The following is a 62,452-nucleotide window of genomic DNA, read 5'->3' as shown; positions in this document are numbered from 1 at the left end:
CGACCCCCCCCCCCCTTCCCAGAGTAACACAATGACGTTTACGACCACGTCAACATTTCAAAAGTTGCTTTAAGCAATACGATCTAATCGGTGGAAATGCGACCTCACAAATTGTAATTTCCTTCCTCACTCTCTCGAAAATAAGTCTTCGGACCATCACACACAAACTGAAAAGTATTGTGCCCCTCCACGTAAAAATAACATCTTGGCAATCGTCACTCATAATTTACTTTCTAGGTGCCCTTTTTTGCCGAAAAAAGCTCTTTTGGTTGATGCACCCCCGCTTTGAAAGATGTTCCGCCGCCCCTGTGGTGATACATTGTATAGCCATATCAATTTAGCATTATTACTACTATTGCAGCTTTTATGTTATACAACTGTTTTATCATACACTGTAAAAAAGAATTTGTTCATTGGTAATTTTTACGTATTTTTTCCATGTAGAATTTACTTGAAAACATTAGTTTTGCCATTTACGCACTAAATTTAAGTCTTGCTAACTCAAACTTTCAATTTATTAGAACATACGTGGAATATTTAAGTAAAATCAAATACATAAGAATTTTAAGTAATTTCAGCTTGTATTAATTTAGTAATTTTAACTCAAAATCAGAAATTATACGTATTACTCAAACAATTTATGTTGATTATTCTTATCTTTTTAAAGTAAGGACCGATGCAGTGCGTAATAGAAATATTTACATAATTTATGAATATTCATTAAGACAAAATTAAACTCTTTTTTAAATAAAACAATTCTTTTTTGTGGTTGAATGAAAATTTAAGGACTTTCAAACATTTACTAATTCATTTAACATGGCTAAGCAAAGACAAGACAATTTTTAATTGTTACCCAGTTCAAAACAAATCAAAACTTGATATTTCAGGAAATTGTCAACCAATTTTCCTTTTAAGATGCTACGATCAAGTATATATAAAATTTGGACCCTTTCAATATGTGTCGAATTGAAGCGTATGTAATAGTTTGTGATGGTGGTAGATATATATATATATATATATATACGGTTAAATCTTAAATAGAAGTAGTGAATGATTAGTGGATGTTACTTGTTAGATTAGATGGGTACCAAATCGTGCAATATGTAAACCTATCATAGCTTTTTTTTTAATTATCTAAAATGATTACAATACTTAAATTATTTACGTTAATGTAACTCGATTTAACTGAGTAAAAATTCATTCAGCAAAATAAGTAAATTCTACTTAAGATGCCGTAGGTAATATTTACTTAATAAAAATAAGGCAATTCTTTTCCTCAATTTTATTGAGTTATTTCGACTATTATTTTTTTACAGTGTAGTGTATGTGAAAAAAGGGTTCAAATGTGTTTTAAATAACGCGTACAACAAAAATCGTATATAAGCGGAATCATTTAGAGAGATAATAAAGGTAAATGACTGCATCAATTTACATTTTTATTACTACTGTTTTTTCCATCATACTCGAAATTATTTTTACATGGATAACTTTTTTATTTTTATTGTTTATGTATTACGAACTCCTGCAAAACGGCATAACGAGTGAAACAAAATATATGTTATTTGCGTGATTTTATTGACAAGCTGGAGAGGACACCAAACTCAAAAGAATTAATACTCCATAAATATTAATTTTTAAAAATTGAGGAAAGAGGAGGCACTTACCATTCCTTTTAGCAGCAGCAAACGTCCAAAAGTGAGCAGTACAAAGTAAAATCTCCTCCTTAAGTAGATGCAGCTATAATACATAAATTTCAAGTCTGCCCAAGGTGTTGCTGCGACAGACTACACTATTGCCCATCAAGGTGGAAAGATTGTCCTTATATCTTCTCATAACTCTAATATTAATCAAAAGAGTAATTATCAATTCAATCAATCAAAAGAGTCATAGAGATTGATCAATAAGGCTTTGAGTAAAAACTGCATAAATCTTATTTAGCTATCAAGAATAAGTCTTGTTTTCACAACCGCTTCGTGAAAATGAAAACAAAAATACAAAAATGATTCCAAATTTATGAGCAACTATGTAAATCCACACGATGAGGCCTTCCCAGCCTGAACTTAATGTGTTTATTTTGTCGAGTTGATGACTCTTCTGATGTGAGAAAGATTACCACAAAGTGCTTTGTAAACAGCTAGGGGCAAGCCAAGGTGAAATTGGTATGACATTTCATATCCAGCGCTGTGCATGTGGCGTCCAAACGTCCGCACATTGATTGAAGTAAGTGCGCGTGGGTATACGTGTGTGTGACATGATTGTGCGTTGCGACATGCGTGTGCGTGTGCGTGTGCGTGCGTAGATTTGTGTGTGCATGGCTGGTTGAACCGTTTGGGGGTTAAAGGGGGTGGATCGCCAGTTTCCATGTGCAGAAGGCCATAATTCGCTGACACCAAACTTGGTGGAAATACCATTAATGGGGGTACAAATTTGCACACAGCAAACCCATAGTCCAGTCAAGAATTACCCCCTAATCTCTCGGAGAGCTCGAGAGTCTTCGGGCAATTCAAAGCATTACATAAGGTCCAATGGTCATAAAACTCTAGGCTAACCCTGGTGATTGACAACACCTGTTATTGGGTAAACACCCGAACGGTGTCGAATTCCCCATGAGAGCCGACTACTCAGTGACTTTAAACCACAGGGTTGAATGTTTGCGTGTGTGTGGAGGGTAGTTTAAGTTGGGAGGAGGGTAGAGTTAATTTAGCATTGTTACAATTTTGTGAAGGGTTTGGGACAAATTTGTATATTTTTTGATAGATTTCATTCTCTTACTTTTTTTAAGCCCTCAGTATATATTGAAATCTGTCATTCGTTATCAATATTTTTCACTGCTCTTATGGTTGAATGTTATTATCATCATTATCAAATGTCATTATGCATTAATGTATGAATTGACTAATCGAAAGCAACAGTGCTTATAAAATTCATTTACTCCTTTCCGTTACTGTATAATCATATTTTATAATTATTATATTCAAGTGGATTATAATTAAATGTCGAATGGAATCGAATAGAGATCACGGGAAAAGATGTGTGTCGGGCAGGGGGCACTTTTCTCCATGACCAGAGTGCCTTGTTTACTTTTAATGATACCATCAGTGGCGTCTTGTGGATCCCGCCTTTAAAGATCAGCGGGTGTAAGAATGATTTAGCAAATGAGTGCCACATTCAGATTTCTTTCGAATGCTGACCTTCCCAAAAGAGATGGTTACACTGCATCATGTTGAGTCGCAAAAAAGAGAAAGAAAAGCAACGCGGATCGTAACCCATTTAAGACGCTAGGCCTATATACCGTGAGTATAAGAAACTACACAATTTGAAATTAAAAATATGGGAGAGGGTCTATTCAATTGGATGGCACTAAAAGTATTGACACTATCATACAGTTGGGTGGGCACTTGCTAATTTCGAAAAACTCACGAAAATTGGTTTGCGCAAAATTGTTTCAGCCTCGGTTTGGATCAGAGTGAAAATCAGGCAGTTATTGCAAAGGTTCTGTTGACTATCAACAGAACTAAACCCTATACCTAGCTGTGCATACCCTTGCAGTGACGTATCCAGAAAATGATAAAAGAGATGGACGGCATCCTCCCAAGACAGGGGTTCAGTTAATGTATCTGGGCAGCCCTTTTCTTGTACCTCTATAGCAATTTTCATTGATTTTTTTCCCTGACCCTTTTAGGAGAAGCTGTATGCTAGCTTCAACCAATGCAGGATTCTTCACTGTCCCATCATCACCACCACCATCTCAATTAGTGCAGGTGATATCTTTGCAGCACAGATCATGTGCATCAGTGCCCGTTTTTCTCCGGATAGTGTTGAAATGATTGAATGCAGGGACAGAAAGGGACCCTAACAATTTATATGTTTTCTTCTTTCATTTGTTTTAAAAGTCCCAAGATCACAGAGACAAGGTGTTGGATGGTGAATTATAAATTCAGAAAAGGAAACATATTTATTGATAAAGGTATTTTTTTTTCTTCAATTAAACATGAATGTGAAAATTGAAACATGCCTTTTACACTAAAAGCAACGCAAGTTGAAAATTAGATAGAAGAGATAGGACGAACACTGGAAATAAATTACTTATTTAAAAATCAGTTTTTATCTTTCTTTTATGAAAATTTAATAATTTCTTTACATTTTCTATATTGCATTACATTCTGACGAAAATGGAAGTTCGAAGCAGAAAAGACAATAATCTGCAATGATATGTACGTGTGCGTGGACGCGCGAGTGTGCGTGTTTGTGTTAGGGGGTAGGGGCTCGAAGATCATCTGATGACTCATTCATTTTTATTGATAGATATAATTGATGCATAATATGCATTTTGCTTTAACTTAAAACTAAACATTTTTGAGCAAACAAAATTGTTTGTGACTTTTCCGAAATTAGCCAGTGATTAACCACCTGGGCCTCATCATCATCATCAACTTCAGGTGGCGCTGTAAAGTGATGCTGTTGTCTTCACGAGAGGACGCCATGCAACTCTTTCACCTGCCATTTGTGTTGCACCTTTCATTCCTTGTCCAGACACTTTCTTGATATCAGTCCAAGATATTGGTGGACGACCTCTACCCCGTTTTTCTCGACTGCTCCTTGCAGTATTTGCTTCTCAACACCTTCAGATCTCCTAACAATGTGCCCAAAATAGTTTAGTTTTCTTTCCATGATTCCCCTTCTGATGGTCAAGTCTGTTCCAATCTTTTCCAGGACCCACACGTTTGTCTTTTTATCTTTCCATGACACCTTCAACAGCCTCCTGTAGCACCACATTTCAAAGGAATCAACTCTCTTTCTGTCATTCTTTGTCATGGCCCAGGGCTCACTCCCGTAAGTTGCAATAGAGAAAGAAGTTGCTTGAAGCAGACGAACTTTCAGATTGAGAGATAGGCCTCGGCTCTTCCAGATGTGAGACATATTCTGTACTGTTGATCTCGCCATTGTCATCCTTCTCCTTATCTCTGTGGTGCTCTCTCCTTTGTTAGTGATGATTGAACCCAAGTACGATTTCCAACTTCAATCTTATTTCCAGCTACGGTGAAGTCAGTGTTATTATCATCTCTATCGACAACCATTATTTTTGTCTTTTTGGTGTTTAGAAGAAGGTCTTTCCCTCCACTTGCCTGTTTGATGTGATTCAACAAATCCATCCGCTCTTCTCTGCTGCTGCAAACGAGAGTAGTGTCGTCAGCATACCTTAGGTTCGTGATCTTTTTACCTCCAAACTTGACTCCCCCATTGAATCCTTCCATAGCATTTCTCATAATGGCCTATACCTTCCCAATCACTGCTGATGAAAGATTCATACGTATTCAGAAACAGAGATACGGAATAAAAGAACTAATTTCTCAAATCAATGTTTAAGTATGTCTGCACTCAATTTTTTATCGGCTGCAACTGCAGCCGATTCGAATGAAAAGAATGTCGCACAATTATTGATTTTGTTTTCAGAATTCACATCTCTTCAATTTAAAGGTTAGCTCCATAGATACTACATTTTTATATATTCCTTTTCCGTTTCTTTTTTTCTTATTTTTTTTTTTTACTTAAAGCGATGAAAAGACCAATAAAAGGCGCACAAAATACAACTTTACTGCCGTTTTCCACGTTCTATAGGGCAAAGAATTAAATTTCTTTTAATGCAAGATTCAAAACATGTGGATAAAATGAAAGTAGGTTACAAAGTGCTCTCTAAATCTGGCTATGAAATTCTGATGAATAAAGAACTCTTTCTGATCGCAAAGTTCTCTATAAATGCCTTGTAAAGTTCTCTCTATTGATGGCTTTGGTAGATATTTTAACACCGTCCTAATTTTATTCCAGGTATGCCAAAGGCACTTTTAAACATCCTAATATAAAATTGTGCTTGTAAATTGTATACCTGTATTCCGTACTGTATTGTTGTATAATATTCTGTGATTTATTTTAATCTTAAAATTCAAAAGGGTTAATCTCTTTCTATGCTGCTCCTACCAGCCCCCCCCCCCCTCCGCACTACCCATCCGCCTCTCTCTCTTTCTCTCTCTCATTTTTGTTTGTTTCCTCATTCTGTTCCCTTTCTCCTGTTTTCTCTATCTATCATGCGACAGACGCTCGTCAACACATAGATCCATTAAAAAGGAGAGGATAATTCAGGTTTTTGAAGCTCGTACATCAGTGATATGCACCGCATGTTGTAATTATAAAGTCACAGTGGGTCAGATAAGTGATCTCGACAATTAAGCCACGTTCATTACCCGATTGTGATCAACCTTAGCAACCTGAATGAGTTATTTGTATGTTACACTTTTAATTAGCTCATAAAAAGCTGGTTATTAGAAACCCTTGTCACTTGTCAATGAGGTTTGAAGGCCTAATAACGGGTTTGACATTCGATTAAGGCAGCCGCAGAGATGAATTATTTGTATATTATACTTTAGCTTAATTAAAAGCTGGTTATTAAAAATGAGCTTGCTTTGTCACTTGTCAATGCGGTTTATAGGCCAGATACAGCGGGTATGACATTCGACGGAAGATGGGGCCCGTTGTATAAAAATAACCATTGATAGTAAGTAACATTGCCATTAATATTAACTCCTATGGATTCGATTGGCTGTTAAGGGACTTTGCCATGTTAGTTAACATTAATGGCAAAGTTACCACTATAAATTGTAAGTTTTATGCAACAGCGCCCTGACCAGCACTTTAATACAAACACGTACACGAAGCCTATTTTGATCACAAATTGTAACCATAGTAATTTATGTAAACAAAGATTGAAGCAAGTGACAAGAAAGCATCCATTCCCTGCCATGACTTTGTGAAAACTGGCAGTACATAAATGCATGTGTGTATGACAGAGCCATGAACGTACATGTACAGTTTGGCTAACCGTGCTCTAGTTGATAAATAGTGCCTTGTTGGGTTAATACGCAAAACAACATTGAATATACATCATGTTATGACCATCTGAAACCAAGTTGGACAAAGTCTGTATATAAATTACCCTGGTGTATTAAGTAGTCAAACGTTATCTCTAATCTTATTCATTCAATTCCCTATTATAATTCACTCTTTTTTTATGTAGTAAATATCAGTAATATCAATTAGATCAGTAAATATCACGTCACAAACTGAATATTACCAACTGTTTTTTCTTTTCCAACTAACATGTACCATATTTAATTTCCTACCCTTTTCTCAATTTGTTCTCCTTTTCCTGCTTTTTCTGCCTGTCTCTCTCCTTCTTTCTCTTTCTTTCTTTTACAAACATTATATTCTCTCTTTTTTTTAACTTACCAATATAAATCCATTCCAGTATCACTAGTGGTTATATGTCACCCATCATCAGGTCATCGAATCAAAATCATTGAAATCTCAAGAGAGAATCACACTGCCCAAATATTATCATTTCAGTTTAACTCCTATGTTCCTACAAGCCACAACACGGGATACATGCAAACAGGCGCGGACTCAAAAAAAGAAGGGAAAAATATATATTTATATATTTTAGTGAGCACATAACCTGCTCCTCCCCCTCCCCCCCCCCCACCCCACTGAGAGAGATATTGGTCGGCACGATTTTAACATTTTCGGGGTCAAATACGAAAGAAAAATTATGCTCACTACCCCCCCCCCCCATCTACTCGAAAAGGCAAAGGGATATGGATAACCTGTACGATCTTATAAAAACAGGGTCGGAATGAGGGGGGGGGGTCTTTCTCCGTTGTTTTATATTCAACAAGCAGGTCAATATATATTTACAGTGCACCCTTCGTTGTATAAGAATCCTAATAAAAGCAAGGTTGGATGGACAAGATTGATGGGATGAATTTTGCTTTTAATATTAACGTGATGATGTTGGGTGGATTAGATTTGATTGGGGAGGGGTAGGATCAAGGGTGTCGATTTGTATCCGTGGTTGGGGGGGGGGGGGATGATAGGTGCCAAAATATTTTCGGCAATGGATCAAAGCAACCAAGAGGTAGTATTAGAAGCGTGTGGCAGGTTGCACACCTCCCCAAGCGCGTAGCCAGGATTTTTAGGGGGGGGGGGCGTAGTGAGCACGCGAAGCGCTCTCCCTAGGGGTTGGGTGCAGAGAGGGGGAGTTTCCACCTTCCCCGCAAAGCGCGGAAGTTTTGACGTTTCATTAAATTATTAGAGAAAGAAGACGATTCGTTGGACCGTTTTCGACTCTTAATCCTTAATGTTTGAATCAAGTTCCCCTTCCTCCGCGCGTAGCGCGGAAGCTCTGACGTTTCATTAGATTATTAAAGAAAGAAGACGATTCGATGTACCATTCTCGACTCTTAATCCTTGTCTGAATTCAGTTCCCCTCCCTCCCCCGCGAAGCGCGGAAGCTCTGACGTTTCATTAGATTATTAAAGAAAGAAGACGATTCGATGTACCATTCTCGACTCTTAATCCTTATCTGATTTCAGTTCCCCCCCCCCTCCCGCGCGAAGCGCGGAAGCTTTGACGTTTCTTTAAACTATTAAAGAAAGAAGACGATTCGTTGTACCGTTCTCAACTCTAAATCCTTGAATTATTGGGGGATGATTGTACAGGCCACCCCCCCCCCCCGGGATCGACACCCATGGGTAGGATACTTTAGCCCTTTCTCAGCTGTAATCTATAAAGTGCGCCCTTCGTGGTATATATAGAATCCTTAGAAAAACAGGTTCAAATGGGATTGACATACTGCGGGGAGGGGGGGGGGGGGGGGGGGGGGAGGGGGGAGGGGGTGCGGATTTTGATTTATTAACATGACGATATGTTGAGCCGGGTTAATATTGGAAATGAGTTGGGGCACGGTAGTCCTCTATCGGTCTTCAACCAGATACAGCGCACCCTTCTTTGTATTAGAATCCTAAAAAAAAACAAGTTTTGGATTGAGGGGTGGACTTTGTGTTCATTAACATGGGGATGTCCGGGTTTGCTTAGATTGGATGGCACGATGTCCGATATTAAAATTACTTTTTCATCGCTCTGAGAGTGATGTCTTTTCTTTTTTTTTCGAATTTTTTTTCTCTCTTTCTTACTTGACTATTTACTATTATTTGTTTGGATTCTCCTTTTTCTCTTGTATTAATTCATTTTCCTTTTCTTTTCTCCTTACGATCTTTTTTCTTTCTATATGTAAATCCTGATATTCAGACTCTTATTAATTCTAATCTTTCATTTACCTTTCTTCTTTCTCCTCCTCTTCTTCTTATCCTTCTCCTTCTTCCTCTTCTTCTTTTTTCTTATTTTTCTTCTTCTTCTTCTTCTTCTTCTTCTTCTTCTTCTTCTTCTTCTTCTTCTTCTTTCTTCTTCTTCATCATCGTCTCATTTGCATTCTTCCTATGATTATCTCTTTTTCATTCTTCTTCTCCTTTCTCCCTTTTCTTCTTTTTCTTCTTCTTCTTCTTCTTCCCATCCTTTCTCACCTCCTCCCTCCTCTCCTGATTATCTTATATATTGAATGCGTATTGGCCTTTAATATGTTAATTAGTGTTCACTTTGTGTCTTCCTCGTTTCATTCATTAATTACCATTCTCCTCCAATTACTGTTTATCATTCTTCTTCCTAGGTTCACCGCCTGATATACTTCTTGTGAAATTTTACCTTTTTAATTTCATTAATGTAATACAGTTTAAACACTGTTCGTGTCACTTGCTACTCTTGTACTCGTTGCAAATGATGCACTTCAGAAACAAACTTCAAATAGTGAAGATAACCTCAAATCAAGGCTTTGAGGTTTGATACCGTAAATGGACTGGAAAAATATTAATAATAATGACAATATGGATGGAATGCATAGAGAATGACTATTAAAGAAATAGAGCGTGAAGCATTAAAGACCTTTAAACGCCGCTTTTATTTCATTTAAAAAGGCTTTTAATCGAGGATGAAAACGTAATTCTACTGTTTGATTGGTTTGTATAAACAGATGATTAAGTTATATTCTGCAGTAATTAAACCATTCTTTTACCTTAATTTATCGGCAACGGGCTCTTTCAGTCGACATACGTCATCAAAGAAACGAAACGTGATTGGTTGAAAGTTACATAGCAACGACTTGCGATGCATGAGAGTCACATTGTGATTGGACAATGTTCATTGACGTTTCTTGGTATTTTTCGATTGGTTATCTCTAAAAGAGTCAACAACTTTTTGCATCATTGTGTGCAAGTGTAATTTTTGATGAATTTAAAAGAGAACAGCAACTTAAAACGGGATTGAAGACATGGTTCAAAAATTAGTAAACAAAAAGATGACGTATATTACATGGTACATGTACAAGCTTCTTTGATTGGTCAGATGAAAGGACATTCTAATGACGTCATGACCTTGGATAATGTCATTGGAAACATTCAGGGCGCACGTTGTGCGTCCCCTCTGCGCAATTTTAGAGCGTGGACCACTGAAAATATGAATGGGGGTGGAGAATCCAAAATACACTTTGGAGCGTAACAGAGGTCGCAAGAGACTTTTAACTTTATGACCACCTGTTGCACTGCAGTATAAGAATGAACCAAGCCAATAAAGGTATTGCATTGTTTCCACATATTATTGTTTTAAAGTACGAAAACGCATAAAAGCAGCTTTCCTCTGCTAACGATTTTACCTCATGAGAGGATGAGCTCACCAAGCACACCCATGCGCGCGCTTGCGTTATAAGATGCGCGTCTCCACCTTAGTGACCACGCCCTAGTATAATAATGTAAACAAACCATATTCTCTTGCACCTTGCGATTTTGAGATATCTCAGTCAAATCTTTTGGTGATTTTCGACTATTTTGCGACTTTATATTGCCTTCTTTTCAAATATCCAGGTTAGTATTGTATTGGTACATGATATAGAATGACTTCAGTAAGTTTGAAGAAAAAGGAGAGAAAAATGAAGCTTATAGGGCACCAAATAATGGTCACTTTTCCACGAAAACAAGATGTCGTTTGCATCGGTTAAAGTGTAGACAACACACGTGAATCCTATACCGTACCCGGCAACAAAATACCCAGTTTTTCTATGGGTAGTGTATAGAATATGCACTGTAATAGTATCTTTCTTCCACAGCTTCATATTTTGATATCATCTCCTTTTTATAATTCTTCTATCCCTCTCTCTTTCTGCTAGATCACAGTTTCTAGATTCTAGCTCTGAATATAGAGATTAGGCGATGTATTGTATTGGACGCATTCGTTCTCCACATCCCTATGTCTTGGGAAGACCATTACCCTGTATCGGGTCAGCTTCTCCCCGTTGCCATCAAATCACCGATGGCTAACTCCCTGGATGTAAGCAAAAAAAAAAATATATATATATTCAAGTCAAATAATGATAATTAAGAAATGATAGAAATCAAATGTTTTAATATGATGTATAGTGAAGCTACGAAAGAAATATGAAGGCCGAAAGTTCTACAAATGAAAAATAAGCTAGATTTTTGTTTGAGGAAGAAGAATAGTATTAACTGAAGAAAAAAACATATAAGGCTACGATCTTTAAAATTAATACAAAGCGTTTTCGTTCTTTTAAATCTTAACTGGAAATGAAAGTTCTTGGCTTTGTTTCTTCGTGTAAACAGAAGCTATGCTGGTCTTCCCAAGACACGATTTTCTCCCCATCTTCTCCCTCACCTCCATCAGCCGTCCATCATCTCACTGGCAAGCTGCTTCTGCAATCCATGCAGAACTCATTGGAGAAACAACAACTCCACCAACAGCTTGTCGTAAGTCTACATCTTATAGCATAAGGACCTTGACATAACAAAGAAATACATTTTATCGAATGATAATAGACTTCATTAAAAAAAAATCAATATTATAAGAAAAATTGATCATGAAAGGAATGGATTTAATTCGATGAGAGATGATTTATTATTAGTAATAATATTTTAAACGTACTTCAGAATAGATTCGAAAATATTATTTGTTTAATACTTTTCCTTTATCATTGGCAGAGCGTGGCATCCCAGCTTGGCGTTGGGGCTAGTGGAGACTGTGGGGATATCCTGAAGAACATCAGCTGTCTGGTGACAGAGTCGGAGGAGAGAAGGCGAGTATAGAGAAGAGGGCCAAGGTGATAGAGGACAAATATCTGGACTCCACCATGAAGAACCAGGTCCTGGAGTTAGAGCTGGCTGAAGCCAGACATCAGAGAGACACTGCTCTCGACAATCTCCAGGTACATATTCTTCCCATTCTAAGGATGAATACAATATTGGAAAGTGATATTGATTCTTTTAGTACCTAAAAAGTCATTGATGATCAACTTGATCAAAGTGCTTAAAGATTCAACTACTTTCGTGTCTTTTTAGGACCTGACTCGGCAGCCGTCTATCTGTACTCCTGCTTCTCACCAGACTCCTCGTATATCTTGGTAAGATTATAGTGTAAGATTAAGCTAAAAACCTTTAATAAATTAAGGTGTTGACTTATTAATATGGAAGAAAATAAAACCCGCATCGTGACTAAAAGAATCAATATCACAAACCAACGAATAAATGAATGAATAGATAAATAAATGAACATGAATTTATGACCGAATAAATAGATAGATATATAGAAAAAGAAAGAAAGAAAATAAACAAATAATAATGACTAATGAATTACATTGCGAAAAACATCATCTCTAGTAAATGACATTTCAGTCGTAGAAAAAATAGAATCTGCCGTTAGACATTAGAAAGGATGATTATATTCTAGAACTTCGTTCTCACCATACCAGTTGCTTCGAGGGTTACCCCCAAACACCCGATACAGCACCAATAGATAATCGAGTAGCACCTAACTCCCCTTCTACACCAGAGACAGCACCATACGTTCCATCAACACCAGGAACGATCCCCTTCCCTCCCACTACACCTAACACTGCACCCATCGACTCTCTCCCTGCGTAAGAAAAAAAAAAACGAACACCATTACTTTATCAAAACGAGATAATGATATACAGTAAATTCCCATAGGCCTTCAAATTATAGAAAATAAAGACAAGGCAAACCCGAACAAAAGAATTTTAAAAAGTAAACAAAATTAACAAACAACAACCAAAATTATTTTAAAAAATATAAAAAAAGCGAACATTTTGTTTGAACGTCTGCGAAATAGAAATGATTTTAAAGCTGTTAGAGGTCAATTAATAAATCATGATACTTTATGTTTCAGCATAATCATCAAGTTACAAAAAAATAATTTTTCCTTCAGACCCTCAAGTCCTAGCCCAAGAGTTAGTGGTTTAGGAGAAGCAGTCAACCGAACTCCATCGACAGTTCCATTATCTGCTCCAGCTTCTGTGGATACAACGCACCAACCCTCACGGTAACACCCTGAAACCAATTCCATATCATCTTAAAATTTGTTAAACGTTATACTGTAAAATAATAAGAACATAAACACTGATTCTGTTCTTTTTTTATATATATATTTAGATCTCCTTCAGTGAGCGGTACCATTGGTGACTCCACGAGGACTTCGAGCAGAGCTGCAGCCAGTGGCGTACCTGGGGTAATCCGTCAGGGGGGGCAAGCGACCGAAACAAACAAAAAAGGCGATGCTAATTTTCACTTCTGGCGAGCGAGCGAGCAAAAAAAAAATCTTTAAGTAACGTTTGGTATATAAACTTGTATTGTTGCAAGTTGGGGGTGGGAACATTCACTTGTTAGCGACGTTAATTTCATTTTTTTGCAAACGAGCGTAGCGAGCAAGAAAAAAATCACTTCTTTTTTAATAATTGCCACTTAAACTTGGTTCAATTGTCCCATGCAAGGCGCGGGAACAATATTGTGTTTCGGGTGATTTCATACCCATTTTATCTAGCGAGCCAAAATACATCTTTCTCTCAATGAATTGCTATATAAAATTTGTTCCATTGTTGCAGGTCGGGGGCGGGCACAATCGTGTTTAAGGCAATGTCAATCCCATTTTGGCGGGCAGGCAACCCCCTACATTTATCTTTTTAATGATATTGTAGCAGGTTAGTGGTGGGCACATAATTCCACGAGCTAGCGAAAAAAATCACTTCTCTTTTATAGGGAAAATATGGTACATAAAACTTGGGTTCATTGTTCCATGTCAGGGACGTGATTATTAAAAGCGGTGTTATTTCTATTTTGGCGAGCGAGCGTAGCGAGCGAGCAAAAAAATCACTTCTCTTTTATAGGGAAAATATGGTACATAAACTTGGGTTCTTTGTTCCATGTCAGGGACGTGATTATTAAAAGCGGTGTTATATCTATTTTGGCGAGCGAGCGTAGCGAGCGAGCAAAAATTTTGTAATGATAATTGGTTCATAAATTTCAGATTTTTTTGTTGCAGGGCAGGGCTTACACAATCATGTCTAAGGTGATGTTAATTCCGTTTTGGCGAGCACGGGCACACCAAAACTTCTTTGAATAACGTTTGGTACATAATTATTAACTGGTTGTTGCAGGTTGGGGCGGGCACGTTAGCGGGGTCAATTCCATTTTGGCGAGCGAGCATAGCGAGCAAGCAAAAAAAATTATCTTTTAATAGAAATTAATAAATAAACTAGTTTTTATTGGTGCATGTCAGGATGGACGCAATTGCGTTTAACGCGATTCAATTCCTTTTTGGCGAGAGGGCGAAAAAACTCTTCCATTTTTAATGATATTGTTGCAGGTCAAGGGTGGGTACAATTGTTTCCAAAGCAATATCTTTTCATTTTATTCGCGAGCAAGTGTAGCGAGCGAGAAAAATGAATTACTCTCTTTTAGTAACATTTGGTACATACACTGTGTGTTATTGTTGCCATGGTTGCAGGTCGGGGCCCGTCGGGGCAGGCACAATTGTATTCTAGGCAATGCTAATCCTTTTCTTTTTTCAGGGGGACGAGCAAGTGAAAACATTTAATACAAAATAGGCTAGCAAGCAGTTCGCGCCAGCGAAGAGTTTCGAATTTGTTATATCACTTATATTTTCCTATTTTCATTTGTCTGAATTTTTCAGGGCCGTATGCGGAATATTTTTCTGGTGGGGGAGGGGGAAAGATGCATTAAAAGTTTTCGAAGAATCTCAAAAGCAAAAGGAGTGAAGGGAGTTCGAGCGACCGAACTGGTCATGAGGGTACTTTTGCATTTTCAAAAGTAGAATTGAAGGATTTGGTATAGGCCTACACTACATTTTCAGGAAAAAACACTATACGTTTTCAAAATATCTGGGGTCAACTGCCCCCCCCCCCTGGTGTGTACGGCCATGGTCTTTTTTTTTTTAATTTCCCCATTTTTTTCCTTTCCTTTTCTTCTCCCTTTTTCTTCCTTTCCTCTTCTTCTTCCTTTTTTTCTTCCCTTTTCTTTTTTTCTTTTTCTTTCCTTTCCTTTCCCCTTTTTCTTTTTTTTCCCCTGGAGCCCGTCAGGGGGGGCACTCTGCCCCCCCTGCCCCCCATAGGTACGCCAGTGGCTGCAGCCCTAGCCGCCTCCTACCTGTGGGGTGGGATGACTGACCTCAAGTCATTCCACCCAGGAGGTGAAGACATCATATTGGGTAGTGGGGTCAACGGAACGGTTTATCTGTACCGTCATCGGGTCACCGATATGCCCATAGCAGTCAAGACCATGGATCTCCCAGACAACTTTCAGGAAATGACAAAGAAGGTTGGTCGATTTGTTTTCCTTTCTAAGCAAAAAAATAACTGTTATTATTATTATTATTATTATTATTATTATTATTATTATTTATTCGGCAAAAACAAAGAAAATAATTGAATACCAAACAAGAGTACATTTGGAAAAGATTCACATGGATGCCCTAAATAGAAAAAGATTAACTAAATAACTGTAACCCGAAGGTCTTCTTTTCCAGTCCATGATTTTTTTTCTTCCAAGAACAGAAGAGTTAAATATTTTATATCCAGGCTTTCAATATTGTATGGCATGGAAAAAATTAACATAATTAGAATATTAGTCAAAATTTTGATTTGAATGTTTACAGCATCATTATATCGGTCTTAAATTACTTTATTTATCAGGTTAAAGACATCCAGGCGGAAGCTAACTGCCTTGACATCCTTGGCAGAGATGAATGCTTCCCAGGATTCCTTGGTTGTTTAGAGATCAACTCAAGTACCATCGGTCTTGCCATGGAGTTTATCGGTGATACCACCACGGGGGAGTCCTTCACCCTGAGCCGAGGCATCCGAGAGATAGATCTCAGTCAGCATGATTTGTAAGTATACATCTTTATAATTATATTGTCCTAGATAAGTCTGTAAGTTACTTTTCTAATACTGCGTCTTTCTTTTCTTTCTCTTGAATCATTTCAGAATGCGACTATCTGTGGACACAGCCAAGGCTCTTGGTCGTCTTCATGAGATGGGCTATCTTATGAATGACTTAAAAGAGGACAACTGTCTGCTGCGGAAGACTGAGACTGGTCGATGGCAGGCAGTCATCGTAGACTTCGGTCTCGTCTGTCCTCGGGCTTCCCCTTTCTCCTTTAGCTTCTCAGACGAAGACAAGGAGAAGTACCGCAATGGGGTACGTGCGTGAAATCGACTTCTCGTGATTTACGTTGTTCAAATTGTGCTCTTCGATTGGAGGCACGAAAATCTGACGACAATCTTTGTTGTTGTTGTTGCTTTTTTTTAAATTAAATCCCTTTAAGTCAAAACAATAACACCAAGAAACAAACAAATGATATTTAAAAAAATTGAAATAAACAAGCAAGCAAACAATCAAATAGGAAATACATTATACATATTTCATTTGTCTTCTCGGCATCAAACTTGAGATCTATAATTGATAAACAGAGTTCGACTTTTGATAAATAACAAAACTTATCAATCGTCTTCGATTCTTTTTGAAATCAACAGGCGGTCTATGTCCACATCGCCCCCCGAGTGCGCACTCGATGATCAGAACACCTCGATCTCGAGTGACGTCTTCCAGCTTGGACGATTATTGACGATGATGGGAGTAGCATCTAACAATGCTGACCTCATCGCCATCGGTAATCTGTGTCGACAGAACTCTTACATCAATCGTCCTAGCGTCGACGAAGTCGTTGACGAGCTGGAGAGGGTGATGTAGACAGATACTGTTTTCGAAAACATGTCAAACTCTCTATTTTTTTTCATCATCGAAAAAATTGGAATTTAAAGCGGAATTATCATGTATTGCTAAAAATAGGTCAGTTCTATTCAAAGATAACTATCTAGACATATAGGCCTACTTCAACAATAATAACTAGATCAAAGTGTTCAATGCAAAACTAATGAACAAACAAGAACAAACCACAAAATTGTTTATTTCATTAAGAGTAGGCCTACTTGAAAAGACCTGTTGAAAACTGATTTAAAAAAAAAAAATTATGGAAACTCAGGCCATATCATAATGAATAACGTCAGTATTATGAAATTCTTATGAGATGATAATTATGGCGATAAAGAGTTGGAATTATTTTTTTCGGCGCGATATAAATAGGAATCCATATCAATACCATCGCATAACAAACGTAATCGTTATTACCTACTCAATGTTTATAAGTTTTCATCAACACTTTCAGCGAAGATTCTTTCTGAGATTCTCGACATTATGATTAGCAATTAGGACCACTTTCACGTCAAAATCGAAATTATATGTGGGTTGTGATATAGTATATAGAAAGGTTTTATTGAACAAATTCCATCGTCGCAGTCTTACAACTGAATTGCCAATGGAATACAATTGAAAAGTACATGTATTTACAAATTAAAAGTACAATAGTCTTAGGACTATGACATAATATATATACAAATATCATATTAAAACTCTATATCAAAATTCAATGAGTATGGAGAGAAAGAAGGGATGAATGAGGAATTGGAGCAAGAATCAACAAAAGGTGAGAGAAGAATGAAAGGAAAAGAAAGGAAGGGTAAGTAAGAGGAATATTAATGATTAGACAGATATCTTTGAAATCGAACTGCTGCAATTTAATCTATTCAATATATCAATAAGAAAATTAAAAAGTTTGACATCTTTTCGAATTAGCCCACAGTATGTAGGTAAGTATTTTGTAAATATTCATACTATTTTGTAGATAATAGATTTCAGTAAGGATCGGGAGACCCAGTAACTGACGAGAGTATTGATGAATATTGAAATAACAGCATGAAAGAGTGTACATTCAATTTTATTTCGAAGGGTGCTTTAAAAAAAAAGGAGGGGGGGGGGGGGTATGCCACTAAATGTAAATGTTTATTGCACTGGCTTTTTCGAAGAAAATATTACAACAAACTATACAGCAAAATTAAAACGAAACGCATTTGCGAATTATTGTGAAACCAAAATCAAATAACATAGTTTCTTTATTTGAATAATGAACTGAAAGTTTCATTTTCTTGATCTTTTATGAATGTTGATAGGTTGCTATGAAAATTCATGAATCTATATAAACGGAGATGGAATAATCGGTTAACCGAAGGTAGTCCGTCACGGTACAGAGCGGGTCGGGGCTCTGTACAACGGGGCATTTAGTGACCCAAAGAGGGGAGGGGGGGGGGGAATGATGTTAATATATTTTTGTTGTCAAAATTCCCCCTTTTCGGTCTGGCTATACCCTATATTGTGATAATTCTAGAATTTTGAAAAATCGAAATGTTATTCTGTTCGTAACAAAATTTGGTGAAATATTCAGGCAGTGATAATTGAAAATCGTCAAAAAAAAAAATAAGAGCTGAGCACGCATAGATTTGCTTATTAAAGTGTATAACAAGAAGGTACCAACATCGTTTTGAGCTGGCGAAAGAGAAATTCAATTTTCGGATACAAATTTTCGTTAAATACCACAGGGAATTGAAGCTGTCTTTGTCTCTTTTTAGGGGGAGGGGCAGATATAGTGTGAATTCATCGAGATCAGCAAACAATCAGTAGTCTCCAGAACTACCATATCAATCAACGTAGTTGTTGAAGAGCTGGAGAAGGCGATGTGGACAATTGCAGGTTTTGTATTTCATCACAGAAACATCTTTAACCTGTCTTGTTAAACAGGTTATAGATGTCTCTTTGATGAAACATTTTAATATTTAATGTATTGATGATTGATTTCCAATTATTTTACATCAAAAGCAAAAATCGAAATTTAAGTGAAATAAAGATGAGAAGAGTGTTTTGCTTTACATGAGCAAGGAGGTAAGTAAAGACGCATATTTGGCAATCATAAAACTAGCCAGAGACAAAATGTTCACCCCTTTAAATCGAGTGACAAATTGAAATAACTTAAAGGTAATACAAAGTTTTGGTATGGGATCATGCATTCGGTTTAAATTAACATGTTGGAAGCGTATACGATTTTACAAAATTTAATGATCGTTGTCGCGGTTGAAATCGAGTCTAAAGTGATAAAATTGTATATAATAAACTCTTTATGTTGTATAGCTCCCTCTTAAGACTGATATCACTTTAGCTTTAAAGATACTATGTCCCTTTTGCAGCCAACCTCAAATTCAGTAGAAATTTGCAGGAATTATGAATATGTCATGTATGTCCCATCTGTGAAATTTAAACGTTAGCAGTGTCCTAATATTCAAATTATGCAAGGATCGAAACCCGTTTAATTCCTAGACTGCACTGTCAGACACTGTTGAGTGACTGACTGGCTTTTTTCTTCTTTGGTAATAACATACATAAAATGAGCTGTAAAGGGTACATGAGTATCTGTCTACATCAATAACCTGCTTCTTGTAATGGCAAAAATTAAACTGATTGAATCTTTGCGGAGCATAAAACGTAGTACCATGCGGTACAATGGTCTGAGAATCAAGACTATTACTTATTGGCTCTATAGCTCCTAAGTCAATTCGACAACTAATAGTCGTTATTTTCCCACTTAAAGACATTTTCAAGCCCCCCCCCCCTTTTTTAGGGGAGTTCTAAATTAGTATTATCTTCCGAATGCCATTGGAATTTAAACTTTTCATTTTTTTGACCTGCAAAAGGGATATAGTACCTTTAAAACAATGTTTCTTGACTACAATAATTGACCGATTTGCTATTTCCGTTTGGAAATAATATATCAGAGCTGCATATTATGATATGCTTGTGGTCGCAGTTACCATGGAATGACCTAAGGCGCTGTTATTTTTTAAAAAAATTTATAAAGCGTGTTTTAAAGGCTAAATTTTCTAGTGCTTATAATACACCCACAGGGGCTTCCAAATATATCAACATTTTAAAGAATTACTATCCACCCGATTTTCAAAATTTCCCGAAACTTTGCATTACCTTTAACAAGTTGTGAAAGAACTTCATGCACAGAGCAATTCAAACGCGACTAGATTAAAGGAAGAAAACATGACTAAAATCTAGTATCCAAGATCAAAATTGAGGAGATGGTACAATCGGTCAACCGAAGGTAGTCCATCACGGTACAGAGCGGGGTGGGGCTCTGTACATTAAACTGTTAGTGTTTTCTAAATTTTCCCCTTTTTATATCGTATTTGTTTTGTAACTAATGCAGTTTGTGTTCTTTGTTTTCTTACGTATTCATGAATATTGGTATTAAAAACATGGAAGAATGAAAGCCATAAAGCCGTAAATCAAAGAGTAACTTTTGAATGAAATATAATGGCGTATCCAGACATTTAAACCCAAAGGACCTTGCCCCCCCCCCCCCGCAAACAAAAAAAAAAAAGAGATAGAGAGAAGGAAAAAAAGGGAAAGGGAAAGAGGAGAGAAAGGGTGAAAAAGAAGAGGAAGAAGAAAAGAAAAGAAGAAGAATATCGGGGGAGGGGGGGGGGGCAAAATGACTTGCTTCCCAGGCTGTTGCCTCCCCCCCCCCCCCCACCAATCAAAAAATAAAAGAGAAGGAAGGAATGGGAAAGAAAAAAGGAAAAGAGGAGATAAAGGGAAGGAAATAAGAGGAAGAAGAAAAGAAAAGAAGGGGGATATCGGTTGCAATTTTCCGCCAACAAGTTGTGGATCGGGGGGGGGGGCAAAAGGCCCTTGCCTCTCCCCCCCCCCCTCCCCGTCCTCGCTATAAAAAAAAAGAGAGAGAAGGAAAGAAAAGGTAAAGAGGATAGCTAAAAGGGAACAAAAGAGAGGTAGAAGAAAAGAAACGGGAGAAAAGAATGGGAGATTAGTTGCGGTTAATCCATCCCGCCAACAATGTGTGGGGCGGGGTGGGAGCCAAAATGACCTTGCCCCCCCCCCCAGCAGACCTAAAAGAGAGAGAAGGAAGGGGAGGGAATGGGAAAGAGAGAAAGGGAAAGAAAAAAAAAGAATGAAGAAAGGTAAGGGATATCAGTTGCAATTTTCCCGCCAACAAGGTGTAGATCGGGGGGGGGGGGGGGGGGGGGGAGGGTGCACTGGCGTAGGGGAAGGGGGGGGGGGCTTTAGGGAAATAAAATTCAAGCGTGGTTTATTTCTAATTCCATAACAGTGGTTTACAAATAATGCTTTAATGACATAATTTTCCGAGATTTTTCCTCACTTTTAAGTAAATTATACTTTTTTATGCGTTTGTTGGAAAATGACAAATTCCTAAATTTAAAGCCAGGCAGGAAAATGCTTCTTGAGATGCCTACATGTCAGGGCCCGCGGAACGGCGGGGATCTGAATCCTCGAGCCCCCCCCCCCCACACTTTTTTTTGAAAAAGTATATTAAAGAGAAATAGAAAGAAAGAGAGCAAGAAAGAAAAAATAGTTAACTACCAGTGTCACATTATAATGAGGTATCAAAATATGCTCATCTGACCTAAAGGCCTAAAACCCCGAAAGCTCTGCCCCTCGAATTCCACATAAGGCACTAAGGTGGGCCCTTAGATGCTCATCTGACGGTAAAACCCCTGATTTCTGGGGGCTCTGCCCCCTGGACCCCGTGCCAAATAGTGTCCTGCCAGTGTCACAAAATAATAAGGCATCAAAAAGTGCTTATCTGACCGTAATTAAACGCCTAAAACCCCCGAGATTCCTGGGGCTCTGCCCCCTGGACCCAACCAAGAGCCCTTAGGCGGGCCCCTTGATACTCATCTGACCGTAATTAAGTGCCTAAAACCCTTGAGCTTCCGGGGGCTCTGCCCCCTGAACCCCACGCCAATTAGTGACCTGCCAGTGTCACAATTAGGGGGGGGGGGGGCTGAATTTAGACAAGAATTAAGAGTCGAGGCCGGTACAATAAATCGTCTCCTTTCTCTAATGATTTAATGAAACGTAAAAAAACTCCCGCGCTTTGCGCGAACGAATCATCTTCTTTCTCTAATAATTTATTGAAATGTCAAAGCTTTCGCGCTTCGCTGAGGAGGGAGGGGAAAACTCGCCCCTCCCTGCACCCTCCCCCCCAATTACGTCACTGCTGGTCACCATTACGTACCAATATTTGGCTGGCATAATTTCAAATTTGCCCCCCCCCCCCCCCCCCCCCCCCCACTAAGAAATCCTGGATCCGCGCCTGCATGCAAACAACCAAAGGGTAAAATCACAGAAGTTTCAGAGCACATAATGTAATATAAATGACACAAAAGAAACAGTATTTGTAGTTTTTACTCTATATTCATCAGTCAAGAAATTTATTTTCTTTCAAATTTTCTCTTTTTTTGTTGTTGCATTTTCTATGTACATGTAATATGTTCTATAATTTCTATACAAATAAATTAATTGCTGTAGAAATCTTGTTGGAATGCTAGAAGGGGAAGCATGTACTTACTTCATTTGGGATACAATTAAAATCATTTAATATTTGGCCATCAACAAATCTAACTAATTACTCCCTTAAAGTAGTCACCCGAAGAATCAAAAGTGTTTTGAATGACGCAAAATTCATATCATGATGAAGGGGAATAACTTCTCTCTTCAAAATATGTTTGGGGCCCAAAGTAATTATCTCTCAAAAATGTTAATTTTGAGATCCAGATTGTCTGCCTTCAGCGGTCCTCCGTAGTGTCAAGATTTGTGACGTCTCATGCAAGACACAGCTAGCCACAAAGCAGCATTTTACGCCTTTCCATGATATTTATATGATTTTTCAGATAATTATTCGTGTTTTTCAAGAGAAAATCTTTCCAACCATATATAATTTGTCCATAATTATCATTTGTCTTGATTTTCTTTGGGTGACTACTTTAAATACTGACCCTCTTTTCTCAAATCATTTCCTGAAGAATCTTATAGGTCATGCTCATATCATATCATATCAAATGGTACACCAAAATGGCATGGATGAATTGGAATGTTGATGAATAGCTACAGACAATCTAACTCATTTGAGCAGGAGGGTAGAAATGCTTGTATCGATCCAAGTATAAGATCACTGGAATGATTTCTGCTGCTAATTGAAATATATGAATACATGTACACACACCAAGATGTCATGCTATACATTGTTAAATCACAAATAAACCAACAACAAAAAAACCACTAGAAAATGTACACATACATGTATATTAAATAGTCATGGACAGAGATGTTGTTTTCAAATTCCGATTTCAAGAAAAGAATGTTGGTGAGGAACACTTTAGAAGTTGCGTATTTTGTTTTCTACGAACTCAATGTACATGAGAGACACAACACACATATAAGCATAATATTAATGGCCTAAATTCACAAAGGAGTTTTATCTCAATCCATGGTTTAAAGCAGTAGTAATTTTACTGACATCCCTACCACTGCTGTTATGTATTTTCAATTGCGCCATCTTTCAGCGAAGGCGGTACATAGAGCCATTTTGACTTCCTGTACACAAGCACCATCATGTGCACCTGATCAGTTAGTGATGCATTGCAGGGCATGGATGTTGACACATTGGGAACTTGTGAGCAACAGGTGGCAGTATACGTTAATCTGAAGTACAGTCAGTAGAATAACCTGCCTTTTAACCTCCATAAAAATAACTAGCAGGCCTAGTACATGTATGTGCATGTCCTCATGTGCATATGATTACTGGTATCCGCATATTTCCCCCCATTTTTTTTACACCTTGGTAGGGGTTTAAACCTCGGCTTAGACCATGATTTAATTAATTAAACCTCCTTTGTGAATTCGGGCCAATAGGATAAATCACACAAACAGGTGCGAGTGGTCACCTGCATTTTATATATATATCGTCTGTTTGGAGCCAGAAGGGTGTTAATTCATACACTTAAGTGCAGAGTTAGTGCCCTTCTGACACTGAACTGCGCCCCGTTTTATAATGATTTGATATCAATCGCAACTTATTTCTGATTGATATCAATCGCAACTATGACATAAATAGATAAGAGACTGCAAACTTGCGATTGATTGGAGGACTTACGATTGATTTGGATCAATCATAACTCTTTATAAGACGGGGCCCAGATGATATGTATTGATTGAACAACTTTATTTTCTAAGGCAAGCTGAAACATGGCAGAGGCAGTCCTTCAAATCACAAAGATGAAATGACTTTTTATTGCTATTAGAATAAAACAGTACCTAATAGACTATCCTGAGGCACTCTGGTGACTAAGTTAATGCATATACATGGCAGAGACGGTCTTTCAAATCTAAATAATGAATAGACTTTTTATTGCTATTAGAATAAAACAGTACCTAATAGACCATCCTGAGGCACTCCAGGGAATAAGTTAATGCATTAACTGTCTACCCACCCACCCACCAACCCAGCAACAGAGTGAGAAGAGTTTGATGTCTTTGTTATACAGACCCAATGTGGAAGAAACTGTAGAAAATAAATCAATCTTTGATAAAATAATCTACAATAATTTTATTAAAAAAATTTTGCATTCATAAATGTAAGCAGATCATGTAGTGATTATGTGTGGTTTATAAGTGTTGGTATTGTTGTTGGACTTTACGATCCAAATGATATGTTTAAATGACACCAAAAAGTTCATCATCGATCTTCTGCCTGCGGACGTCGTTGGCTTTCAGTTTGGCTTGTAAATCAGCAATACTGTGAGATAGAAAAGACAGTATAGTTTATGAAATGGATTTGTTTTATATATATATATATATATATATATATATATTTATGTACAAAAAAATGAACAAAATATGCCATCTTCCATTGTTTTCATACAAGATACATGTAGCACTATAACTCAATATTCATTCCATGATATTCTTCATGTTTTGATGCAATATGAAGAAAAATGATGTATGTCATATAGGACACTTGGCATGGAATTGCCCTTTAAGTGGACCATATCTTAAAGTACAAGAAAAGTAGATGTGCTACTGTACTGTGCAAAGAACTTTTTCTCAAATCCATTTACTTCAATCATGACTCAACTCAAATGAAAGCAACTTTAACGTGAAAGGATTTACATTATTTTGTTTGCATTTTAACAAACCCTATTTAGAGGTATCAAATTTCACAATGACCAAGTGTAAAATGATTTTTATGCTTTTTGACAGTAAAGTAAAGTATTGGCACAAATATGGTGCTCTCCTGGTGTATGTATCACTGAATTAAAGTGATCTAAACAAATACAGGACGTTAGTGTAAAGACTAAAGGCTTTAACAAACTTACTATTCTGTAGGCTTGAGTTGTTGGTTGGTGCTCTTTGGTTGTGCCTTGCCTTGCGATGCTAGCTTAGCCCTCTGATTGGCTAGCTTCTGCTTTAGAGGCGTGGTCTCTGTGGAGCTTCTCTCTTTCTCTAGAGGAAAAGTAAACAAAAATATAATAAAACATAAACTATTTGATTTGCTGGAGAGAAGAGAATTTTTCTTCCTTTGTTTCTGTTTTGTTGTTTATTTCTTTTTGGGAGGTGGTCCATTTAATCCACAATATATACTCATTTACTGTGCATGTGCAAAAGGTTTCACATTTGTTTGTTTCTATTTTGGCGTTTATTTCTTTTTGGGAGGTGGTCCATTTAACCCACAATATATACTCAGTTACTGTGCATGTGCAAAGGGTTCCCCTTTAATACATGTACCTGTCTTACCCAAATATACTGATGAACGAACAAATTAAAATTAAATACAAAGTCGAGGAAGCAGGAAAACATGCACTTTTGTCCACTTGTTCTCTCAATGATCACACATTTCTACTTAATACCCAGGGGAAAGAATAATACTTTGTTATTCATCGTATACTGGATAGTTATGTATACGTTCTATTTCATAACTTTAAACCATGTAAAATGCATTATATTATTGAATGTTGAATTGTATATCTGATTTCTTGTTAAATAAATGACTGTTCTGTTGGAAATGAAAAATAAAACTGAAACTGAAACTGAAACTGTATAAAAAAAACAACATAAAGAATTTAGTTAAGTATAAATTGTGATTGTCGGTTTTTTACTAGTTATTCTCTGATGCTTTGATCATATCTTTCCTAATGCCTTCACATTCTTTGACCACATAAATAAATGATCATTATTATTAAAGATAAAGGCCAGTTATTGTCACGCGATTGCATTGTGAAAGAAACGTTGTGGAATCGATCAGAAAAGGTTGATCATCTAGCAAAAGTATTGGTGTGTACTGCAAGGTTCTGGAATCATCAAAATGATAAGAAATTTGGCCCAGTCATGGTAAAGTTATAAGCACTGTACACAGAAAGATGTATATGGGACTGCGCACACGTGCGCGACACATGCGTTTATCTCTCACACACCAATAGATAAACTAATTTACCAAATATATCAATTAGTAGGCAGTTTCCAGGCAAAATTGTTATCATCATGTAATTAGTCAAAACATATTCTTTCACATGATTGGTAATAAAGAGCTTCCATTTCATTTTTTGAAATTGGGGCGTTTCCAATACTGGTCTTTACCTTTAAAGAAACCCATTAATAAGTGTATCCAATGGTTTGTAGTAAATGATAAACTATACTGACCAGGAAGATTGGGAGATTTTGACTGCTGCCCTCCTTTCCTCCCTTTGTTCTTCTTCCCAGCAGCAGTCTGGCTGCTTCCTCCTTTTGAAAAGAGAGCTCTGCGGGTCGGTGAGGAGGTCTTCCTGAGTGGTATGCCACTTCTCCTGCGGGGAGACTTCGGCGAGCGAGGGACAGAATGAGAGGACGGTGAGCTGTTGGCAGTTTTGAGGGGGGTGGGAGGAGACGAGGAACCTGTAGGATCAGTAGATACAACGCTGCTATGGCTGGACATGACTAAAAAGTTACTATCAGAAAAATCGTCAACGTTCAACCAATTCTCATCCATGTCATTGACTGGTTGCGCAGTGCCCGTTTCGGCCACAATCTGTCTGTTCACAAAGTCCAGCATTGCTTGGAATGTTCCAGGATCCTCTCCCTCCTGACCATTTTCTGCTAGCCTCTCTATTCCAGATATGACCGAGCTGCGTTCTGTCACCTCGGACAGAGCATCCATTTTATCAACGAGCTTCACATTCGCTCGGTTGACCGTTTTCTCACTCCACTTTGACAGTTCAACCTGAGATCTGCTGTGACTCTCTTCAGTCCTACCACCTTCGTACGTATGAGCTATATTCACGGCATGTGCTCTCCTTTGAGATGAGGATGCATCACGAGTAAACAACATATCTACAGAATCTTTCTGTCCAGGAGACACCGATGCTGCATGATCAACGGTCGCCAACCTCTCCACTTGGTCCATCTTGTTCGGTCTCTGGGTGTCGAGAGACGGTCGTTCAGGATCCAGGTACTCGTAGCTCAGTCTCCCGGGGCTTCCTCCATATCTGTAGTGGCTAATGGGTGGTGATGGATGGTTGGATGTGCAGCTCATGTTTAGGGGGTTGGTGGATGGAGAGGTGTAGGGACTAGTAGGTAAGGAAGATATCCTCCGAGATGTACTCTGATGGGGATGGGGATCTAGCACGGCCTGAGAGCCAAACATGGCACGCTCGTAGCCGGACAACTTTGCCTTCAGGCGAGCTATCTCTGATTCCTACAAATATATAAACAAGATTGACTTCAATGCTATAGTTTCCTATTTTCAATAGAAGGCCCGTCTATTGTAAAAAATACTTTCAAATTCATGTTGAACTCTTACCATAACATCTCTGTCCGTTTCTCTCTTTATCTGTCTGTCTCTCTGTTTATCTGTCTGTCCGACTGTCTCTCCCCCCCCCCCCTTATATCTCTTTTCTCTCTCCTATCTTCATCTCTCTCTCTCTCTCACTCACCTTAATAACCATGGCTTCATTAGTAGCATTGATGACTTCCTTGGATGCTGTTAGATCAGCCTCCAAGCCAGCCACTTGTTTGGTGGTTTCGTGCAGGGCCTGGTTGGCTGCCTGTTCAGCTTCCTTCAGCTGAGCGATCTGGAGCCTGTGGGAGGAGTCTAACTGGTCATGAGAAGCCAGTAGCTGGGCATGGCTCTGCTGTAGCTCACTGACCTAAGGGAGATGAAGCGAATGAAGGCATAAGTGCCAATTGGATGGGTACAAAAAGTTAGGGATCTGCATACATGCCAACATTTGAAAATCAGAAATCTGTACAAATTATGCTATTTTAAAAAAAAAGAGGAACAATCCTAACTCTCCTATTCAATATTACAGACAAATTTGTACAGGAAGAGGAACACCTGCATTAAAATGATAATTATCTTCTCCCAAAAAGAGGAATGTTCCTCTTTAATCTGAACAGTTGGCATGTATGGATCTGTGGCAAAGTTCTACTTCACTTAAGACAGTGAGAGTGAATTTGAATATACAGAGAAACTACGCAGAGCCTGCCTGCAATACATGATGTAGCAGTTTCATATTCTTTTATAAAATAAACAAAATTATTTGGAGTATAATATACGAATGAATCCAGAATTATTCTCTTACATGGACCGTTTTTGTGTATGACCAGGACTTCAGTTCCAATACAATCTGAAATTAATTTCCTTGGCTTGAGCTTGGCATGAGCACTCAAGAAAATCTAAGGATGATGAACTGGATCAAGACAGTGAGTCTTGCAGATGAAATTTCTCTTCTATTACCATTTGTACCAATTTAGGGGCACCCTTTTTCACAAGGAACAGACAAAGACTAAAATTGTTTTTCCACAAACAAACTTTACGGCCTGAATTCACAACAGATTCATCTTAATCCATGGTTTAAAACTCTGTAACCATTGTTTCCATTTTTCCTCTTTCCAATGTATTGGCAAAACATGCATGTATAATTTCATGGCGGCAGTTTAATTCATGGTTAAAGCCATAGACTTAAGTAATTTCCTTCCGGAATTTGGGCCAAAGACACCCACCCACCTCATCTTCCTTCTGGTCCACCTCTGCATCTCTCAGCTTGGCAATCTGTTGGAGCTCTGAAGTGTACTGGGCCTGAAGGGCCAGCTCCTGAGCCCTTGTGGCCCCCACCTCCTCCGCTAGCCGTCCCAGGTCCTGGTCCTTCCTGCGACACATCTCCAGGGCATCCTGTAACTCACTTGTTAGGTTGTCCTGTACGATAATCATCAAAATAGCACTTTTGGCTTAGGGATAGCGCTAATTATATTTCACATACTAAGAATCTTGCTCTACGATTGGTCAAAAGAAAATCACGTTATGAAAGATAGTTCGCCCATTATTGATGGGGGAAGCAATAAGTTTGTTACACTGTGTAGATAGTACTACTATCTACACAGTGCAACGCACTTTCACTGAAGATTATCCAAAAGCGCACTAAAACAGGCGTAATTAAGCGCGCATTACCAATGAGCGCAATTAAAGGAAACACATGCGCGCACCGTACCCTCAAGGGGTTGGGTTAAACTTTTAACTTTTTCGGTGTGAATTTGGGCCTGGTGTCTTCCATGTAGATGCATACAGTACACGTCCTTTTCTTTTTTGTAGTTAAATTGTTTTAGATGTGGAATATAAAGCAAATAATCACCTTTTGGTTTCAGGCGATGGCAAACTATCACTTCCTCGTCGATCAGAATGTATACGCTATCTTTCCTCAGCTTCGCTTTGGAAAGATAGCTACATCCAGATTGCCTCGGAAGTGATAGTTTGTTCTATCACCTTCACCAACGGTAGTTATTTGCTTATTATTTGGCAATATCAATATGATACTAGTGTTCACATGATATGATACTACTAAACCCTGTCTAAGAACAAGTTTAATTCTGATTGATCGCAAGTCCAGAGCTGCAAATACTATCCTGTTGATATTAACCCTTACTGTACTGGGGGGGGGGGGGGGGGGGCCTGGGAGGCCCCCCCCTCGACATTTTCGAAGGTCGCGCAGCAACCGCTTGGAATTTTGAATTGTCGTTTCATGACTTTTTTCCCTCAAGTCTTGCGCACATTTTGATACCATTTTCGTCAAAATCGGATATACCTGTCAGGTGTTACATAACAATTAGTATGCGCATGTCATCAAAAAAGTGCTATAATTGCATAAATTCATGTACAAGCAGAAATGTGAAGATATGAATTGATATGAAATTGCTTTTATATGTTTCTCAGAGTAATTTGATGTATTCCAGAACAAAAGAATACATTAGAAATAAAACAATAGATATAATAAGAAAAAAAAACAATAAAATACATAAGAAAAGAAATAGTTGAAAATCGCATCAAATTTGCATAAATTATCATTATTAATTACATCAAATAACTATTTTGTGTTAGAAAAGAAGTTTCATATGGATAATGAGTTTCAACATTCAAAAAGTGCAGTCTGACAATTTTTGTAATGATTCTAGTCCCTAAATATAGTTCCAGATTTGATATTCATGAATGCGTAATTTGCGTATTCATAATTTATGCAAATTAACCTATGCATTTTCAAATATCATAAAAATAATGAAACCTCATGAATTTGAGATGAAGGAAACATTTATTCAATACATTTCCAAGATTCTTCACAAGTCTACGGACAAATATGTAGAGTTTTCTGTTAAATGCATAAAATTAGCATTTCGCATAATTAATTAGGCTATAACGACAAAAATTTGCATATTAGGAAAAAACTAATTATACCATCTTGTTCCTTACGTAAATATCTACAAATATGCAAATTTTCGCGTTCATCGGACATTTGACGGCCGAGATCATAGGGGGGGGGGCCTCCCAGGCCCCCCCCCCCCCCCCCCCCCCCCAGTCAGAGGGTGCTCAAAATAGCCCAGTACAGTAAGGGTTAAGGGTATAGGAATATCATAAAAATAGTTCTTTAGCAATGCAATAGTGATTAGGCACAAGTTTTGACCAATGAGAGACCTACAGTAAAACTCTGATACATGCTGGACATTCTAAATTTCCTTAACCCATATGCTTTTTTACTAAAACTATATGATAAGTACTGTAATTTTAATGTTTCTTTTTCAAGACATACATCACCATGATTCTAGTTGTTCAGGGGTAATAATGAGCACTAAAAAAAAAAGGATTCAGGAATTTTTTTTAGCATCTAACAACATTCCCCCCTTGTGAGTGAGACGATTGGGAAAAAATCAGGAACAATCGGGAAAAGAAGTGCAAAATCGGGAAAATAAGGGTAAAATCAGGAAGAAAAAAAATCGGAGGTAAAATAAAATCAGGAAAAAAAAAAAAAAAAACTGATTTAAATCGGGGTAATATCGTGCTTGGTTGTTACTGACCTGATTTCTCTGGGCCTGGGCTAGCTCTCTCTGTAGCTCAGTGATGTTGACATGAGCCTGCTGGGTCTGTTCCCTGCTTAGTCTAAGCTGCTGGCCCTGGTCTAGGTACTCCCTCTTACTCTCCTGCAGGTCCTCTGAGAGCTCCTCTACCCTCTGTGTTCAAACGTAATGAATGACGACTGTTAACCAACTCAAAACTGGTCTTAAGACACATTTATTCAAAATTGCTTTTGATGATTAACTTACTCTGTTCACATTGATGTGTATTTCATATCTATTGAAATTTGTAGGTTTATTTGCACTTTTTTGTTTTGTTTAATATGTAATTGTTTATCAGTCTATTTTGTTTGTTATAGCCCTTAGAGACTTTGGTGGTAAGCATTTTATAAGCAACGTTGTAATTATTATTTATGTTATCTTTGAAGGTTTCCATGGTAATGATAGATTTGAGCAAGGTTTGCGTTTACACCACATATTCTTTTTGATGGGGTTATTAGCCCTGAGGACTAAATAAAACGAGGACTACAATGGTAGGAATCCTCCCTAAGGAGTGGAGATGGTGCACACTTGTGTGCCAGCTTGAAATCCATTCAACAGGGGTAATAGTGATAATATCGCGAAGTACACTGCGAAGTACACTGAAGTATTTGTGCAATACGCTATTTATAAATATATAAAATATTATTTGTTATACTTGTAGTTGGCGCAGTAGAAAGACACCTTAAATCATGTTCTGGGCCCTCTTTCAGAAAAATTATCACCAATTACAAGCGGCAATGATTAACCCTTACTGTACTGGGCTATTTTGAGCACCCTCTGACTGGGGTGGGGGGCCTGGGAGGCCCCCCCCCCCTATGATCTCGGCCGTCGAATGTCCGATGAACACGAAAATTTGCATATTTGTAGATATTTACGTTAGGAACAAGATGGTATAATTAGTTTTTTCCTAATTTCCTAATATGCAAATTTTTCTCGTTATAGCCTAATTAATTATGCAAAATGCTAATTTTATGCATTTTACAGAAAACTCTACATATTTGTCCGTAGACTTGTGAAGAAATCTTGAAAATGTATTGAATAAATGTTTCCTTCATCTCAAATTCATGAGGTTTCATTATTTTTATGATATTTGAAAATGCATAGGTTAATTTGCATAAATTATGAATACGAAAATTACGCATTCATGAATATCGAATCTGGAACTATATTTAGGGAACTAGAATCATTACAAGAATTGTCAGACTCCACTTTTTGAATGTTGAAACTCATTATTCATATGAAACTTCTTTTCTAACACAAAATAGTTATTTGATGTAATTAATAATGATAATTTATGCAAATTTGATGCGATTTTCTTATGTATTTTATTGTTTTTTATTTCTTATTATATCTATCGTTTTATTTCTAATGTATTCTTTTGTTCTGGAATACATCAAGTTACTCTGAGAAACATATAAAAGCAATTTGATATCAATTCATATCTTCACATTTCTGCTTGTACGTGAATATATGCAATAAAAGCACTTTTTTGATGACATGCGCATACTAATTGTTATGTAATACCTTACAGCTATATCCGATTTTGACGAAAATGGTTATCAAAATGTGCGCAAGACTTGAGGGAAAAAAGTCATGAAACGACAATTCAAAATTCCAAGCGGTTGCGGCGCGACCTTCGAAAATGTCGAGGGGGGGGCCTCCCAGGCCGCCCCCCCCCCCCAGTACAGTAAGGGTTAATAGAAGATATGAAATCATTGCTTTTGCTTGGCTATGGGAAACTTTTTTACAAATATTTGAATTGAATTGATATTAAATGTTGAAATATCAATCAAATCAATATTTAGATCAATTCTAGGCTTGATGAAACACAGACTGTTACCGGTACTCACTTTCTCGATTTCTTTGATAGCACTGGATTTGAGTGTGATTTCATCAGTTTGTCTTTGCAGTGACTGTTCCAAGTCTTGAACCAGAAGCCTCTTCGTATGGTTCTCCTTGGTTTTTTTCTCCAGATCCTCTTCTAAACCAAAGACCTAAATGGCGAAAACAGAGAGTAGCGACATGGTGGATAATTCATTTCATATATAAATTGCACACGTTACATAGTTCTACATACAAAAGCTAAACAGGGTTTTCTATCAGCTGAAAAGCATTGATGCAGAGATGCCAATAGACCGAGTATCCTAAAAAATCAGATTTTGGAGATAAAAATCAGATTTTCACGAAAACTCGACACTACCACTGGCGCGTTGGCCCTGGGCCAGTAAAAATTCAGTAAAATTTTTATACTGATAAGAACGGTCAAATAATTTTTTGTTGTTCTTTCATTAAGATTTAATGAGAAAATTGTAAAGCAAAGTTTTTGTTGGGGTTGCGGGGGTTTACTTGTACATGTTTGTACATTTTTTTTTTGTTGAAAAATGAAAAATCGTAATTTAAGAGGTGATATCGTATCATCGTATTTCACTCTTATAATCGTACAAAATATCATTTAGTCATACTGGTTGGCATCTCTGCTTTAGGTATGTCTTTGCAGTGTTTGTTCTGGACGAGTAGTGTCTTTATCTAGTTCTCTTTGTTTCTCAAGCTTCTCGAGAAGCTTAGAGATCTGAAGAAGAAGGGGAAAAAATATTAAACAGAGGTCCCTAGATAATTTATTGGGAGATAACAAGGTTAAAAACTATTATTTAAAGTTGGATATTCCTTTTAAAATATGACAATAAATTGTGTACTATGCATTTACATTCAGCAAATGGAGTCGACACATTGCAAAATCTTTATTTGGGGTTACATATTTGACTGAATACTGGGCCAGGGATGTAGTAGCATACCACCATACCTGCTGCTTGCTCTGTTTAAGTTGATATTGGGCTTTGTTGAGACTGCTTTCTAGCTCCAGGATCTCTCTCTCCATCTCACTCTGTCTTTCCTTCACTGTCACATCCAACTGGCTCACCTAAACAGACAAGACACAAGAAGCACTTTGAGCATGTTTATATAAAGGCGCTATATAAATATTAATATGTATGTATGTATGTAAGGTCCTTATAACTCGGTGCCATTCTTTCTTTTTTCTTCACACAAATTATTCATGAACTCAGCATTTGCTGACAACAAAAATGAAATTTCTTCTTGCAAGCATATGCTTCCCCATGACTAGAAATTACTTTCTTGAATAGAAACATTTTGCTTTCAAATGTTGGCATCGTTTTCTTTTCATGGCCATAAGATAACGTACACTTTACTCTGATTACAACCTTAAAACAAACAAGCAACAACAAAAAAAAGAAAAATAAACAATTCAATCAACCACAAAATGTACAGTTAGTCACATTTAAAACAGTACGATCACACAATTCTCTCTGTGGCAAATTTGGAAAGAGTACAGGGATGGAAATTCTTATGACTATAATGATGCCTTGGAGAATGTAAGATTGTTCAAGCTCTGCAAATTACAGAGCCTCATTGCTCATAATGGATAGAATTCTTTTTCTTCTCAACAAAATCCTTTGCCAGAGCAACTGCTAGATTTATAGATATGCCTAATAGCTTTCTGACATGTAGAGGGCAATTATCTGTTAGAAAAATTGACAGGAAAGCACTTTCTGCCCAACTGATCATACAGTAAGCACTCAAAAGCAAAAGATATTTTTTGCTATGACACCAAACCACTCTCCATTATTTTTTGATAATTAAATCCTTTTCTCACCAGAGCAGATCTCTGTAGCAGCTCTCTTTGGCTTGTTCTCAGTGCTAGATCTATCTCTGCCACATCACGTTCCTTACTCCTCATCTCATCCTGGCTCTTCCTACAGGTAAAACAAATACAAAAGGTGCTAGATCTATCTCTTTTCATAATTATTACATATTTCGCATCACCCATGCCTCGGAGGGAAAAAGCGAACGGAATCACTGTGACCCTCAGGTCTCTCCTGGGATTGTGCAGGTGGACCACTTCACCGGGGTTTCCCTCTACTCTTATGCGAATAGAGCAGTTGATTCTTAAGAAAATTTCTGCGGTCATATCAGATGATCCTTGCAAAATGTTGTGTACCGTGTGACAGACATACATAGGACTTATATTTCTTCAGGAATGATCCGTGTTGTTACTTACACTAAGTCTTTTTTCTTAAGTTTGCATTGAAACAGCACTGAGAAAATTCTTGCTTTTTGAGATTTCAAGTCAAAATATGAATTCATATTAACATAATCCACCATACCTGAGAGACTCGTTGAGCTCCTGCACTCTCTCCTGCTTGAGCTTGTTCTCCGCCTTGCTTCTCTGCAGGAGCCTATGGAGCTCTCCCAGCTGGGTGGCAGCGGCCCTCAGATCCTCCTGGGCTTGCTGGAGCTCTGTGTCCAGGTGGCGACAGTGCTCCTTGGATGCCTTGGATTCCTCCTGGGTCCTCTCTAGCACCTCCTCCAGTTCTTTCACTGCAGAGACCAGTTTGGGTAGATGAATTATGGTTATGAAAAATTGTTATTAATGTATCAATACATAGATTGAATGAAAGTTCCATATTGTATGCAAAATCTATTACATGTACATGCTCAGATATTCATGTACATATGCTCAGCTATTCATGTATCAATATTAACTTTTTTTTTTACTCTCGACCATTTTTTTTTATTTCTGAAGAGTTACTTGGAAAAATATAGTAAAGTTTTAATCGCTTCATTTCTTTAAATAACTTTTACATCCAAACTGATGAAGAGATTCAAAGAATAATCTGTCTAAATACATCTTTTGATCTGTAATAGATATTTGAACAAGAATGATAAAATATCTTGCCCCCTAACAAATGACTATGTCTGTCTGTTCCACTGTCTGTTATCATGTAGCTGATGAGCTCACCTGTACTCTGCGCTTCTTCTAACTGGACCTTGTTGGCATGGAGCTCTTTCTCCAGCTGAGAGGTCTTCTCTGCCTGACTGTCTCTGTCCTGACGGGTGCCTCTCAGCATCTCCTCCAGGTCAGTCACCTTGCTCCGTGACTGCACCAGCTCAGAATGGGAGGAGCTGCACACATGAAAAACAAGCATACAAGCTAGTAATAATAATAATAATATTCCGCTTTTATATAGCGCTTAATACATCTACGATGTCTCGAAGCACTATATACAGATACACTATTATCCCGGTCAATGGATTCAATACTTGCCTGCACATTTTGTGCACAATCTCCACTCCCTGGCGAGCATTCCAGCCAGGCGTTACTTGATGCTCAAAAAACTGTTTGACCAACAATGACGGTCGCATCCTACCGGATACCCATTTAACACCTGGGTGGAGAATAGCAAGTGCAGGTTAATATCTTGCCAAAGGATATCAGTGTCGTGTAGGGATTCGAACCCTCGACCTTCACATCTTCTGTCAAGCGCCTTAAACCACTCGGCCACGACACTCCTAAGCTAAATCACTGAAGATGTTCATCTGATTGACAGGATGATGAGCCCTTTCATATATTGGTGAAGGCTCTGGACTCTCATACGAGAGGTCCAGGGTTCGATCCTCGCTCAGTACTTTATCCATGGACAAGGTGTTTTGCCCACATTTGTCCCTCTCTACCCAGGTGTATTAAATGGGTACCTGGCAATGCTGTGGTAATAATAATTGCAGAGCTTGCAGGAAGAGCAGTTTTTATATTGATGTGGCTACCTTGGGTAAATAAGACCAAATTATTATCATCATCATTATCATTATAAACTTGACAATCGGTGGAATACTTGCAGCACGGCAAGTGAAAGCTTATCGAAACAGAGAAGTTTCCACTGAATGTGAAAGAACTGATTTTCAAAAGCTAGGGTAATGGTGGTGTTTTGTAAATGCCTTGAGCGTCCCGAAGGATGGATGTGTCTGCAATATACAAGTATCTGACAGCAGTATAGCAAAAGATTTATAGCGCCCTGCTACAACAAAGGCCTCGTTCAAAACCACAGCGTTAACCCATTGCTTACCGGAACCTGGTGGTCTCTGTGTTAAGTCTATGGGAATTAGATACTTCAGTAGTCAACGGGTTAAGTGTAATACGCTTCACATTTCTGTCTGTTACAAAACAGAGATGGCTAAATACGCGCATTTGCCATTCACTTGCACGTAAAAAAAAAAAAAATTGGTGACTCTTTGCGGCTGTTTACGGCGTTATATCCGAGTGAAGATTTCTAGTGTAAAGGTATTCTCACCTGAGTTCTTGCTTATACTGTGCGAGTTGGTGGTTCCTCTCCTCTAGGTCCATGCAGGCTTGATGAAGCTTCTTCTCCATGAGCTGAGCCTCCTGAGCTGATGTAGACCTCAACTGGCTCAACTCCTTGGACAGATTGGACACCTAAACGGATCATAAAGTGGATGACAACAACGCCAACGGAAGAGGAGGAGGAAAAGGATGAGGAGGAAGAGGATGAGGAAGAGGATGAGGAGGAAGAGGAAGAGGAGGAAGAGGAAGAGGATGAAGAGGAAGAGGAAGAGGAGGAGGATGAGGAGGATGAGGAGGAAGAGGAAGAGGATGAGGAGGAAGAGGATGATGAGAAGGATGAGAAGGAAGAGGAAGAGGAGGAGGATGAGAAGAGGAAGAGGATGAGGAGGAGGATGAAGAGGAAGAGGATGAGGAGGAGGAGGAGGAGGAGAAATAGGAGGAAGAGGAGGAGGAAGAGGAAGAAGAGGAGAAATAGGAGGAAGAGGAAGAGTAGGAGGAAGAGGAAGAAGAGGAAGAGGGGAGGATTAGAACATGATATGAGTCGTTGTAGCTAAATTATTCAATATCTCTAAACTCTGTTCTCTATGGATGGAGGCAAGAAAGACAATCTGGATGATAACCTGTTGTTCTAGCTGCATCTCTTTATTTTCAAGGTCAGATATTCTCTCTGCACTCTCCCCCTTCACTTTTTCCTTCATCTCTCATTCAACCTTTGTGTTCCAATCACTATACTCTAAGAGTAGACATGAAAGACTATAAGGACAATTACCTGTTGTTCTAGTTGTGCCTCCCTATCTTCCAGCTCAGACATTCTCTCTGTACTCTGCTGCAGCATCTGTTGTCTTTCTCTCAAGGCTTGCTCCAGATCCGCCACCTTGATCCCTCGCTCCTCCGTCTCCACGGTGGCCTTCTTCCACCTCTCCTCAAGATCTGCAATCTGCAAATAAATATACCAGCAAAGAGTTACGATTGATCCAAATCAATCCTAAGTCTTCCAATCAATCGCAAGTTTGCAGTCTCCTATCTCTTATGTACATAGTTGCGATTGATATCAATCACAAATAAGTTCTGATTGATATCACCTCTTTGTAAGACGGGGCCCAGGGGTCACGGCTATGATGACGTTTGGTAGGTACTTTTACAACTATTCTTTCTAACTAGCATATTTATATATCTATATCTGCATCTGCTGTGTGCCCATGCCTTTAGCCATAATGCATGGCCGTCCAGAGAATTTGTTTATGTTGGGGACCGGGGTAAAATGCAATAAATTATTGAAAATTTATTGCATTTTCTGTTTTTTAATTTTTTTTTATGGAAACTGCCCCCTACCCTAGCCCCCGCTGCGTACAGTCATGGTTCAGTGACAAAGCAATGGCCTCGTAACTGTGAGGCCCTAGGATAAAAACCGTGTCGATGTGCTATATTACTGCCCTTTTGTGGGGCATTAATCCTCATTACTGTCTTTTATGACTTAAGGGCATAGGTCCCCTAGTTGATAAGCATAGTAGCATACACATGCTTTAACAGTCACGCAAAACACACATCGGCAAATCATTATTCAATAAAATCTGAGAATGGATACTATTATCTAATCTATTATTTTTAAAATAATTCCATAAATTGGGATAAAAAAAAAGATATTCCACCTTTATGAGCGACAGTGTATATTGTTAATAACACATCATATTTGTGTACACCCCCAATACCGATGTTCAACTGGAATGGGAGGCTCATCGGCCATTATGAAAAACATTGCTATCCTTTGGCATGACTAAATTAGGTTGTATAACAGCATGCAGAAGACAATTCTTTTTAAATACCCTCAGAATATAAGAAGTGGGAACTTATTTCTTGTTGAATGAATATGCAATCCTTTTACAATTCAAGAAGATAAAACTCTTCTGCAGCTTATGAAGTAAGACAGGAAAGTAGGGTGTGGATCAACCTTAAGAGGGACCCTACAGACTTCCTTTGAAGGAAGCGTCCAACTGATGGCAGCACATCGCTGTCCATGTTTTTTAACAGCACATCACTGTTTATGTATACATTTTGCACCTGGATTGATGCCTACACACATATTGGACATGGCACACACCACACTGCAGTGCGTAATCTTTGTTGCATCAAGAAGCATTTAACGAGGAAGAAGAAGAGGAAAAAAGACGAACCTCTCTGTCCTTGAAGGCCCTCTCTTGGTGGTGTTTCTTGTTGACCTCCTCTAACTGTGTGATGTACATGTTGAGTTCTTGCTTACATACTTCCAGGGCAGACTCCAGGTGGGCGAGTCTCAGGGTTCCCTCATCGGCCGTGCTCTGGAGGGTGTTCCAAAGCTTCTGGTTCTCCACGTCCTTATTAACTAACTCCTAAATTTAAAAAAAACACAAAAACAAATGACAAATACTTATGATATTGAGATTTAATATGTCATACTTGATGGTGTAATCCCTTTAGCACCCCGCTCAGGAAGCTGTACTGGGATGGTAGGTGAGGCAAGTAGCTGCAAGGAGTACCATCAAGTTCATGGGAGCGTTTTCTACAAAATAGTTTCGTACTTTCCAGAAGTAAGATTGTAGAACAACCTTACCTTGAATTTTTCACCTAATAGAAATTAAACATACAGTTTGTGTCTTCTTGGGTATTCTTGCCCCAACAATAAAAATAAATTAGGTCTACAAAGTGTCAACATTGAGGGTTTCTATCCACATTTCAACTGAGATAATTAATGTCAATGACAGCACTATAAACAAGAGTAAGATTCTGATTTAAGAATAGAAAAGATAACTCCTGAAAAAATAGGATTTGTATCTTACCTTTTGACTTTCAGCCAGATTGTTCTTGATTTTCATCAGCTGTTCTTCTTTCTGGCTTGCCTCCCTCTGAAGTTTAGTTCTATCTCCTTGCAGTGAAAGCATCTCTTGTGATTGCTGTTCCACCTTTCGTTGCATCTGGTGAAAATGTCAAAGTTCTTAAATCAAATGACCAGCGTTGGGTTCACTGCACCCTAGACAATTCCTTGTGTGTGTGCAGCAAATGGATACACAATCAGCAAGTGTTCATTGTTTGACAACACATTTCAGCCTGTATATCATCAGGTTTAAATTTCTTCACTTATTTCAATACAAAAATGGAAACAAATAAATATATAAATATGCTGGACTTGTGTTCGCCTCCTTCTGCAGGGCACACACAACATATTGAAAATGAGAAGTCTTTTACCTTTAGTTTGCCCATTTACTAGAATCTATGAGACATGTACATCAATGGACATCAATCAAGCAGAGTGAAATTACTATGTCCTGACACGGTGGCTGTCTGTTACTTTTTGTGTAAAATGTAGACTGAGCAATGGAAATGATGAGAATAGCGACATACCAGATCAAGTTGATGGTGTAGTTCTTGACACTGCTCTCTGTTCACTCTCTTGGTCTCCTCCATGCGAGAAGACTGTAGCTCATCGGATGATGCCTTCTTCAGCAGTTCATTCTGCCAAAAAATATTAATAAATAACAATAAATACATCACTTCAGGGTCTCCTAAAACCTAAAACCAAGTTAATAGTTAGATTCTGCTCATTAGCTGATGTTTCAGTGGTGTCATGTTGTGGCGTAATGGATCTATCACTTGAATCTAATTCAGTTTGAATTCCTGAATGGCACTTATGTTATTTATCTGTTAATTACTGACGCAAAGGCTTTCGAAAGGGTAACTCAAGCAAATTAAGTCAGCCAGCTTACTTTGGTGTCAGCTAGCTGTGTTGATGTCACATCAAGTTCCCTCTGTAGCTGGTCTATTTTAGCGACATGGACTGAGAAGGTTGAAGTCTTGTCTTCCAGTTGTGTCTCCAGTGCAGACAACTTGCCCTTGGCCTTCTTCAACTAATTAGGAGAGAGACAGAAGAGTGATTAGTATACAAATAATACACAGCGGTGAGAGCATTTTGGAGGTACCCTTGGAACAGTCTCACACGCCCGAGGCGGAAGCCGAGGGTGTTTGGACTGTTTCGAAGGTACCAAGTATGAGTAATTTTTAAGATTATGTTTTATTGTTATGTAAAATTAAGTTTTATAGCATGATTTTACTAATGACCGGTCATCATCCAGATTACGCAAAAGGCAAAATAAATGCCTGGTCACGTGTATGCTTTCAACCAATCATTTGATTAGGATCCGCGTCATGATCTTATAATAATCAAAAGATGCTAGCCAAAGGTATCATTCTGGGGGCTATTAACATTACTGTATCTCAAGGGCAGACATCTTGCCCTTGGCCTTCTTCAGCTTATACAAGAGAGACAAAAGGGTTATTAGTAATCGTAAGATGCTATCCAAAGGTGTCATTCAGGGAGCTTTCTTTTACAAGACTGTGTCTGAGGACCTTTCCATACGCTGGAATACAGGAGCTAACCACTTCCAGTACGCAATGGGTTAAAAACAAAATTTATTGTTGGTTGGTATCTGTGTGATATAATAATGTGTCAGGGGTATTACCTCCTTCTCCAAGTTGATAACACGACTAGACTTCTCTTGAATCTCTGTGTGAAGGTGAGTGAGTTGATCATCTCGTAATAACATGCGTGATTGAAGAGACGATTGGCCTGATTCAGTATCGGCCAGCTTCTGCTTGAGACGGCTGTTTTCATTCGTCACTTTGGTGGCTTCAGATTTCAGGCAGCCAATCACCTTCTCCAGTTCAAGCGCCTTCCTTTCCTCTGCAAGAAATTTGAATGGCAAAGTTTCTAACTAATTTCTAACTTCATAATCTTCCAAGAGCACACCACTTTATAATTTCAAAATGAAAATATGTGGTGCTGAGAGAAACTTGTGTGATTGTGTACAATTCTCATACTATCTGATGTTTGCATGACAGGTCAACCTTGATTCTTTATTGAGTTCTTGTCTAAAATTTTGATGCCAAAACCTTCATCATTTATATGCTGTAATCCTTGGAAATAATCCTCCTGATCCTTTAAAAATATCCTTTCCTATCGCTAAGTATGGAAACTGTCGGTTTAATAGATGACATAGCAGTATTGGCTGGGGGACATGTTCGGTAATGGAGCAGATATACGGGGTACTTGTCCTAACTGATAGTTTCTTGGGGCTTAGCTCTTGAGGGTAGTTATCCAGAGGGCTGTTAAACTTGTTGTTTTTGTAGTTCTAAGAGGTCACTATACATGAGAATGTAAGCTACTAACAAAACAGTTTTTTCACAACTAGAATTCCTTGGTGTGTCCCTAGACTAATAGAAGTAACACTATTGCTCACATCCTATAGGATCTCAGACAGTGTTTTTCTACTTATTTGATTCCTTCCATCATCCTACCAATATATCCATCCATCTATCCCTCCATCTATTCATCACCCATTCATTCATCCATCCATCCATCCATCCATCCATCCATCCATCCACCCACCCACTTATCCATCCATCCATCCATCCACCAATCCATCCATCCATCTCAAAGTGATACTAACCCAACTTGCTCTTTTCCATCAGAACCGCTAGCTGTGCCCTTAGACTTGTAGGACTCCTACTGGTGCTCACACCCTGTACGGATGACAGGCTGGGTTGGTGATCCGGGAATTGAGAGGACCTGAAATGCTGGATCTCCACTTCTTTCATTGCTAGCTGGTACCTGTGCAAGAAGTTATTAGGAGGAGCCGAGATCATAAGTGTCTCTATGGGATGTGCTTAACTTTGAATCCTGCCAGTCACTTCTTACAACCAGACATTTTCACATTCATGGTATTTTCGCTAAACTAACAATACTAATATGAATGTTACATGCTGCAAAATGATTACACCACATCTACTAAGTGCCAGAAGCCAGAAACTAGACGCACATGGTATACATGACCCCAAATATCCACAGATCTTTTAAATATGGAGAAGTCACACTTTGTGCATTTTATTTTTAGAACAATCACTGCTTAAGTCATGGATGTGCTTTTTATCTTTGTTTGCCCTAGAAGAATACTTCTACCTGTGTTTCATAGAATGTACCATCGATGCATACATGAATAATGATTATATAACTCATGTTTCCTAGTATTTGTCTCAGTGGGTTTTTATGAAAGTACATACCTGAGCTCAGACACTATGGTCTGACTGTTGGTAGATGTTATCTCCATATCAGTTTCAAAGCCAGAATCTCTGGTCGGACCAGCAGATTGTGCAGAGACCAGATCATTGAAGGACTGCCTCTCACTGGAATTTCCCCCTTTGTAACCCTACAGGAAACAAGAATGACATTAACAAATCACACACATTACATAACTTATTATTAGCAAAGAAAAGAAATTAGATAAACACAGCTCCCCTACACTGCAACAAATACTAATCAAACACAGAATGACGTAAAATCGGCAAACAAACCACTAACATCTCAAACATCACCTTCATGACCTGCCCAAATCAATCAAAATGTCTTTTATTTCATCATCATGCAATAAAGTTTAATAGTAACTACTGATTTCAATATTTTGGGACATTGCTGGGGTATTTTGGAATTGAGTATATCTATTTCAGACTTCCACAATCATCGTAAAATACAACATCCCTTAATCATCCCCATACCCCTATATTTCTAAGGATGCTTTTTCTAATAATACTTCTTAATTGGTTTCACACAATTAAACCACTCTGGGGAACACCTTGGCTTATGATGACCACTAACCAGGACATAAAGACAACCAGTCTACTGTATTCCTATTTCCCTCAAGTCATCTTTCTACATTGGCTTCACTCATAATCCATACCTCTCTTGCAGCACTCTTAGCAACCATGCCTTCCAGCTTCTGCAGCTGTTCACGGCTGTTCTCGATGTCACCCTGACACTCTGTGAGCCGCTCACTCTGCCTTGCAGTCAGCTCAGTAAGCTCCTTGTTCTCCCGGTCTCGGGTGAGGAGTGCCGACTCCAGGTCCTGGATCCTGGTGACGTGCTCCTGCGCCTCCCGCCTGGAGCCGCTGAGGGCAGTCTCCGTCTGGCTCAGCCTGTTGTTGGACTCCCTCAGGGTTCTGTTCATGGTGTGGTGAAGAAGAGAGACAGACAGAGGGGCAAGATGGGAGATATAGATTGGGGGGGGGGTGGTATCGAGAGGGGCATGAGAGAAGGGGAGAGAAAAGAGGTAAAAGAGAAAGAAAGAGAGAGGGTTGTGGTGAGGGAAGGAGAAAATATATCAGCATGGAAAGAGACAGAGGAAAGCAGGAATTTAGAGAGAGAAAGATAAAAATCAATACAATATACTCAACTCACACCAACCAGCTAACCCAACTCTATGAAATGCAACTCCAGCTGTGCTAAACATAGACGTAGATACAAGTTACCTTTACATTAAAAGGCTGGAGCATAACTCATTTTATACAACAACGACTTGAATTCTGATAGACTTGGTTCATTCAACAGAGAAATGATTAAGCCTTTTCAGGCTTTGCAATAAAGAACATAACAAAAGAAATCCTGAGTTTTCTTAAGGATGTTCTGCAGTAATGTATGTGTGCACCTCAGCTGCACAGGGCAAGCTGGTTGTGTACATGTATTTACAATAAGGCAGGCGTTTCAATACTGCAGAGCCGGGAGTGGCAAAGGTGACAGATACGAACGCTGTACAAGAACCCACTATTATTTTTCTTATGATTTCCAATGGAAAAACCAGGAACTCACCTGATCTCATCTCTGGCGTCCTGTAGGTCTTCCTCCAGGGATGTGGCCCTCTCTAGTAACTCCTCCCTCTCACGATCACAGTGCTCCAGACTGCCTCTCAGGTGCTCCTCAGAAGCTGCCAACTGCAGGGAGAAATAAATAATCATAATAATAACAACAGCAGCAGCAGCAACAATATCAATAAAATAACACTAACAATAAATAAAATAATAAATATAAAAATAATAATACTAATAATGATAGTATTCTGGGTTTATACAGTGCTCAATACATTGTAACAGTGAAATTAGTTTGGAGTTAAAGAAAATATTTTATGCTTGAAATTTTTTTATAGCTGCACATTCAAAAAAAAAAAAAATCTGAAATGTGGACTCCCATATTTTTCCTCTTCTGGTGTACTCTAAGACTATTTTTTTTTTAAATTTCAGAGGCATGAAAAGGCAACAAACATAGTCTACAACAACTCCAAACAACAAAATAATCCCAGGTATGCATGTCTTTTCATATTTGATTGCCCAAAACTTGAAAAACTTAAGCCCTTTTTTGCCAATTTGCTATTTGATTTTCAGATCATTTGTCATTGATCGGCGATCAAACTTTATCTTGTTTTTTTTTGTAAAATCAGAAAGAATCAGCCCCGATTCGATTATCGATCAATTGTTATACCATTATTAGTTGAGCCTGAGTGTCCGATCTGTAATTGTGAAGCTCTTCACTCAGCTCTTCTAGTTTCCTTGCCGTTTCATTTCTCTGCATCTCCATTCTGTGGAGGAGAATGGTGGAATTAAGATGAGCAAGGTAAATAAAACATCTCGGCTGCAAGAGAGTTCCAAATATTCTATCTTGGGATGCCGTGCACATGGAAATTTATGACTGCATGTCGGTAAACGATACCCATATCAAAACTTTAACTCATTGGTTGCTTTCTTCGCCTCCCTGTATGGTTTCTCCATAGGCACACGTGCAACTTCGCCCAAAACAATGGGCCCCAATTGAAGGAAGGATTGCTCTGGGCAACACAATGGCCTTGCAAAATAACCCATTTCTGGTCTTCATTAGCTCCACAACAAGCCTTTTAATGTTGGCATAATATTGTACTGGAATCTTTGGTATATCTATCCAATGTGTTTTTGTGTGTGGCATATAAAGAGTTAATCTGTTTCATCCATATCGCTGCTTATTCCAACTGATAAAAAGTAAGCCCAAATCATCTCAAAACAATTCTTCATTCATTTAGAATAATTCAACAAAAATTTATGACTTCTGTAATATTATGCTGTCAAATAACTTCTGTATTCTTTATTTAGTGCAAGGTGTATATGAATTTCCTTGGTACAGTATAATATTTTTCCCTCAAAGATAAAGTAATAGTACACATACATGCCACAACATTTCATACATAGGTCCATGAAACGCTTTTTATTTCATTTTCAAACTTACTTTGTGATTACTTTAATAGAGATTTGAAATAAGATTCATGTACACATTCTGTAATTCAGGAATAATGATTCAATAGGAAAGTCTTCAACTGTGTAATGTTATACTTGACCAGGGCTGAGTTACAATAACTGTTTAATACAAGCTACTAAAAACAATGGTGTTTCATTGGCTGAGAGCAAATTTGTCATAGAAATTTAGCATTTGTTATAGATAACAAGTTTTATAAAACAGGACCTAGATCATCTTACCTGTCTCTCAGCTTTTGTTCTTCCAGCAGCTCGGAACGGATCTTCTTCATATCCTGGCGATGACTCTGAATGAAAGACTCCTTGTCTGATAATTGCCTCCCGCTCTCATCCAGACTCTCCTCTGCCAATCTGCAAAGGGAACCAATATCAATTCTAAGGCCTCTAACATGCACTATTGGTCCCCTCAAAATTTGTGGCAGAAAACGAAGAACTATCTTTGTGTGTGAATGAATGGAAAGAGGGAGTGATAAAAGGTAGCCACAGGGCCCCCTCAGCACATGTGTTTATTTGTGGGTCATGAAATAAAAGTGTGAAGTGCACTCAAATGCATTTCATGTTGCTACAGTAGTATATTTAGCCCTTATGGCACATTATGTGTAAACTAAACTTTAGCATTAACTTCAAAAGCATTTCACAGCATTGTCACAGCCCATAATTGGTGTCCCCTATATTCTTGGACGGGTTAGTCTGAAATATATTTTCAATTGTTCATAATACCTTTAAAATGCACTTTTTCAAGTCATCAATTTTATTTGAGAGTGAAAATAGTACCGGTATGCACATATGGACAAGAAGTATCTTTCTTCTCTTTCTCTTTATTCCTTTAATTTGACACTAAAAATGGTGTGAACTTATTGACTAAAAGTCTCTTTATTTCTCTTTCTTTCTTTTAATTGAGAGTAATAATGGTATGCACATATGGACAAAAAGTCTCTTTCTTTCTCTTTCTCTCTTTTATTTGAGAGTAATAATGGTATGCACATATGTACAAAAATTCTCTTTTTATCTCTTTCTCTCTCTATCTCTCTCTCTCTTTCTTTCATTCTTCCTGTCTTTCTTTTCTCTCTCTCTCTCTCTTTCTCTCCCACACCTGAGAGCAGAGCCGTTGACCTTGAGTTCTGTCTTCAGAGAATCACACTTCTTCTTGAGGCTTGCAACGGTTGACCTACTCCCATCCATCTCAATGCCCAGCATCTTCAGCTAAAAAAAATGACAGTTTTTTGTTATTGAGTTGAATTTCTTTATTGTCATGCAAAAAATAAAATGAAGGCATAAAAATCGTCTTATGACTCACATTTGTATAAAATATAACAATACATTAACATATGATAGACAAATAACTACAAATAACAGAAATAATAATATATAAAATAAATAACAATGTAATAAAATCTAATCTCTCTGTTGAGAGCCAGAGGAATTATTTGATTATTTGTACTCCCCAGGCTCCCAACAGACAATACCAAGTTAAATATATTCTAGAAAATGGTCATGACAACAACAATCAATGAATAGTCAACAATGACAGTGAAGTAAAGAGTCAACAAAAATATAGGTAATAGATTCTGTAAAGCCTGTTTTATACCCGAGTCGCACCTTCAAAACAACTCCACACTGACTTTTAAATGACTGATTTTGGGGACAATATAAAGTGTGATGTTTGAAGGTTTGCATGGTGGTATGAATAATCGCGGTAGAGGTTTACAGTACACCATGTGTAAAGTCCTAGAAGGACTAAGGAAAGTGGATAGAAAATAGAAGTGAAATAGAAAGGCGAGAAAGTGGAGGTTGGAAGGAAGAGTATCTTTCGGAAGTGAGTATAGTCCTGAAAAGGACTGTAAACCAGAAAGTTGTAGATAGGATGAGAGGTTTGAGTAGAAGACTGGATTGAGTTGGAGAGTTGAGTAGAGTTGCAGAGCAGGAGCAGGAGAGTGGACTCGACGTTTCGGACAGGTTGACTGTCCGTCTTCCTGAAGACGGACAGTCAACCTGTCCGAAACGACGTACACATGGTGTACCGTAAACCTCTACCGCGAATATAAAGTGTGTTTCGGTCCATCATCGGTCCGGGTTCGATCTTGTTGGTGTGACTGAGGTATAAGCCACATAACATAAAGACTTCCTTTATGAATAATAAAGACAGCAATGTTTTGTATCCGTTGTAAAAGTGTCTCTATTGAACTAGATATTGCAAGGTTCTGTAAAGAAAGACCATTTTTCTGAAGAGATTTGAAAGTAGCTACTTGTTCAAATATCCAGCAACTTAAAAACATTGAATTTAAAGGATTTATAAAGAATCTGTCCGTAGCCAACAATTGTGTTACCTGGCCTTTAGAAAGTCTGAGCTCATACTGGGAGCTCTCTATCCTGTTCTGCAGACTGTGGTTCTCTCCCACCAGTATGCTGTTGTCCTCTCGGATCGCCTTGAGCTTCTTGCGAAGATGGCGGTTCTCCGCTGCGTCATGATCGAGGGCGGATGCACCCATCAGAGAGGTGGAGGAGGGCTGGGCTGATATGTCCTGTTCACTTTCATACTGATAAGAGAAAAAAAATAATGTTGTCTAAAGTTCCAAATACTAGTACATAAGGGTAGTCCTGATACAGTGTTTGAATGTGGCGAAGTTGAAGCAGGTACAAATCTTGACGTATAGAAGTCTGTTTGTAAATCAAAGTCACAATATGAGATTGTTGTCAAACAGAGAAGTATCATTATCTGGTCTGGTGTAAAAATGTAGAAAGATTTATGGTGGTTACATACACGTAAATGTAGGAACTTCTTGCTTACATATCTTGATATATACTCAACATTTTGATGCATTCTAAATTTTGCCCATACCAGTATTCTACATTTCAGACATAATAGAGATCAACTGATTTCCACATCCCCAACTGGAAATCATGGTATTACTCAAATTCCAAAAACAATTTGAAACTGCAAATTGCTTTTAAGTTATAAGCTAAGTAATCATTTTCTATATTAGAACCCACCTTTTCTTTCCTGCTGCTCTGTCGAGTGGTCGAGGATCGTGAGTTTCTAGAGCTCTTTCGGCTGTAGTCACTCCGATCTGATCTAAAGGATGATGTTGATGAGGCCAAACGGTCAGGAGTCAGGTCATCCAGGGTCAAGGCCGGTACCTGGTCATCTTCTTCTGGAACCCCATTGTACTCAAAGTCATCCAAGTATCTTTAAAAAAAAAGAAGAAAGGTGAATGTACACAATTAAATTCATGAGATATAGGAATTTCAAGGAATGTACATATTTGTAAAATTGTAATAGAAAACCAGAGCAGCTCAGCTAACAACGCTTATTCCAAAAATTTGTTGTGAATCCATTCCAATCTAGGTCCAAAAAGGAGATATTTGAAATACTTGCCAACATTATCACTGTCCAGGAGGCCTAAACATCTTAAAGAATAGTAGAATCAGTTAGCCAATGTCACTACTTATGTGTTGCCCTCTTGTTGCTGAGTGAGAAAAACTGGATTTGTTTACTATTGCTGGCAGTAGTAGAGCAGTACATGGCAGCAAATAACCAGCTACACCGTGACCATAAGGTACAAGGTTATTATAACCTGGTACATTGGGCGAGTGCTATCCCCAGAAATTTTATTCCAGTAGCCTTTACCTATCATGATCTCGTCCTGGTGTCTGAAGAAGTTGCAAGTTGTGTTCAGTTCGAATGAGCTTCCGGCGCAAATCTGCCACGTTCTTCAGCAACAAGTCCTCATCACTACTTGTTTGAGCCATGGTGCTACTTCAGTTGTTTCAATTGGACCCCATTCTTCTACCTGCATCTTGAAAACGAAAATGAAAACTAGTCATCAATTGGTTGATTAAAATTACTGAAAATAGCAGCCCGAGAGATGAATTACATTCAGATTACAAGAAAAGCACATGAAATACATAGCATTAGCAATGTCGGCACTTGTTCAGAAACCTATCCAAAATTTGACCCGTTGGCGTTACTCCGGCGTGGAAATACCCTAGACCTACATGTACTAAAACATACCCAAAATGAAGTAAATATTCATTAAATGTCCAAATAAAGATCATGAGTTAAACGTTGTTATGTTTATTAGCTGTTTTGTGTCAATTTTCTTGTTATTTTGGGGGTATTTTTCGGGAAAACAATGATATTATTATTAGTATACACTTTTGCACAGGATTCACGGCAAACCGCAGCACAATAGTCAATACAATTACAACTGTATACCGATGGTGGGTTGCGGTTGGCCATTGGCTATGTTTTGGTAGGTTGACCCGGAAATATATCGGCCGCCGGGTCATGATAGAGTCTATGTTCGAGTGCATGATGAACGTACTGTTTCACAGTTCTGAGATACAAATTGGATAATTCATATTAGTAAGTCCGTAAATTATGCATTTAATATTAAGTTGTCAAATTTTGATAACTGTAATTAGGACAAATGACATACCAACCTAATTTACATCTGATTTAGAAATCAGAAAATTAGATCTAGACCTAGTTAGATCTAACTTTACTCTAAATAAAGAAAATCAGGGAGAAAATGTCATGTACGAAAAGTTGTACATCGCTGGCTCTAGCTACCCCCACGGTACGAGATCTCTGGGTTACTGTCTGTATTGGGGAATGTCAACAAACAAGTTTTATTAAAGAAATGACCCAAATCAGACGGTTATTTCTGTCTAGTCTAGCCTTAGACCGAAAACCTCAGTCTCTCTAATCGTCGGTTGTTCCACTGAGACTACGTCTGGCTCCACTAGACCTCCGATTATAGAGACTGAAGTCTGGGGACCTCTTTCTGTGAGGCACTGTACGGAACAAATGGTTCGGTTCGACCGGACCGCGATGAATGAAATATGCAACGAGATTTTCACTCTTTACATCCTCATAACTGCTGCAATTATAACACAAATTAAAAATAACATATATATAGCTTATTTGACTTACGATAGCTTGCTCATTTAGATCCTAAATTAATGATTAATCCGAGAAAGTCTCGTCATCAACATTATCCGTCTTGGTGTTAGTTGATGAATATTCATTTTTTCTTTTCGAACGTCCAATAGCTACCGTAGCTACGTACGAGTAAGCCCAGCTTGACCAACGAACTCCCACGAAACGAGTGCTCTGATTGGCCATTGGCGTAGGTTGACCCGGAAATATACCGGCCGCCGGGTCATATAGCTCCATTTTCGATAGACCGAATTTTCCGTCTCTTTCGTTCGTTAGCCTAGCCTCTTATTGGGGTAGGGTCGGCCGGCTCTCTCTTTAGAGACGGAAGCCGTCTATACACATGCTCTTGACAACGCCACGGCCATTTCAGGTCGTAGCGTTTTGCCCCCAAAATCCCCCAAAATGTTTTAGGAATTTTTTAGGGGGGTTTACACACATAAAAATACCAAAGGGGGGGTTTAACCCCCCAAACACCCCCCCCCCCCTGCGTACGCGCCTGCATGGAAATCAATGTGCACGAGCTACGAGTTCGTAATGACGTTATCACAGCATCTCCTTCATAATCATTTTGCCTTGCGCACAGACTAGAAGGGATGAGATTTAAATAAATAAAAAATAACAACATACGCAGGAAGACTACGGAGCACCACTGCATGCCTTTCAACACGGCTGTCGATTTTGACCCGTAATTTCCTGAAAAGGGACCATTAAACGCGTTATACGGTCAAGTTGGTAAGTGGAATCGATGTAGTATAACAACCTTCTCCTAATTTTAAATAATCAATGCATGAGGTAAAATGACATTTTGGGGGATTTTGGGGGCAAAACGCTACGACCTGAAATGGCCGTGGCGTTGTCAAGAGCATGTGTATAGACGGCTTCCGTCTCTAAAGAGAGAGCCGGCCGACCCTACCCCAATAAGAGGCTAGGCTAACGAACGAAAGAGACGGAAAATTCGGTCTACATTTTCGAGTGCATGAACGTAGTTTCACAGAAATTGGATAAATTCATATAAGTAAGTCCGAAAATTTCACATTCTATAATAGGTTAGAAAATGTTGAAAACTGTAATTAGGAGATATATAGACCGACCTAATTTACATCTGATTTAGAAATCAGAAAATTAGATCTAGACCTAGTCTAGATCTAGGTCTAGACTAGATCTAAATAAAGAAAATCGGGGAGAAAATGTTTTGACAAAAAAAGCTGCCATTGTTGGCTAGACCTATAGCTACCCCCACGGTACGAGATCTCTGGGTTGCCATCTGTATTGGGGAATGACAACAAATGTCAGTTTTATTAAAGAAATGACCCAAATCAGATGGTTATTGCTGTCTAGTCTAGCCTAAACTTGTATTTTTTACAACTTCAAAAAATTCATAATCATAGATCTAGATCTAGGGTCTAGACCTAGTCTACTTGTCCTAGATCTACTTTAAATCAGATATTGGTCAAACTTTCATAATGTGTTTCTCTAATTGTTCTGCTTTTATCATCAAAGCCAACTTAATATCAGACTTCCCCTTAACTTCAAGTTTAAATCCCAAAGTTCCAAAATGCAAACCCAGCTGCAACAGCACCCGCAGCCAGCAGCTCCATCTCACGGCCCAGTCCCCCGCCGATCCCGGGGGCTGTGCACGTGGCTATGGCCTGAGCTGAGCTGTGCGGCCTACGCGTACTTGATTTTGATCATGTTTCATTGTATGCATTGCCCCCGGCCCAGCTAGCTAGCTTCAAACAGTTCAGACACAGAAGTAAAATCCATGACGAAATTTCTAATACAAAAAAGATTAGGGCCTACCTCAATTCTGTGTAGAAGATAGATCTTGAAACTGGCTAGGCTTGTTTTGTTTTGATACAAATTTTCAATAACTTCGACAAGGCCGCCATATTGTTATTCCAATTTAGAGAGCGCTGATTGGTTAGAAGTGACGTGGAGGTTTGAGGTTGTAATAGGAAGAAGTTTTGGTAAATAATATATGATTATAAATAAAATTGAACATATATATTTATTTTAGATAACAATTTATTCATTTGTTTATTTTTAAAATATTTTTCAATTCCTTTTTTTGAAATTCCAATCAATTTTTTTCATAATAACATTTAATAACGTTGAAACAGCCTTTTCCCCTCGAAGATCAGCCCTCAGCCGATGCTATCAAAAAAGACCCTGAAATCAGGGCAAAATTTCAATAATGGTAATGTAGTAAATTACGAAATACAATAATGATATGAACAAGAATTAATCCAATTTACCACCATTCTCACAGGATCTCAAGATTTGTTATTTTTAGGTGTGATATTATTCGATTTTTATGCTCTAATCTCCGTGAGGTGTCTGTATGTGCCACACGTTTTATGTACGTTTAGTAGCTACGTGTCGGGAATTCTTACTTGCGATAATGTTTGGCTCGTTATACATGCGGTCTCTTGCTATAATCGCTATTTTCAAGTCGCTTAGTAACCAGTGTACAGAGTGTAATTATTTGTATCTATTTATGTCATCCTTTGCCTTTAGTTAATTATTTAGGGTCCTTACTCGTGTCATGAATCTTGTTTTTGGCAACATGCAAATTGCATTGGAATTTCTGGTAGCATCGTTGAGGGCGCTAATCACAACATTAATTGCTGTGCCATGTGTGAACTGCATTTTCATGATTTACTCCAGAACGATTGGTGAATTGTTGAGCAAGAGGGGCGCTGGTCCGAGAACCAGGATCGTCCGCCGAAACGAGGATATCCTCATTAACATGGCCAAATTGCGTCTTTAAAAAATGGGGAACGTCCCCATTTTTGGAGACCGTGGACCTTTTTTTTTCATTGGTGCTGTGCAGGTTTTTGATTCTCAAACCGTGTGCTGGTGATGCGAAAAAAGATTCCGTGTAAGAAAACAACCCCATTTCCCTGTCTTCCTTTGGATTTATCGCTCATATTATTAACGCGTCGAGAAAATCAATGCGCAATCCGTTTTTCACATCGCCATCGCGCAGAACGAAAATCAGAATCGTCCTCTAAAATCCCCATTCATGAAGACGATCCTTATTCTCGGACCAGCTGTTAAACAAAGATAGCTTTGTTAACGCAGACAAATCGCATCCTGAAAAATAAGGATTGTTAGATTTTTTTTTCTCTGGCGCCCTGCCCTGCGGTAGTAAGGCCTAAAGTTATTAATCTGCGCCTTGGCAATGCCAAAAATGGACTCCTTGTCGTATTCCCAAGACGCAGATAGATAACCCTACACCTGATGGTGCGTAATAATGTGTCTCGAAACTGAAGTTGCACACAAACAAATTGCCGCACTTTGGGCAGAAAACGAAGTAGCCAGCTACTTTGCCGACTAACTGCAAAAAGAGCATTCACACATCAGTATGTGTGTGTGATGGTGCCATCTAGTGCCGCGCAAACCTGGCCAAACTTATCTGCTTCACATTTCTAAATCATTTCCAATGTTCTGAATGTGTTTCCCATACATAGACTAGAGTCTAGATCTATTCCTAATTTTTTTTAAATGATTGCAATTGTTTTGTTTTGTTGGAAACAGAAATAAAATTGAAATTGAAGTTGAAATCATGTAATGCATAGAAAAGGGAGTAGGCCTACGGCTGTAGCGTTTGTTGTGCACAGGTACTTGTCCCATTTGCCTTTTATTTCCATGTAATCTACATTTAGTTCTCATTTTACCACTTTGGATTATCACATCTTATGAGAATGTAATAAATGTTATACCAATCAAAAGATACCAGTTCTTGAGCTTTGCCCGATTGGTTTCAGACTTTCAGGCCTTTTTTTTGGTTGGATATAATTTAGGACATTCCAAGTCTTTTGAAAGTGACGCTCGATGATGATCAATGACTAATAAACCCGATGATGAGATGCCAAAAAATAGCTGGAATTACCGTATGATCATCACTGATTCAAAGCTTTGGCGACTGAGGATGTATTGGTCACAAGGAACTTGTATTTTATTTTAATATAGTGCTGTGAAACTTGACTTCTCTATGATGAAGTAGGGAAGAAGGTAGACAGCAATAACCATCTGATTTGGGTCATTTCTTTAATAAAACTGACATTTGTTGTCATTCCCCAATACAGATGGCAACCCAGAGATCTCGTACCGTGGGGGTAAATTAGAGCCACAGCGTAACAGCTTTTCGTTACCGACATTTCTCCCCCGATTTTCTTTATTTAGATCTAATTTCCTGATTTCTAAATCAGATGTAAATTAGGTCGGTCAATATATCTCCTAATTACAGTTTTCGAAATTTTCTAACCTATTATAGAATGTGAAATTTTCGGACTTACTTATATGAATTATCCAATTTGTTCCTCAGAACCGCGAAGCACTTACGTTCATGCATTCGAAATATTACCCGGCGGCCGATATATTTCCGGGTCCACCTACCAAAACATAGCCAATGGCCAATCAGAGCACTCGTTTCGTGGGAGTTCGTTGGTCAAGCCGGGCCGACTCGTATGTAGCTACGGTAGCTATTGGACGTTCGAAAAGAAAAAATTAATATTCATCAACTAAAACCAAGACGAATAATGTTGACGACGAGACTTTCTCGGATTAATCATTAATTTAGGATCTAAATGAGCAAGCTATCGTAAGTCAAATAAGCTATATATATGTTATTTTTAATTAGACTCTAATTATTGTCATATTGCAGCATGTGTGAGGATGTAAAGAGTGAAAATCTCGTAGCATATCTCATTCATCGCGGTCCTGCCGAACCGAACCATTGGTTCCGTACAGTCCCGATAGGACAATCTTCAGTCTCTATAATCGGAGGTCTAGTGGAGCCAGACGTAGTCTCAGTGGAACAACCGACGATTAGAGAGACTGAAGTTTTCGGTCTAGGAAGAAGGAGCCACTGCAAACCACCCAACTTAACCCCTCCCCTTTACTATCTCATCCTCTGTTGCAACAATCACACAAGGTAGTGCCAAGGTTTGGAGTGCACATATTTGTCATTTTAATTCATAAAATTGGCTTGTGATGATAGTAAGGCTGCTCGGCTGTCATTTAAAAAAAAACAAAAAAAAACATGGCGATTGAGTATTCAAGTATTCGCCTGTAAGCCTGGGAGTGTACTCGAGTACTTCATTACACGGTTATGCACGGCCTTGGGTAATAGCGTGATGAATTCATTCTGAAATACTTCCCAAACATGTTTCTTTGCAATTGTCTAAAATGTTCCTTTACTTTCCTTGTACAGGGGTTTGTGAAAGTTGTGAAGAACAAGGCGTACTTCAAGCGGTACCAGGTCAAGTTCAGGCGTCGCCGTGAAGGCAGGACTGACTACCAGGCCCGCCGCTTCTTGGTTGTACAAGACAAGAACAAGTACAACACACCCAAGTACCGCATGATCGTTCGCTTCACCAACAAGAATATCACATGTCAGGTTAGTTGCTTCTATAAAGATACTCTTATTTCAGGGATGTCAGTTTTCAGGCTCTGTCACCTCTTATTTCAGGCATTTTTTTTTCTTCTGAAGAACAAATCCAACTGGAACCCCAGTTAATAATTGAATATTTTTTTTGCCATGAAGAACCTCATTTTTAAACACTTTTTATTTTAAAAGGGTACAGGCCTTTTACCCTCTATGCACATGTACCCTATGATGAAATGCCTTTAAAATAGCTGGAATTACCGTATGAAAAACAATGATTCTAGATTGGCGACTGAGGGCAAATTATTCTAAAAGAAAGTCCTACTCTTCCATTTTGTATTATGAGAGATTTTTCAGCCTTTGTGAATTGCACCTTAGGAAAACCATGTCATCTGTTGGAGCTTTATGATTGGGGAATTTAGACAAGACAGAATATCATTTACAGACCTAAAAATTAAGATAAGGCCTTAAGATTAGATATTGAGTGGATGCATTGCAAACAGATATTGTTGCCCATCCTTCTCATGCATCTGGTATATTTTTCTAGGGCTTTGAATCCAAAGTTATTGATCCAAACCATAAGATGTGGAATGATGGCCTAAGAGGGTGCTTTTATACTTATCTCTCTGCTTTCCCTTTCCACTACAGGTAGCGTATGCCAAGCTGGAGGGAGATGTCATTGTATGCGCCGCATACTCTCATGAACTCCCCCGCTATGGTGTCAAGGTCGGGCTGACCAATTATGCTGCAGCATACTGCACAGGACTACTCCTGGCTCGCAGGGTAAGTCACTCTTCACTTTTACAGTTCTGTTGTCTTTGCAAGTGGTAACAAAAAATGAAGGGTCTAATTGCTTGATTAGCCAGTTGATTTTCATTTTTTTTTTTGGTGACATATCAACTTATTTGAAGATAAAAATCCAGCATTCATCCACCAAATTTGAGATGCAACCAAAATAAGTGGGATTATTTCATGAAATACATAGATTTGAGCTTGCGATATCAAGGGTGGACCAATTCATGTGATGTTTTAAGACAACTCCTAGTTTTAGGCAGGATGATGTAACCCTGAGCTAACCATTGTATCACCTACAGGTGTAGTTAGATCATGTTGAAATCTGCCCACATGTACACAGATCAATGTGCAGAATTCAGTGTGTCATGAATCATATCTTGTTTCATCCGAACAGATTCTGAAGAAGTTCAACTTGGACGGTATCTACGAGGGTCAGACAGAGCCAGATGGCGATGACTACATGGTAGAGTCCGAGGAGGGTAAGGCAGGAGCCTTCCGTTGTTTCCTGGATGTCGGTCTAGCCAGGACCACCACTGGCGCCAAGGTGTTTGGGGCACTCAAAGGCGCCGTAGATGGTGGTCTGGAGATCCCACACAGGTGAGAAATTACGGACTTGTTGAATGGCATGGTAAACCGTCCAAAAAGAAAAAAAGAAAATACTACAGCAAATAGAAATGACGTTGAGCATAAGGTGCTTTACATTTCTGTATCGTATGATACAGATACAGAGGTGTTGTGGTTGAGTGGATACGTCGCCGGACTGTCGATCACAAGTTCCGCGGTTCGAGTCCCAACGCAGCACTAATGTCCTTTGGCAAGACATTGATCTACATTTGCCACACTCAACCCAGGTGATGTGAATGGGTACCTGGCAGGAATTAATTCCTTGAAATGCTGGAGCGCTGTAATGGCAGCTAGGCTAAAGCCGGGGTAATATTAAATGTGCCTCGTTATAAAAAAATTAGATAGACGGCATTATAGAAATGCCTATTATTATTATTATACATAGATAGATTAGATAAGTGAATTTGCATGTAGCGTTTGATACTCGCCTCATTTGCCATTTATTTCCATTGAATATAGTTGTTATTTTAGAACTTTGGATTATCGTATATGAATGAGATGTGATACCACCCCCTAGATTTGAGTTTTTCTTAGGCTGTATATAAATTTAGAATATTGGAGGCTTTTACCAATGACGATCATTGACCAATAAACCCATTGATGAGATGCCAAACAATAGCTGGAATTACCGTATGATAATCACTGATTCAAAGCTTTGGCGACTGAGGGTGTTATTGGTCACGAGGAACTTGTATTTCTAGCGATGGGAAACGTGAGTTCTGTATGATGATGTAGGAATGTATTAGCCAGCGAACCCCACCCAACCTAACCTCTCCCCTCCACTTTCATATCCTCAGTTGCAATAAAGTCAATCCTGTTGTAGAGTAAAGTAAAGGTTTTGGTTTTCAATTCAAAAAATATTTTGAACCAGAGCTTGGTGCATGATACAAGTTAGCCTGGTACGTCACACTTTCAAGATATTGGCTGCGCCCATGTCGTGCTAAAAAGCATTTCATCTTGCCAAGAATATTGCAGAGGCATAATTTTTGACTGCATGTTGTGGAAGATCCATCTAGTTAATATCATGTTTGTATTATCCAAGCTATAGTCCATAGAGAATTACGTTATAATTGTACACAATTAATGTTCAGATTTTCTCTGACACTTTCTCCCTCTCAGCAACAAGCGCTTCCCTGGATACGATTCAGAGAGCAGCGAGTTCAGCGCTGAGGTCCACAGGAAGTACATCTTTGGAGGTCACGTTTCTGACTACATGAAGGAACTCCAGGGCGAGGATGACGATGCTTACAAACGCCAGTTCTCTCAGTTCATCAAGAATGACATCACACCTGACACAGTAAGTACTTCACCAGCTACTTGTAACATGTATGCAGTAAAAACTTCTAGATGGGATAAGGGAGTTTTGGAGTTTGGCCAAACGTTTTAAATACTTTTGTCTAATGGGCTCTTGATTAGGGTGGTACCTTTAGTAAATTGAGAGGCAATCCTAAACGAAAGATCAACATTTAGAAATTGAAAGAGACGTTTTTTGAAACTTAGTCATGAAATTGCCAGATGCGGGTCCTTGCGATTGGAAAGGGTGATGAAGATATTAAAAGGGACAATTTTGTTTTTTTTATCTGATACTTGTCATTTTCCACATGCTGTAGTCGTATCTCCTTCAGAAAAATGAAATTGTTAAAGTTATTATCCACCCTATGATGATATGCCAAAAATAGCTGGAATTACCGTATGATATACAATGATTCAAAGCTTTGGCGACTGAGGATAACAACAACACGACTGCTCTTCCGTCTCTCAACAGAAGATAACTGTGCTTCTAACTTTTGTAGAATGTTGGAAAGTAACATCCTTTAGAAACAAATAAATTAACAGAAGTTTGCCGCTCTCCATCCAGGTGTAAATTTGTATCTGATTTGCTTGAACACTCGATATCAAGCTGATTGAATGTAGTGAAGAAAAGAAAAAAAAATGTATGGAGCGATAAGCGATTTTAGCTCTGGATTGCTCTAATAAAGCTCTGAAAAAAGAAAAAAAAACACAGGACAATAACAGACTTCAAGTGATTCAATTGCAATGAAGTCTTGCTTGTTTAATAGTAAATCAAAAAAGCTCTCATAGATTAAAAGGTATTTTGTAAATTTTTATTCTGCTTGGCTATAACCAGATAGGATATTGGAGCACGAGGAGCATCATGGTTTGACATAAATGAGTCCTAAACAAGAAGCTTGCCATTACTATGGTGATATTATTTTGTTGTTTTCAGCTTGAAGCCATGTACAAGAAGGCGCATGAAACCATCAGGGCCGAACCCGACGCCAAGCCTAAGAAGGAGTTTGCTGGCAAGACGAAGAGGTGAGAGCTCCTTCCTCCCGTTTTGAACATCTTGTATTGAAAAGAGATCAGATTCAGTAGAGCCTGCATAACTCTAAGAAGGTTTTACGACACTTGCTCCTACAACTTTTGCTTGGCCTCAATTTCCCAACCGGAAAGTTACCTTGAGTCCAGGATTCGACACCATACCTGAGTCTGAACCTTTGCTGAAATAAAGCCTGAAGCAATAGTTGCAGGAGCAAATGTGGCATCACAACTCAACCACTCACAAAATTCTGTACAAACCTTCTTAGTAGGTGAAAGATTTGTCAGTGAAGAAATTAGGTATTGCAAAAGCATCAAGCTTGCAAATGAGAAGAACTGCATGCTAAATTTATAATAGTTTCGTGCTGGGAAAAAAAATTGTGTGTCCTTTTACAAAGGTTTCTGGTGCATCAATTGTACTTCTGTTTTGAGTATATTGTGTTGGAAGTTCATCAGATTTATTACAGACCCCATAATTCCTACATCTGTAAGTCACCAACATCATCAGTTTTCTAGATGCATGATGATTCTATCAGGTTCACATCCCCACTAGAGATTGAATAAGACCAGATAAGAAAGAAAGAAAATGATTTTGTTTGGATCATTTTTATACTTATGTGACAGCAGTAGACCTTGGACTTGCCCTACTCTATTGGGATTTTTTTTTTTTAAACCTCATCAAATGCTGCAAATTCCACTTGAATGGGTTGCTAATCAATGTATCATCCACCCTATGATGAGATGCCAAAAAACAGCTGGAATTACCGTATGAAATACATTGATTCAAAGCTTTGGCGACTGAGGGTATTTCGGTCATGAAGAACTTCAGTGAATTTGGATAGGAAACTTTCCCATAATAATTCTCTTTCTAGTGTGTTTTGTATAGCCAATGGAAGATATGAAGAAAAATGTATCAGCGGACTCCTCCTGTGAAACCTTCAGAGATTCCAGATTTCTAGGGTTTGACTGTTCCTAAAACATTAGCATAATATGTAGCATGTAGAATCTGTATGTACTGTCCTGACTGATATTTGGTCATACCTTAAAACCTTGAAACAAATCATTTTCATTCCGATTTCTTAATTTTTTGCTTCAGATGGAACCGCGCCAAGCTCACCCTGCTCCAGCGCAAGGACCGCGTCAAGCAGAAGAAGAAGTCCTTCCTCTACGCCAACCAATCTCACGACTAAGTCATCCGTTCCTCATCCTCCTCCTCACATACTCCAATCTCAAGTACTCCACTCCCAGAACGAACAATGATATGACCATCACACGGAACACTCATTATGGACAATAACACCAGGGACGTTAGTAGATACCGGCCAACAGTGAACGAATGAAATAATTGACTCGTGCACGACAGAAGTGATAACATCGGCGACTGGCATTGGGCTGGTAAAACGAAGCAAATAAATACTGATGACAGATGTATTTAAAAACATATTATACGTGTTTGGTTTCATTTCATATTGGCAGAGCTTCTTAATCTGTAGAAATCTGATCAATGAGTGATACATTACCAAATTAGTGGAAGTACTCGGGGGCAGATCCAGGGGGGGGGGGGGTGGTGGGGGCACTTTTTTCCTTCTGAATAAAAATAGCAGGAAAAAAGCTAAGAAATATTCACATAAATGTTTAGTTCAAGCATTTAG

The 62,452-nt window shown here is 38.5% G+C and overlaps 2 protein-coding genes across 3 annotated transcripts; one reads left to right on the top strand and one right to left on the bottom strand.

Moving 5' to 3' along the window:
- Positions 1–22,428: 22,428 nt before the first annotated feature.
- On the bottom strand, positions 22,429–53,602 carry LOC591670 (coiled-coil domain-containing protein 18). 2 transcript variants are annotated; one of them, XM_030998161.1, is made up of 29 exons: positions 53,471–53,602; positions 50,357–50,525; positions 49,720–49,915; positions 49,056–49,265; positions 47,822–47,931; positions 46,951–47,079; positions 45,929–46,025; positions 45,263–45,384; positions 44,358–44,616; positions 43,684–43,829; positions 43,074–43,234; positions 42,087–42,307; positions 41,334–41,474; positions 40,972–41,082; positions 40,410–40,544; positions 39,768–39,962; positions 38,366–38,533; positions 37,586–37,728; positions 36,259–36,422; positions 35,624–35,837; positions 35,113–35,212; positions 34,243–34,359; positions 33,293–33,436; positions 31,404–31,556; positions 29,071–29,259; positions 27,998–28,210; positions 26,730–27,759; positions 25,409–25,535; positions 22,429–24,828 (listed from the first exon to the last, which is right to left on the bottom strand). In XM_030998161.1, the coding sequence occupies exons 2-29, from the start codon at positions 50,476–50,478 to the stop codon at positions 24,747–24,749; spliced, it is 5,199 nt and encodes a 1,732-aa protein (XP_030854021.1). In that variant the 5' UTR covers positions 50,479–50,525; positions 53,471–53,602; the 3' UTR covers positions 22,429–24,746. The 2 variants fall into 2 exon arrangements, with proteins under 2 accessions (XP_030854021.1, XP_030854022.1); XM_030998162.1 differs by having other exon boundaries at positions 50,357–50,519; positions 53,471–53,585.
- Positions 53,603–53,747: 145 nt separating this feature from the next.
- Positions 53,748–62,243, top strand: LOC752626 (60S ribosomal protein L5). The gene is made up of 7 exons (XM_030998163.1): positions 53,748–53,867; positions 56,889–57,074; positions 57,711–57,845; positions 58,252–58,454; positions 59,601–59,778; positions 60,709–60,797; positions 61,897–62,243. Exons 1-7 carry the CDS (start codon positions 53,865–53,867, stop codon positions 61,988–61,990), a joined length of 888 nt encoding a protein of 295 aa, XP_030854023.1. The 5' UTR covers positions 53,748–53,864; the 3' UTR covers positions 61,991–62,243.
- The last annotated feature ends 209 nt before the right edge of the window (positions 62,244–62,452 follow it).

The sequence above is a fragment of the Strongylocentrotus purpuratus genome, unplaced genomic scaffold (assembly GCF_000002235.5).
Source record: "Strongylocentrotus purpuratus isolate Spur 01 unplaced genomic scaffold, Spur_5.0 spur5_scaffold_4, whole genome shotgun sequence".
In the NCBI taxonomy this organism is placed as follows: Eukaryota; Metazoa; Echinodermata; class Echinoidea; order Camarodonta; family Strongylocentrotidae; genus Strongylocentrotus; species Strongylocentrotus purpuratus.
This window is presented reverse-complemented; position numbering and strand designations above follow the sequence as displayed.

Bases quoted from the DNA above. Each gene is read 5' to 3' on its own strand.
- LOC591670 (XM_030998161.1), bottom strand. From the start codon at position 50,478: ATGGCTCAAACAAGTAGTGATGAGGACTTGTTGCTGAAGAACGTGGCA. The intron at 43,235-43,683 runs GTATGTACTTTC...CTTCTTGCACAG, and splicing joins ACCATAGTGTCTGAGCTCAG to GTACCAGCTAGCAATGAAAG. The intron at 41,083-41,333 runs GTAAGCTGGCTG...ATTTTTTGGCAG, and splicing joins CACAGCTAGCTGACACCAAA to AATGAACTGCTGAAGAAGGC.
- LOC752626 (XM_030998163.1), top strand. The intron at 57,075-57,710 runs GTTAGTTGCTTC...TTTCCACTACAG, and splicing joins ACAAGAATATCACATGTCAG to GTAGCGTATGCCAAGCTGGA. The intron at 59,779-60,708 runs GTAAGTACTTCA...TGTTGTTTTCAG, and splicing joins ATGACATCACACCTGACACA to CTTGAAGCCATGTACAAGAA.